This window comes from Oreochromis aureus, unplaced genomic scaffold (assembly GCF_013358895.1).
Source record: "Oreochromis aureus strain Israel breed Guangdong unplaced genomic scaffold, ZZ_aureus HiC_scaffold_54, whole genome shotgun sequence".
In the NCBI taxonomy this organism is placed as follows: Eukaryota; Metazoa; Chordata; class Actinopteri; order Cichliformes; family Cichlidae; genus Oreochromis; species Oreochromis aureus.
The window spans coordinates 127,485-188,432 of record NW_024108952.1 but is presented as its reverse complement, the minus strand read 5'-3'; the positions used below and the strand labels follow the sequence as shown (position 1 = coordinate 188,432).

General features: G+C 41.6%; 1 protein-coding gene across 3 annotated transcripts; it reads right to left on the bottom strand.

Annotated features, from left to right (window-relative positions):
• Positions 1-367: 367 nt before the first annotated feature.
• si:ch211-267e7.3 (ADAMTS-like protein 2) lies at positions 368-47,453 on the bottom strand. 3 transcript variants are annotated; one of them, XM_039607815.1, is made up of 19 exons: positions 47,149-47,453; positions 38,572-38,655; positions 35,143-35,246; positions 31,946-32,021; positions 31,736-31,838; positions 31,388-31,533; positions 30,552-30,675; positions 28,062-28,142; positions 25,708-25,883; positions 25,241-25,625; positions 14,233-14,494; positions 13,941-14,035; positions 10,315-10,441; positions 9,323-9,536; positions 8,966-9,121; positions 3,088-3,258; positions 2,829-3,005; positions 2,566-2,719; positions 368-2,504 (listed from the first exon to the last, which is right to left on the bottom strand). In XM_039607815.1, exons 1-19 carry the CDS (start codon positions 47,239-47,241, stop codon positions 2,416-2,418), a joined length of 2,817 nt encoding a protein of 938 aa, XP_039463749.1. In that variant the 5' UTR covers positions 47,242-47,453; the 3' UTR covers positions 368-2,415. The 3 variants fall into 3 exon arrangements, with proteins under 3 accessions (XP_039463749.1, XP_039463748.1, XP_039463750.1); XM_039607814.1 differs by having other exon boundaries at positions 368-2,475; positions 47,149-47,451; XM_039607816.1 differs by having other exon boundaries at positions 368-2,475; positions 38,572-38,650; positions 47,149-47,451.
• Between the last annotated feature and the right edge of the window lie 13,495 nt (positions 47,454-60,948).

Genomic DNA, 60,948 nt, shown 5'->3' with positions numbered 1-60,948 from the left:
AGACCCAAACCATGGCAGTAAAATCCAGTCCACAAGATTCTGTATGGATTTCACATAATGTGTCACGTTTGTAGATTAGTAAATAGTCATATTGTTTGAAATTGTTTCTCCTTCAGTCACCTTTTTTTTTTTTTTTTTTACTCACTAACTTGAGCTCCTCATACATCTGTCTGCATTTAATCATTAGTTATTATTAATCTCTCTTCCACAGCAGGACTTTGTCCTGTCTTCTTCCACTCATTCCCAGATGGCCCCGCCCCTCCCTGAGCCTGGTTCTGCCGGAGGTTTCTTCCTGTAAAACAGGAGTTTTTCCTTCCCACTGTCATGAAAGTGCTTGCTCATAGGGGGTCATCTGATTGTTGGGGTTTCCTCTGTATTAGGGTCTTTAACTTACATAAATCGCCTTGGGGCAACTGTTATTGTGGTTTGGCGCTGTATAAATAAAACTGAATTGAATATTTGTATCTGATGTCATCTATAAAAATCCAATGTTATGACTGTTTGTCTTTTATTTTGTGAGGATGTCTGTTAATTATCTACCTTTCCAACCACAATCATGGATAATATTAATGCACAAAAAGGGCTCTGTGGGGGGCGGGGGCTGGGCTGTAGCAGTGGAGCAGCGGGCTCAGGGTGTGGTGTCGGAGGAGGCTGGGGCCTGAGATTTCACCTTTTCTAACGTCGACGTTAACTGTGAAGGTCATGAAGGGTGAAACTGATCAAATGATTAACTTTGACACTCATCCACACAGAGGGTCAGAGCATGTTTCACAGCTAGCATAGCTTCACTTCTGTGCTTCTTTTATTCACACACATACAACCTAGCTTGAATTACCACATTTAAGCTGGACACCACTAAAGTTTAAGCTCGTTCCTTCTATTTCACAACTACACCTTGGTATCCAACAGCATTGCTAAATGCAAGCGTCAGTCCGACTACAAAGAAGCAGTGGGTCAAACACACAAACACTCACCTTTAATTCTTTCAGTGGGATACAGTACAAACAGTCAGAGCAGCAGCAGCTCTGTGGGCAGTGTAACATCAGGTAAACAAACAGTGAACTACGTGGACGAGAGTTTGGCCCGGGCAGTTTTCACTGGTAGCCAGTCTGGTGGCAGCAGCGTGTTCCTGCTCCTCTGTTTGCACGGCTGACGTGTTGTCCTTCAGCTGTTGCAGGCTGAAAAGCCTACAGACGTTACATTTACTACGTCACTTTCCAGGAGTCACAACTGTTTCTTGACTCCTCACCAGTAAACTTGTACCAGCTTTCCCAGAGCCGGCTTATTTACAGAGGACGACCCCGTGTGCAAACTAAACAATCACTTTGTGCACTGCAAGTCATCAACACCAGCTGGGAAATAATCTTTAGAGATGCTGCAGTGAAAACGCTGCCTGACAATGGCTCCAAAGGCACATTAATCCCATGTGCCTCACAGCACTAAAAGGCACGTTACAACGTTACATACAACGTGAAGCACTTTGAGACGACTGTCATGATTTGATGCTGTATAGATAAACTGAGTTAATACTTTGGATTCTTTCATTAAACGGAAACACAATGAGCTGGTTTTTCTGTGCTGTGTTCAGGTTCACTTTGAATATCGGACGTGTTTCCATTTGAAGTCAAAAGGGCTGAAAATATTGTTTTCATATTATTTTGTTTTCATAATATTGTGCAGTTTGATTTGAAGACAGAATTAAGCGGTATGAATACGACAGGTGACAACATTATGGTAGCCGTGCTGGGCGTAGCGGGGAGGACGAGGAGCTGCGTTCCATGGTGGCAGCAGGAGAACAACCTGCCCAAACTCCCGGTTTGTGTAAATTAAAGACAGCGCCGAGTTTCCCCGCCTGTCTCAGTCTGTTGTCACAGTAACAACCATCGCTTTAGGCGCTGATGTGTTTATATACAGCTTCTTTAGCACCGTAGAAATGAGGTCGACACATTTGTTATCTGGAGCGATGAACACAGAAAGAACTGTTTCCTCCTCCTATCACCCAGCTCCGCCCCCTAAAGCTAGTCTATCTTCACATTGTCTGAGGTGGAGGTTGTGACTAAACTAGTACACAAACAGTCAGTAATATAATTCAGAAAGGATGCTGGGAGAAGACCTCGTACTGGTATACTTCCTACAATGATAAGGACAGAAGAATACTGACAAGTAGAGAATCATACAGTGACCATAAGTTGACCTTTGACATCAATGATTGGATAAAAGTAATCAGGTTATGTTGATGTACTGCGGTCTTTCGTTGCTAGCAGCGAGCTTTGTGTAGCACCAATAAAAACGTGACCTTTGGTACCAGTGGCTGATGCTGAGGTGAGAGGTTACAGCGAAGGCTTCAGGCTCTGGGTGCCTTACAGGACTGGCAGCAGGCTTTCCTGTAGTACCAGTGGGAGCACAGCTTCACCTTTAGAACCAGGGCACAGTTGGCTGTTGCTTTGTCCTGGCAGAAGTCTGCTCCTTGTGATGCTGCCAGGATAAACACACACATAACAAATCTGCTCCTGTTAGAAAGTCATTGTCTAACTGCGGCATCATCTGCTCTTTGCGTTTTTATACCTGGTGCTTCTGTTGGGCAGCTCTGGATTTCACAGCTCTGCTTGACTTCCGGCTTGAGGGCAGAGTCGCAGCTGTGACCCCTCGTTACCAGCTCCTCCCCCTGATAACACTTGACCTCTCGAACCTGGACGCCACGCCCACAGGTCTTGCTGCACTGAGTGGACAAGAGGTCAAACTTGCAAATTGTAGTTTGTTGAGTAAAGTTTGAAAAATGTGAGATGGCTGTGATTATGTGCTGGGTGGCTGATGACAGGCGTCGCTACCTGAGACCAGGATGTGGTGAACCACTTGGAGCAGGGTCTCTGGAAGCAGGATGAGCTCATCTGTGGTTTGTTGGTTTGGTTACAGCTGCTGTCTGGAAACTCTTTGAACACTCCTCCTTCCAGGCCAGCACACACCACCTGACGCTGCCGCACGCCGCGGCCACAGGTAGCGTTACACTGAAACAGAGATGCAAAACTAAAGAGTGTACGATCCTTATATAGCATTAAAATATGATGTATTCACGTTTGCCACAGTCACCTGTTGCCACTCCTGCTCAACCCAGTGTGGAGCACAGTCTCTGTCACCGCAGGGATAGATGGCCAACGGGCGTAACGGCTGGTCACACTGCCCGTCTGACATCACATGTCCGCCTGACGAACGGCAGGTCACAGAACGCACCATCCTGCCCTCCCCGCACTCACCTGAGCACTGACACGATGCACAGACATTTTCATGCAAAATACATTTACACACTGGACAAAAGCTGCTCATAACCTCCACCTCTGAAAACTACAAAACTGCAAATAGAGTCAGATTAATCTGCTGTTTATCCCACTGTAAGGCCTGTATCCACTGGTTTTCAGCCCAGTAACTGACAGCCACCATTCTACTGGGACCATTTCAGGCCGAAGCAAAGAGGAGACGGATCGAGTGAAGGCCCAAAGGCTTCAAATGTTCACAGTTCTTTGTTGCCATATATAAAATCTATTTTATAACCTGTTAAACTCTTTTATCTTTGTCAGTTTTTGTAGACTAAACAAAAACATTGCAAACTAATTCTGCGTTTTTGTGCTAATAACGAATAACCTTAATATGCAGTTTCAAACTGGTTTTTTTGCTAAGCTGTCTGCACACTGCTGCTTCATGCCCAAGTTTTTGAGTGTTTAGTGGCTTAACAACAAAAACCATTCAGGTTCAAGTAAACGAGTGAAAAAGCAGCGAGTGTCCAAAGACGTTCATAAAGCCTGGAAAACTTTAAAAATGACAAGAAAGTCAAAAAATAAAGACCTGAGTGACTCGAGACTGGTTTCTTACCACAGTTACGTATCTGGTGATACCTCTCACAGAAACACTGTCAGGTGATCAAAATGACCAAAATGTACAGTTTCAGGCTTTGAAACAGAAACCTTGAAGCACAGGCCGAGGGGGCGGTGTGGCAGCAATTTTTCACACCAGCCTATTAATCAACCAAAGACCCAGACAGACTTTTAATTCATTTGAAAGCCTGATGCTTAGCCTCGTCCACCCCAGCTGTAAAACTCAGAAACCAGTCTTACTTGTTATCATATATCGTCCACCTGGGCCTTACACAGAGTTTCTGTCTGATTTCTCAGACTTTTAATCTGATTTAGTGCTCAGCTCAGATAAAATAATTATTGTGGGTGATTTTAACATCCATGTAGATGCTAAAAATGACAGCCTCAACATGGCATTTAATCTGTTATTAGACTCAGTTGGCTTCTCTCAAAATGTAAAAGAACCCACCCACCACTTTAATCACACTCTAGATCTTGTTTTAACATATGGCATAGAAACTGAACATTTAACAGTGTTTCCTGAAAACCCTCTGCTGTCTGATCATTTCCTGATAACATTTACATTTACAATAATTGATTACACAGCAGTGGAGAGTAGACTTTATCACAGTAGATGTCTTTCTGAAAGTGCTGTAACTAAGTTTAAGAATATAATCCACCCACTGTTATCATCTTCAATGCCCTGTACCAACATAGAGCAGAGCAGCTATCTGAACGCTACTCCAACAGAGGTCGATCATCTTGTTAATAATTTTACCTCCTCACTACGTATGACTCTGGATACTGTAGCTCCTGTGAAAACTAAGGTCTCAAATCAGAAGTACCTGACTCCGTGGTATAATTCTCAAACACGTAGCCTAAAGCAGATAACTCGTAAGCTGGAGAGGAAATGGCGTGTCACAAATTTAGAGGATCATCATTTAGCCTGGAGAAATAGTTTGCTGCTTTATAAGAAAGCCCTCCATAAAGCCAGAACATCTTACTATTCATCACTGATTGAAGAAAATAAGAACAACCCCAGGTTTCTCTTCAGCACTGTAGCCAGGCTGACAAAAAGTCAGAGCTCTATTGAGCCAACCATCCTTTTAATGTTAACTAGTAATGACTTCATGAACTTCTTCACAAATAAAATTTTAATCATTAGAGGGTCTTGATGCATTCTCAATCATCCAGGAAAGTAAATCTCCAAAAGTTGAATCTGTTCATCTGGACGTAGTGTTTTGTGGGAGAAACGTTTCGTCACTCATCCAAGTGACTTCTTCAGTCTCAGCTGACTGCAGGTTTCCCCAAACCTTATAAACAGTACATTTGCATAATGACTGAAACCAGCCCACTGAAGGAACAATGGGCTGTGAGGTCTGTGAGATTCAACTTTTGGAGATTTACTTTCCTGGATGATTGAGAATGCATCAAGACGTTTTAACCCACTTTGGCAAGGACTGCCTAAAGCTTGTACGTCAGTATGAGCAAACAGCACGTAAGATGGCGGACTACAGGAACCACCTGAGATTCAGCCTCAGATGCCGACAAAACAGGATTACTCCTAAAAGTCTGCAAATGAGCTCTTCAGTTAAAGGCTTCCGGGCAACAAAAATCCTCCAGAAGGCACAGCATCAGTTGCTTAATGAATGGGTGAGGCAGACAAATTTTACCATCGACATGCTAAAATCTCAAGAGGAGCGGATCCAACGGAGACTGACTATGCTTTTAGATGAGAATACTCTTAAAAAGGTGTTTGACTTCACTGAGAAGGCTCGTCTAGCACAGCACAAGAAGTCTAAGACCAGACAACAAAGGAAGTTTGACTTACTTGTTGTACGTCGGAAACCACCACAAAATACGGAGAGTGTCCTCAGTGGCCAGAAGAGACAAGGATGCGACATGGAGGATGTGGACAAGTGGGTGAAGAATTTGTCTGACAGACAGCTCACCCAAACAGAGAAAAAAACATCCTTGCTAAAGGGTTGAATTTTGCCGTCACACCGAGACAAATCCTCTAGTGGAGCTGATCACAGCCACAGAAACAGCAATTGTAACAACAATATTGCAGAAGTGGAAGCAGAGCAACTACGGACGAAAGTTTCGGCCTGTCTCAGCAACGCAAAGCCCCCAGCATCCAACATCACCATGGAGGAGAGGAAGGCACTCACATCACTTAGTGATGACAACAACATTATCATCCTTCTGGCAGACAAGGGTAGGTGCACAGTATTGCTTAACCAGAAAGACTATCATGAGAAGATTTTGTCACTACTCAGTGATGAAAATACTTATGAGCCCCTGAAACGAGACCCAGGAAGTGGCTACAGGAAGAGGGTCATAGACTGTCTGAAGCAGTTAGAACAAGACAAGGCTATCGACCGGACCTCATACCACAGGCTGTACCCAGGGAGTCTACACCAAGTCTGTATGGTTTACTGAAAATACATAAGCAGGGTGCACCTTTAAGACCAATTGTCTGCATGATCAACTCGGTCACCTATAACATCTCCAAGTTTCTGGCTTCGATCCTCAACCCGCTGGTGGGCAGCTCTGAACACCACATTCAGAACACCCTGGATTTTGTTGAGAAGGTGAGAGATGTCATTATGGAGGCAGATGAAACCATGGTCTCGCATTTACGTTACATCTCTCTTCACTTGCATCCCAGTCACGGAAGCGTTGGAGGTAGTTCGTAAGAGATTACAGGATGACACCAACCTCAGCAACAGGACCACTCTCAGCATCGACCAAGTGTGTTTGCTTTTGAACTGTGTCTTCATTCCACCTACTTCACATACAAGGGTCAGTTCTACAGGCAGAAACATGGGTGTACCATGGGCTCCCAGTTTCACCCATCGTGGCCAATTTGTACATGGAAGAAGTGGAAAGAGGGCGTTGCTATCCTACCCTGGAACACCACCAAGCCATTGGTTCAGATATGTGGATGACACCTGGGTGAAAATCAAATCTCAGGACGTACTACATTTCACGGATCACATTAACTTGGTGGACCGACACATCAAATTCACCAGGAGGATATGAAAAGTGGCAGGTTAGCCTTCTTAGACTGTGAGATTTCCATCAGTAATGGGGACATCTAAAAGCTGACGTGTACCGTAAACCTACACATACGGATCAGTATCTAAGGTTTGACTCTCATCATCCACTGGAGCACAAACTGGGTGTCATCAGGACGCTACAACACAGAGCGAACACCATCCCCACTGACACAGCGGCCAGGGAGACAGAAGAACAGCACATCAAGAAGGCCCTGAGTAAATGTGGTTATCCCAGCTGGACTTTTGTCAAAGCTGGGAAGGCACCTAAAGAAAGCTCCAGCCGATCCAGGAGAGAAGGACAACCGCTGCCCAGGTGAAAACCTGTAGTGATCCCATATGTGTCAGGAGTATCGGAACAGTTGAGATGCATTTTTCTAAACACCGGGTCTCTGTGGCTTTTAAACCCCAAAATACGCTGCGCCAAAACTGGTCCACCCCAAGGATCGGGTCCCCGACACAAACAGAGTAACATAGTGTACGCTGTTAAGTGCAGGAGGATTGCCAGGATTTATACATCGGGAAACCAAACAACCTCTAGCGGCGTGTATGGCACAACACAGAAGAGCAACCTCATCAGGCCAGGACTCTGCAGTTTATTTACACCTACAGGCCAGTGGACACTCTTTCAACGATGAGGATGTACACATCCTGGACAGGGAAGAACACTGGTTTGAGCGCGGAGTCAAGGAGGCCATTTACGTGAAAAGGGAAAGACCATCTCTGAATCGAGGAGGGGGCCTAAGGGTACATCTTTCGCCATCTTACAATGCTTTGATTGCAGCCATTCCCCAACTCTCTGTGAATGGTACTCATGGCCATCGATCAGTGTTCTTTGATCAGTGGGTTTTGGTCAGTGATTGTTGATCAATGGTCATGGGAATTTGCATAATTATGATTAAGGAACTGACCTCACAGCCCATTGTTCCTTCAGTGGGCTGGTTTCAGTCATTATGCAAATGTACTGTTTATAAGGTTTGGGGAAACCTGCAGTCAGCTGAGACTGAAGAAGTCACTTGGATGAGTGACAAAACGTTTCTCCCACAAAACGCTACGTCCAGATGAACAGATTCAACTTTTGGAGATTAATCATTAGAGAAAAAATTACCAATAATCATCTCACAGATGTAATATTATCTACAGCTTCTTTCAGTACCATTGATATTCAGTTAGACTCTTTTTCCCCAATTGATCTTTCTGAGTTAACTTCAATAATTACTTCCTCCAAACCATCAACGTGTCTTTTAGACCCCATTCCTACAAAACTGCTCAAAGAAGTCCTGCCATTAATTAATTCTTCAATCTTAAATATGATCAACCTATCTCTAATAATCAGCTATGTACCACAGGCCTTATTAGGCCTGTGGTACATAGCTCACCCTATTAGAGCACTTCGCTCTCGCACTGCAGGCCTACTTGCTGTTCCTAGTGTATTTAAAAGTAGAATGGGAGGCAGAGCCTTCAGTTTTCAGGCCCCTCTTCTGTGGAACCAGCTTCCAGTTTGTATTCGGGAGACAGACACTATCTCTACTTTCAAGATTAGGCTTAAAACTTTCCTTTTTGCTAAAGCATATAGTTAGGGCTGGACCAGGTGACCCTGAATCCTCCATTAGTTATACTGCAATAGACGTAGGCTGCCGGGGATTCCCATGATGCATTGAGTTTTTCCTTTCCAGTCACCTTTCTCACTCACTATGTGTTAATAGACCTCTCTGCATTGAATCATATCTGTTTTTAATCTCTGTCTCTCTTCCACAGCATGTCTTTATCCTGTTTTCCTTCTCTCACCCCAACCGGTTGCAGCAGATGGCCCCTCCCCTCCCTGAGCCTGGTTCTGCCGGAGGTTTCTTCCTGTTAAAAGGGAGTTTTTCCTTCCCACTGTCGCCAAAGTGCTTGCTCATAGGGGGGTCATATGATTGTTGGGCTTTTCTCTGTATCTACTGTACAATATAAAGTGCCTTGAGGCGACTTTTGTTGTGATTTGGTGCTATATAAATAAAATTGAATTGAATTGAGTCACAGTCTCAGTGTGTGGTGGGTACAGTAAAGGGCTGAACTCACAGGTCCCCAATCAGAAACACTCCATCGTCTGTCACAAGGTTGGCCTTCACATTCCTGGCTCTCTATTGGCCGAGAGGAATCGTTACACTGTCTCCTTTCCATAGAGCAACGAACCTCTCGAGTGCGGATGCCCCAAGAGCCACAGTGTGCCGAGCACTGACACATGGAGAGAGAAACGGGAATAACAGCTGGTGTGATGAAGTATGACAATATTCATGTGTCTTCCTGACGGGAGACAAAAGCTCAAAAACGTGAATTGGTACATGTAACATGTAGGAACATGTAAGAAGTTTGCAATTAACCAACATTAAAAGAGAACTGGTTGTTATGAAAGTTAGACGGTGCTGTAACACACACCTCTGACCACTCTGACACCTCCCACTGGGGTCCGCAGCTTTGTCCGTGGCACACCTTCCTATTAGCTGGTTTGTGGAGATCATGTGACACACAGAGTGAATCGTAGACAGAGGAGTCGAACCCAGGAGACAGCATCTTCCAGCAACGCACGATACGATACTGCACGCCCTCACCACACGTCCGAGAGCATGCGCTCCAACCACTCGTCTCCCATCTGAGAACAAAGACACCGTGGAGTAGTTATCACAGGTATGTAAAACATCTCCACACATAACGTAACGAATCGTTCTCCTGGATTTGTGCTGGAATTCTGTTTAATTCCCTGGTGGGGCATCCATCCACAGTGGTGACCCCGTCTGATGCATTATGTAGATGGCTTTAGGTGTAACCAAAACTATGGCAGTAAATCAAAGCTATCACCAAATATTCACTCTTACAGTCCTGGAGTCATTTCCAAGGTTTCTTTTGCTTTGTCCGTCAAAAACATTCAAATATATGAATATGATAACATTTGTAATTAAAATATTTATAATATAGACAGTAAAACATGAGGTCTGACAAATCATCTCCAGATTATTTAGAATACAAAGGAATCCATAGACATTTAGCAGCCCATGCAGTTTTTAACAGTTTATTGATTGATTTATTTTACAAAAATCGCACATTTGGTTCCTCCCAGTGTGTACTCCAAGTCTCCAGGTGCTAAAAGTAGCATCTGACTTCAGAGTATGTCAGCATCATCTGAAATCAGGCATAGTGTTAGTTCAGCCGTGACATGGAGATCCATCCCTGCAGATCTTAGAGTCAGCCAGCATCAGTACTGTTCACCTGGGAAACGTGTGCTACTATCAAAGCTGCTTCTAACCCTGCTCCACCTCAGAGGTCCTGACTGAACATCATTGATTTCTCCAGTTAACCAGCATTTCCATTCACACATAAAACTGTGTTAAACGTGGTGTGGATTTTACAGTGAGTGTGAGGTGAAACAGTACCGTGGAGGACATTGCTTTCCAATGCAGAACTCTTGTGTGGGCTCCGGTCGGGTCAGAGAGTCACAATAACGGTCGTCAACTTCAGTGCCATCATACCGGACGCACAGGGCATATGTGCTGGTGATACCTGGGAACAAGGTACATGGACTGGTTCTCAGAACTTCTCTCCTCTGAGAATTATACAACTTGCCTCGTGCACCCATTCATTTATACTTTTTTCTATGGTTCTTCTGTGTAAGTGCTAATTATCTAACATTCACCCACATTCATGCAAGACCCTGCTCCACCTGCTGAGCTACAGCCACCCCACCACACAGTGCTCACAGAGATGAACATCCTCCTGGTCGCACTGACGAGACCAGAAAGTATTTTTGCACTTCTTGGATTCTTTGGAATAAAATTATTCTCCAAGGACAGTTTAGTCTTATTCATATCTTATATCCTATTCGGTTTTATTTACACAGCACCAAATCACAACAGCAGTCGCCTCAAGGCGCTTTATATTGTAAGGTAGACCCTAAAATAATACATACAGAGAGAAACCCAACAATCATATGACCCCCTATAAGCAAGCACTTTGGCAACAGTGGAAAGGAAAAACTCCCTTTTAACAGGAAGAAACCTCCAACAAGTAAGCCTGCAGTGTGAGAGCGAAGTGCTCTAATAGGGTGATATGGTACTACAAGGTCATTAAGATAAGATGGGGCCTGATTATTTAAGACCTCGTATGTGAGGAGCAGGATTTTGAATTCTGGATTTAACAGGAAGCCAATGATGGGAAGCCAATACAGGAGAAATCTGCTCTCTCTTTCTAGTCCCTGTCAGGACTCTTGCTGCAGCATTTTGGATCAGCTGAAGGCTTTTCAGCGAGTTTTTAGGACATCCTGATAATAATGAATTACAGTAGTCCAGCCTGGAAGTAATAAATGCATGAACTAGTTTTTCAGCATCACTCTGAGACAGGATATTTCTAATTTTAGAGATGTTGCGCAAATGGAAGAAAGCAGTCTTACATATTTGTTTAATATGTGCATTGAAGGACATGTCCTGGTCAAAAATGACTCCAAGGTTCCTCACAGCATTACTGGAGGCCAAGGTAATGCCATCCAGAGTAAGAATCTGCTTAGATACCATATTTCTAAGACTTTCAGGGCCGAGTACAATAACCTCAGTTTGATCTGAATTAAGAAGCAGAAAGTTAGCGGCCATCCAGGTCTTTATGTCTTTAAGACATTCCTGCAGTTTAACTAATTGGTTTGTGTTATTCATGTCCAGATGGCTTTCAGAGCCATTTTTAGATTGCTCTGGTAGTTCTGTGCTGCTCTCCTGCTCTGTGCATTGTATGATTTCACCACAAACTGCAACACTACAAAAAGCAAACATCAGCTCTTCTTTCAAGCTCACCTACATGTAAACAGGTCGATCACGTTTATGAAGGCTGCGTCTCAGTTTGCAGCAGTCTCCCAGCACAAAGCCAGAGCATCACTGTGAGCCAATTTTAACATCACATTGTACTCACCATCCTGAGTGGAGCTGTGACTGACACGATTATGCGGCAACACTGAAAATGCAGGTGTTTTGACCCCCCGTCAGGAAGATGACGAAGTGTTAAACACAATGAAACTTTTCCACTGCAACTGTTGTTGACAAATACACTTCTTCAGTATGGATTATTAAACAAGGAGTGTTAGTCAAAATTACATTTTTAGTTACAAAGTACAGGGTGGGCCATTTATATGGATACACCGTAATAACATGGGAATGGTTGGTGATATTAAAGTCCTGTTTGTGGCACATTAGTATATGTGAGGGGGCAAACTCCTCAAGATGGGTGGTGACCATGGTGGCCATTTAGAAGTCGGCCATCTTGGATACAACTTTTGTTTTTTCAATAGGAAGAGGGTCATGTGACACATCAAACTTATTGGTAATGTCACAAGAAAAACAATGGTGTGCTTGGTTTCAACGTAACTTTATTCTTTCATGAGTTATTTACAAGTTTCTGACCACTTATAAAATGTGTTCAATGTGCTGCCCATTGTGTTGGATTGTCAATGCAACCCTCTTCTCCCACTCTTCACACACTGATAGCAACAACACCGCAGGAGAAATGCCAGCACAGGCATCCAGTATCCGTAGTTTCAGGTGCTGCACATCTCGTATCTTCACACCATAGACAATTGCCTTCAGATGACCCCAAAGATAAAAGTCTAAGGGGTCAGATCGAGACCTTGGGGCCATTCAACTGGCCCACGACAACCAATCCACTTTCCAGGAAACTGTTCATCTAGAATGCTCGGACCTGGCACCCATAATGTGGTGGTGCACCATCCTGCTGGAAAAACTCAGGGAATGTGCCAGCTTCAGTGCATAAAGAGGGAAACACATCATCATGTAGCAATTTCAAATATCCAGTGGCCTTGAGGTTTCCATTGATGAAGAATGGACCCACTATCATTGTACCCCATATACCACACCAAACCATCACTTTTGTTGGTCCAACAGTCTTGGAGGGATCCATCCAATGTGGGTTAGTGTCAGACCAATAGCGGTGGTTTTGTTTGTTAACTTCACCATTCATATAAAAGTTTGCCTCATCACTGAACAAAATCTTCTGCGTGAACTGAGGGTCCTGATCCAATTTTTGTTCTGCCCATTCTGCAAATTCTGTGCACCGATCTGGGTCATCCTCGTTGAGATGCTGCAGTAGCTGGAGTTTGTAAGGGTGCCATTTGTGAGTAGCTAATATCCGCCGAAGGGATGTTTGACTAATGCCACTCTCCAGTGACATGTGGCGAGTGCTACGCTGTGGGCTCTTGCTGAATGAAGCTAGGACAGCCACTGATGTTTCTTCATTAGTGACAGTTTTCTTGCGTCCACATTTTGGCAAATCCAACACTGAACCAGTTTCACGAAACTTAGCAAGCAGTTTGCTAACTGTAGCATGGGAGATGGGTGGTCTCGTAGGGTGTCTTGCATTGAAATCTGCTGCAATGACCCGGTTACTGCGTTCACCAGATATCAACACGATTTTGATCCGCTCCTCACATGTTAACCTCTTCGACATGTCAATGGCTGTGAACCAAGAGAAACTTGTAAATAACTCATGAAAGAATAAAGTTACGTTGAAACCAAGCACACCATTGTTTTTCTTGTGACATTACCAATAAGTTTGATGTGTCACATGGCCCTCTTCCTATTGAAAAAACAAAAGTTGTATCCAAGATGGCCGACTTCTAAATGGCCACCATGGTCACCACCCATTTTGAGGAGTTTGCCCCCTCACATATACTAATGTGCCACAAATAGGACTTTAATATCACCAACCATTCCCATGTTATTACGGTGTATCCATATAAATGGCCCACCCTGTAAATCTACAACATAACACAGTTTGTCCAGTGTCAGAGCAGTACTGTAACATCACATCAACAAGTCTAGAACTTACATCAGGAGTTCATTTCAGCAGCTTCTCAGGGATCGCGAGTACACTATGATCACCTCCAGTGAAATGTAGAACAATCAGTTTTACACTGTGCTTGAATCTGTCCTGACTTCCAGCAGCAGCCAATCACACAAATATCTGGTTTGGCTCTAACAGTATCAGGTGACAGCTTTGTGTTTACCTGTTGTACAGGTGGAACTGCATGGAGCATAAGCAGACACCTTCCAGCTATACATGTCTCCCAGACTAATATGTGGCTCCACATCAAAGTTGTTGCTAGAAGGAAGCAGAGACACAGAGTCACAATGACTTCACTAAACCTGAGGATCACATGTAAAAGCCCAGACCAGTCTGCACACATCTAAACCAGTGTGGTGATGAGATGAAGGACTGTATGTGAAGCAGCTCTTATTATGATTAGAGTACAAATGCAAATTAGTAAGCTCTGAGGATCATTATATGCTTCATCGTACCTCTCCGTGTTGGCTGCCTGGACCTCTGACACCGGCTGCAGCTCTACCAGGATGGCGGTGTGAGGACCACTGACTGTTTCTGAGGCCACAGAGTCCATGACTGTGACAATGTCCCTGTGCATTTGTGAGCTTGTGTCTGTGTCTGCAGCAGCAACTGACCGCTGCTCAGTTGGTGTGTGTGTGGCTGAGTGTGTGTTTGACTGCGTTTCCTCCAGCAGCAGGTAGGGAGCATCTTCTGCTGCAGGATGAACCCTCTGATCACCTGTGAATGGGCAACAAATGAATGCAAGGTTATGCAACTGTTTGTGTGTTTACATTAACCCAAGAAATACTTGAGAGAGATTGTTAAAATTTGTAAAATAAAAATAAAAATAAAATAAAATTGTTAAAAGTCTTGCCCAAGGATATTTGGCAAGCAGACTGGAGGAGCCAGGGATCAAACCACCAACCTTCCGGTGAGTAGGTCACCCGCTCTACCAGGTGTAGCTAAGTGAACAACTGTGTTGTTTTACGCAACGTCCCAACTTCACTGGAACTGTGGTTGTAGTATATTGGCCCAACACTCATGTGTAAGTCCAATGAGCTTTTGTGTGACCACAGTTCTCTTTGAAGTTTAAGCAGCGGCCTCAGGAGAAGTTCTCCAGGTTCCTTTATTGGCAGTAGAAGCACATCTGTTCGGGATCATTGTCTGAAAAATGAAGCTGCTACCAATCACACACTAGTATTGCACAGCTGATCAACATCGGACTGTATTATTCTGCGTTCACACGCTGAATTGTCTAAAGTATTCACTCACCCATCCAGCTGTTCCAGTCCAGGCCCAGCAGTATTTGGACTCAGGCACCTGGGCATGCACATGCTTTTACACACATTTGTGAAAGAATGGGTCGCTCAGGGAATTCCAGTGTGGTAACATGATAGGATCCCACCCACGCACTAAGTCCAGTAGGAAATATTCTACAGTCCCCTGTTAGAACTCTATGATAACAACGTGGAAGTGCTTGGGAACAACAGCAACTTAGCCACAAAGTGGTAGGCTAATCATAGAGCAGGGGTCAGCATATTTTTTATTATTTATTAGTCCTTTATTTATCCAGGTAAAAAATCTCATTGAGATTACAAATCTCATTTCCAAGACAGACCTGGCATCATCAACAAAAGTCAAAAATACATGTATCACATAAGAACATGTGAAAAATATACAATAACAGATCATTAAGAGTGACATTAAAAACAATCACACTGAGTAAACAGTGTTGTTCTCTCGTTCCTTTAAGATGGACTTAAACTCCCCCAAGGTAACCAGTTCTGATAATTTCAGTTCCTTCTGCAGATTATTCCAGGAAGCAGGGGCAGCGTATTTAAAAGCCTTTTTCGCTCGATATAACGCGATGTCAGCAAATTTTTCTGCACAAGATAAGTAAATATAGTTTTTTTTCCCCGAGCGCAGAGCTGCTGGAGCTTGTTTCCCTACAGAGCACTTTATAGGCGAACCCACTTTATCAGCGGCTGATGTCCAATCACCGGCACACAGTTTTGAAATCTCACCTGAGTTTTAGCTCTCAGTGGTTAAACACTGGAGATTAAACTGACTTTTAAAATGTTTTTATACAAAGAGGAAAGAGAAGGCGCATTTCCACCGAGAGGAGCAGAGTTTGCAGCATGTTCATCATGAAGACTGCAACCTGTACAGAAATATTACATCATCAGTTTTTTAATAGTTATTCAACTGTATTCTAAGCACCAGCTGTCTGTTAGAATTTTTAGAGTTTACTTAACTAAAAATAAACGAGGTTAACATATAATTTGTGTGATTTTTTTTTCTTCGGTTTTTTGTTTCGGTCATGTTATGTTTAACTGTCAAAGGCTTGTTAGAAACTATGTAACACATCACGCAGACTTCTGGATGTTAGAAGAAAACTAATACTAATACTGAGACTAAAGGCAAGAAGGTGTCCTTTAAAACTAAAAAAGTTAATAGGACCCCCCTACTTATATCATAGTTTATGATATAGCACGTGTATTTCAGTAATAGCCTACTTATCTCAGTGTAGTGGTGAACAGTCACACAGCTCAGTGGGCGTTATCTGTGATACTCCTTAACTATAATTTATCCCAGTTAAATTCAGTTAACCATTCAGACAGTTCTTTTGCAACGACAAACATAAACACTCATGTCGCCGGTAGGTTTCCGCAGTGCCAGCTGTTTAAATTACAGCTCCTATGCAGTAACCATGGTAACCACGGACTCTAAGCGGCTGGATCAACGCAGGTTAGACAACAATTTTACATATATGATCTTAAAACAGGACACAGCCACTATACGTCCTGGCCTCATATCATATGTGTACGTAGACTGAGTCTAAGTTTGACGTTTGTTTTTTTATATCTAATCTTCGCTCTCAAACATTTAAACAGCAGCGAGTCTGCAGCTGAGGGAATACAAACTCAAATTGTCGGAACAGGTTTGATTGTTTCTTGCGTGTATTAATTTGGTGATTTATTAAATGTATAAATGTTATTCTAATCTGCTGCTGAGTGTCTTTCGCTGATGAAAATGCAGATAACACAGATCACGAACACCTGTTCAACCAATCACTTTCATTCCACTTTGATCTGCGACAATCTGACGCGTTCATCTCTGTTACAGTGTTGCGTTAGACTGCTATATTTTTGTGTTCTTTATATTGTAGATTTTCACGTCTCTGGAATAGTTGGCAGTAATAAGGATGATTTTTTTGTAAAATCAGATATGACCCGTGAATTATTCATAGATGACCGTTAGATTAGTTTGATGCTGCCGACATTTTCAGCTGTGAAACTCTGGGTTAACTCAGAGAGCTGAAGATATCGTGGATATGCTGACCTCGCTCCGTGGTGTACAGGGCCGTTTACCCTCATGATTAATATTCACAATAAAAATATTAGCCGAACATCATGAAGTCTGTATGTGTTTCATGGACGATCTGATATCCTCGTGTTGGTGTTGTTCCCTCGTCATCATAAATAATGTTGTTCCAGGCTCAACATTGCAAGTGATGAATCACCTTCTCCTGACGTCATCCGCGACCTCGAAAAAAAACAAACGCCTTGAAAAAATCTACTTCGCTTGCTAGAAGAGAAACCGCCTCTGTAAGGACAATATGTATAATGCTTACCATTTATTACAGCAAAGTATCCTGAAATGCAAAGAATTCAAGTTCCTGGATTGGCGGACAGAAGCGGTTTCTCTTCTCGCAAGTGAAGTAGATTTTTTTTAAGGCGGTATTTTTCAAAGGCACAAAAGGGGGACGTCACAACAATGTGATTGGTCACTTGCAATGTTGAACCTGGAACAACATTTATTATGATGATGTGGGAACAACACCGACACGAGGATATCAGATCATCCGTGTTTCATATAGTGACGAACAACCTTTGTACAGTTAAACCTAGCAGTTACTACATGACAGAAACACCAACGTTATTTCTTTTATGCGTTTATACCCAGGTCACGCTGATTATTGAACAAAAACCCAAAGATCAGATGTTAATTGGATTTATTTGCTCTCTCTCCTCTTTAAACATGTTTTTAATGTTAGTTGTAATTCAGAATTGGCGACTGGAACAGGTATGGACACATACGAACATCAGGAAATAAAAACCCGATAAATATAACCTCAGTAAATGAAGTCAGTGTACTGCGGGGTTATGGCAGCTGAGTACCGGGACCTGCATTTTGTCGGCGGTAATAACAGCTCAATTGCTTCCGAGGCGAGTGGGTCTATCCCACGCTTTGCCGTGAGACTGGGCTGGGCAGACATCTCCGAAATCATCAAAGCACTTTTGCAAAGAGGCTCCATCTTGACAAACCGACCAGATATCTGAAGATTAAACTACTACATTCTCGGCTAAAAAAAATATTAAAACGGTATTTGGTGACACACAAACAGGGTTTTTCAAAGGTCAGTTCTGTTAGGTTTCAACATGCCGGTTGTTGTGTGCTAAAAACAATGGCCACCAGGCTAAACCAATGGTTTTGACTCTATCAGCGTTAACCTCGCCCCTCGCCCATAATATCCTATTAGAGCGATTAGAACATGCTGTAGGTATTACAGGTACTGCACTGCAGTGGTTTGTATCATATCTATCTAATAGACTCCAAATCGTACATGTAAATGGAGAGTCCTCTTCAGACACTAAGGTCAATTATGGTGTTCCACAGGGTTCAGTGCTAGACCAATTCTATTTACATTATACATGCTTCCTTTAGGCAGCATCATTAGAAGACATAGCATACATTTTCACTGCTATGCAGATGACACGCAGCTCTATCTATCCATGAAGCCAGGTAACACACACCAATTAGTTAAACTGCAGGAATGTCTTAAAGACATAAAGACCTGGATGGCCGCTAACTTTCTGCTTCTTAATTCAGATAAAACTGAGGTTATTGTACTCGGCCCTGAAAACCTTAGAAATATGGTATCTAAGCAGATTCTTACTCTGGATGGCATTACCTTGGCCTCCAGTAACACTGTGAGAAACCTTGAGTCATTTTTGACCAGGACATGTCCTTCAACGCACATATTAAACAAATATGTAAGACTGCTTTCTTCCATTTGCGCAACATCTCTAAAATTAGAAATATCCTGTCTCAGAGTGATGCTGAAAAACTAGTTCATGCATTCATCACTTCCAGGCTGGACTACTGTAATTCTTTATTATCAGGATGTCCTAAAACTCGCTGAAAAGCCTTCAGCTAATCCAAAATGCTGCAGCAAGAGTACTGACAGGGACTAGAAAGAGAGCATATTTCTCCTGTTTTGGCTTCCTTCATTGGCTTCCTGTTAAATCCAGAATTGAATTCAAAATCCTGCTCCTCACATACAAGGTCTTAAATAATCAGGCCCCATCTTATCTTAATGACCTTGTAGTACCATATCACCCTATTACAGCACTTCGCTCTTGCACTGCAGGCCTACTTGTTGTTCCTAGAGTATTTAAAAGTAGAATGGGAGGCAGAGCCTTTAGTTTTCAGGCCCCTCTTCTGTGGAACCAACTTCCAGTTTGGATTCAGGAGACAGACACTATCTCTACTTTCAAGATTAGGCTTAAAACTTTCCTTTTGCTAAAGCATATAGTTAGGGCTGGACCAGGTGACCCTGAATCCTCCCTTAGTTATGCTGCAATAGACGTGAGGCTGCCGATTCCCATGATGCATTGAGTTTTTCCTTCCAGTCACCTTTCTCACTCACTATGTGCTAATAGACCTCTCTGCATCGAATCATATCTGTTATTAATCTCTGTCTCTCTTCCACAGCATGTCTTTCATCCTGTTTTCCTTCTTTCACCCCAACCGGTCGCAGCAGATGGCCGCCTCCTCCCTGAGCCTGGTTCTGCCGGAGGTTTCTTCCTGTTAAAAGGGAGTTTTCCTTCCCACTGTCGCCAAAGTGCTTGCTCATAGGGGGTCATATGATTGTTGGGTTTTTCTCTGTATTCATTATTGTGCTATCTACTGTACAATATAAAGCGCCTTGAGGCGACTTTTGCGCTATATAAATAAAATTGAATTGAATTGAGTTCAATGGGTGAGGTTGACAGATAAAATAAATTCATGGTGAGACCTGAAGGAGTCAACTGTGCCAAAATGAATTAATTCAATACACCATGAAATAATTATTTAAATGTGGCAATAATTAATTAAAATGTGAAATAATTAATTAAATGTGTCAATAATTAATTAATTAAATGTGTCAAAAATATTTATTTAATTAATTATTTCCCATTTTAATTAATTATTTCCAATTGTAATTAATTATTGCCACATTTAATTAATTATTTCATGGTGTATTTAATTAATTCATTATGGCAGTCCTGGCGTTCCAAAATGCTGAGGAATATCGTGCACGGGGGTCGCCAGCTTTCTTTACAGACATCCAACCTTCATGTGGCCTCCAGCTTGGCTCAAGAACAGTCTGTAGACAGATTCCTGAAATGGGTTTCCATGCCGGAGCAGCTGCACCCAGCCTTACATCACCGATGGCAAACCGTTGGATGTAGTGTTGTAAAGCATGCCAACACCTGACTCTAGAGCAGTGGACACGTGTTCTCCAGAATGACAAAGTATGCTTCTTCGCCTGGCAATCGGACAGATGAATCTGGGTTTTGGTTGCCAAAAAAAAGGGGGGATTGTGTGTGGGTGTGGGTGTCATCCCCTTTGTTCCTGCGTATCAATATCCTACCTCACAAATGCACTTTGGGAATAATGGTCAAAAGTTCCAGTAAACACAGTTTGAACCTTGCAGAAAGCCTTCCAAGAAAAGCTGTTATAGCTGCAAAGGGTGGGCAAATACCATGAAACCCTATGGATTGACAATGAGATGTTACTCAAGTTCATATGTGTGTGAAGACAGATGAAGAAACACTTTGGCAATATTGTGCAATGCCAACATCTGTGCCAAGATCCAGTGGCTGCAGTGGATGGAGCCCCAAACTGTGTTTTTACAGATGGCTGTAGACACCGTGGGGCCTCTCTCCTCACCTGCTGTCTATATATTAATGACAATTTAAAACTGCCAGTAACAATTTGCCTAAAGACACAACTTGCCAAGTTTTCGGTCATGTGGAAACACATCCTGGGATTATCCCTCGAGAAAGGTGGCTTTTTATGCTTTAACGATGAATAATTCAGAGTTATATGGTCTAAAAAACAAACAACATTCTTTTGACATTCCTCCGGGTACAGGAACTAGACTGAAAATGAGTGAAACAGAAGCTAAAGTCCAAAGAAAAATCCCAAAAACCCTTCAGAAAACCTGGAAAATCACTTTACAAATTTTTAAAAAGTCTGGAAGCAAAATATTACAAAAAACATAAATTTGCACTTAAAGCACCTCATGGTCATTACACCATTAGGATCTGCTTTCTCCTCACAGCTCGGAGGAGGCTGGTGGAAGTTGCATTTCACTGGAGGCTGATAGAGCCATTGCACAGTCATAGTATAAATTTAAAACAAAAAAAAAAAAAGAATGCTTGGACACTGCTACCATGATAGACAGGTTTTTTTGACAGGGCTCCCACACAAACGCAAAGCAGAGGTTGAAGCATCGCCAAATTGGGGTGGCTGTACCTCAGGCGGTAGAGCAGGTCATCCACTGATTGGAAGGTTGGTGGTTCGATTCCTGGCTTCCCCGTAGTCTGCAAGATACTAACCCCATGTTGCTCTCCGATGCATCAATCGGAGTGTGAATGTGTATGAATGTTAGATAGGCACTAACAGCTTGGAAAAAGTGCTTAGTTGTATAAAGCACTTTGAGTGCTCAGATAGAGTAGAAAAGCGCTATATAAGAACCAGTCCATTTACCAAATATGCTTCCAAGCCAAAGACTAGAACATATGATGAAGCATATCTTGCACCTGCACAACAGCTGTCGTTCCAAGGCAGGTCTCCCCTAGGGCTGGGCCATATTATACCGTTCACGGTAATACCGGTATAATGTCAGGCAACAATAAGAAAATGAAATATCGCGATAGAATATGGGTAATACGCGGTGCCTTTGTTTTCATACGCACATGGCCGAAAAAGCACGGCGGCAACGGAGAATAAGAAGGGGGAAAGCGGATCGTTGAGTGAAATGGATGAACCAGAATTGGTTTGTAAAAATGGTGCAACTTCAGTGATGTGGAACTGGTTTGGCGTTTGTCCGTCAAATACACAACAAAGCACATTTTTTTTGTAGAACACGCAAGCGGGCCGTCGTCATTGCCGTATTTGTCGGACTAAGGCGCTCGTAAATCTGGGACTGATCTGGGTCCAAAACTTCATCCGCTTCAGGTCCCAAAGTCAAACGAACACTGCAGCATCACTGAGAGCTAAAAACTGTCTATATTCTTTCATCTTTAATAAAACGATCAGCATTGCTGCTTTACCAGGTGTAACTATGAAGTTTAACACCCAGGCATCCATGAAAAGAGAATTTATTACATTTAACGGAGTTAGAAGTTAGCAGGAAGTTAGCGGAAGTTAGCTTGCTAGTTACCTAAGCATGATATAGCATATTCTGACTGAGAGATTTCTGAAAAATTCAAACATACAGCTCTGCTATCACTTCCAACATAAATGAAGACAGAAAACTAAACAGCAGTGAGGTTTGTAGGGTTACTGAAGTTGGGCTAGCTGGTATATAATGATGTGCTACGTGATCGCTAGCGACACAGCTATGTTAGCGTAACATAAACAGTGAAGCTGGAGGAATCAACGCTAACTTTTTTCCACTCGATAAAAGTTAACGTGAGGGTTCCTGATGGTTAGGGACAAATGCAATCGCATGGCAGGATGCTGTAAACGGACCAAACTTCAGTCAGGAGAACAACTGAGATAATCCATCCACAATACGAGGTTAGTCATTAATATACTCCAACAACATGGGAATAGAGCAGCTGTGATAGAACACAGCATTAATGAATCAATGGTACAGAAGTGGAGGAAGCAAGAAGAATGAGTTGAATAAAGTTTGATTTATCTGACTGCTTTGTTTCGCTTAATGTGCCTTATAATCCTGTGCACCTTATGGTCCGAAAAATACGTGTTTGACTTTTTTATTTGGCACACTGCAGTTTAATGTTGCAAAGCACCTCTTTTTAACTTCAGTGGATATTATACATGGTTATGCTCAGGATATATCAGCCGATTTCTACTGGAAATGCCTTTTGGTTAAACTTTCAGCAAGGAATTTGCATTTGAACTGTAAAATTTTTATATAGCTTTAATGCACATCAAAAACAGCTGCTTGTTTAAGTGAAAATAAATGGATGGTTTTTTTTGCGCTAGTAAAGTTGTGGAGTTGTATTTTGTCTCGCATCAATTATATCGTCAGTTATATCGTTATCGCAAATTTTCAAATATATATCATGATAAATATTTTTGGCCATATTGCCTTGCTCTAGTCTCCCCAACAGGATTACTTTCCCTGCGTCGGGAGCACACGCTGGGCTCTCCAAATCACAGACAAACAGTATCACACATTCTTGATTTTTAGTTCACAAACACTTCTTATAACAACTAACTACTCCTGAAACTTTTGAGGTTTTAGCTCTTTATACGGTAAAGTTACAGGAGGATAACAATAATTATCAGGCAAGATGTCCTTCGTTTGTTCAAATAATCCCGTCTGATACCATGTGACAACAATAAATATATAATTTTCTGTTGTAACCCTCAAACTGAATGGTAATGTAACAACACTCATTTTTCACTTTTTCACAAAACTAAAACATCACTACTTCCATGTCTAATGTCTGTAATGGAGGCGGAATAACTGGATCTTCGCTCCGTGCCCAGCGAATGCTCGCCACGCAGGGGGAACACATTTTGTCGGTGATACCGACCTTGGTACAACACTGATCCTGCCACAGTTTGTTCCCCCCAGTTCAAATCACGGCCAAAAATATCCCACAGCTGTTTATGTTTTTAAACCCATTCTGCACAAAGAGGCATTTTTTGAAAAATGTATTGAGAGCAGTGTTGAATATTATTACACAGGAAAAACCTAAAACACAACAACAGAAAAAACTATACGTAAAATAATTAAAGATGATTGCTTTTCTGTTTTTTAAAAGAGGTAGTGGTTTATTTAATTGCAACCTGTAACCTTTTATTTGTTTAACCCTTTAAAACCGGTCGGAGCGGGCACGCTCCGTTTTGCGTAACTATTTTTAAATCCCTGTAGAACTGCAACCACGTAAGCTAGAGCAATAATTTTTTTACATATGAAACCGGAGAAGGTGTACTTACATCTTATGCCATCAGCTTGTCCTAGGTCACGGTTTTCTTCCACATATAGCTTTGCAAAAACTGCATAAAAAGCGCTTGCAGCAACAAAAACATAATATTCCAGAAACACGTTTTGCCGATCCGATCAGCTGTTCATAACACTTCCTACGTTGGAATAGACGTCAGCGCAAACTTTCGCATGTCTGCCATTACCTGCCCGAAACCGAAGTGACGCTCATTTTCAGCGTAAATGTAGTTTTTTTTTTACTATCAGGGCCTCAGAGCCTATACTGGTGTTTTTTAAAAGTTATCTTTGACTTTATGACTTTCTGTGTCGTTTTGGGATGCTTAGAACTCGAATTGCACTGCTGAAATAGTTTATTTTGATGCATGTGCTGCTTTTTTTGCAAATTTGCACTATAATATTTATTTTCGTTTTTCCTGCAGTATATAAAAATTGGTGTATTTCAAAAGTAAAACTATGAAGACACTTCAAATAAATTTCCTGTGGTGGGAAACTAGTTTGTGCAACTTTTTTGTATTTACAGTTTTGAGGATAAGCCTCTTAAATTTCTCTAACTAGAAATATATGTAAAAAAAACAAAAAACGATTTTCAATTTTTTGTAGTTTATTGCACTTTTTGCAATTTATGTAATTACTATGCACTTAATGCATACATATTATTAAAATTTGGGCTATAATGGTTGTATTGATGTATATCAACTTGAAATGCTCCCAAAATTGGCACTACAGCATGTAAAAATATAATATAAGCTCTGGCGGACTTGGTTCTATGGTAGGTCTTAAAGGGTTAATTGTTTACAGACGCTTTGAGGTGTGGAATAAACTGCAGTGGAGTTTATGGGTGTGTGTGGGGGGGGGGGGTTCTTGTAAGACAAAGGTGGGCTAGCAAAAAAAGTTTGGGAACCACTGCCCCTACTGTAAAATTACAAGGAAGATGTCTGAAGAAAACATTTGGGAAAAGACTGGATTTGTCTTTTCTACCTGGGAATGTGAGCATTAGCATGTTGTCATCTTCAGTCGATTGCTCATTAACTGATTTGGAAGAGCTTTCTTAATTACCAGAGAAAAGAAAGACAGTGACAGAAATCATGTGGTTAGAAAACTCCAATCACACAGAAGATTAAATGATCACTAAAGCTGTTATTGTCTCCTGATTAAACCTCTGGCACGACTCAGTCAGTCGAACATCTTTTATAATACAAGTATGATGAATAAAAGATTTCACTTACTGTAGCCAGATGGTGCTGGAGGTCCCTGTTCCTCCACATCATTGTGACTAAACACACGAGTGATGACATCAGCTGGTCTGTAGACCATAATGTCCACTGGTGCTGGTGGTGGGCTGGCGGTCTGGATCTCCCATACCACTTCCTCCTCCTCCTCCTCTTCTTCTTCCTGCAGCTGGACATCTGGGTGGTCATGAACATCGTGATGGACAGATGCTGACCCTCTGCTGTGGTTCATTGAGATACTCCGATCCCCTCTGACATCCACGTTTACGTCATTATAGGTGAAGTTAAGATTGGAGTGGTGTGAAGCGGCGGTGGCTCGAGATTTGAGTGGGATGGTATACTCGTAGGTGATGTGGGGGAGTTTCCCATTCAAGTTGTAGTACTGAAACGACACGCAGCCTTGTTACAGTCAAACTAATAAACACAAACACATATGTGTGTGTGTGTGTGTGTTCCTGTACTACCATAACATTAAGACCCTGCAGAGTGGGTCCCTGGGCAATGATGTACTCCAACCCATCAGACAACACGATGCTTGGACGTCGGTACTTGAACACTGTTCCTGCCACGTGGAAATTCTGAGGATTGTCAAACACCGTGTTCCCATTGAAGAAGAAATATCCTGCTTCATCTGACAAAGCTAGAAAGAAGGTAAAATGTCAGGTACTGGTACTGAACATGTACCAAAACAGGACAGTGTTCTCCTACACGCTGTCCCCGAGACAAGGGGCCAAATCTACAGCTAGTTGAAGCACTGAGCAAAGGTTGTGCTGGCGCAACAACAATAAACAGCACCACACTGGCACACAATATCACTCAGACTGTCTACTAGTTCATGCATTTATTACTTCCAGGCTGGACTACTGCAATTCATTATTATCAGGATGTCCTAAAAACTCCCTGAAAAGCCTTCAGCTGATCCAAAATGCTGCAGCAAGAGTCCTGACAGGGACTAGAAAGAGAGAGCAGATTTCTCCTGTTTTGGCTTCCCTTCATTGGCTTCCTGTTAAATCCAGAATTCAAAATCTTGCTCCTCACATACAAGGTCTTAAATAATCAGGCCTCATCTTATCTTAATGACCTTGTAGTACCATATCACCCTATTAGAGCACTTCGCTCGCTCTGCAGGCTTACTTGTTGTTCCTAGAGTATTTAAAAAAGTAGAATGGGAGGCAGAGCCTTCAGTTTTCAGGCCCCTCTTCTGTGGAACCAGCTTCCAGTTTGGATTCAGGAGACAGACACTATCTCTACTTTCAAGATTAGGCTTCAAATTTTCCTTTTTGCTAAAGCATATAGTTAGGGCTGGACCAGGTGACCCTGAATCCTCCCTTAGTTATGCTGCAATAGACGTAGGCTGCTGGGGATTCCCATGATGCACTGAGTTTTTCCTTTCCAGTCACCTTTCTCACTCACTATGTGTTAACAGACCTCTCTGCATCGAATCATATCTGTTTTTAATCTCTGTCTCTCTTCCACAGCATGTCTTTATCCTGTTTTCCTTCTCTCACCCCAACCGGTCGCAGCAGATGGCCCCGCCCCTCCCTGAGCCTGGTTCTGCCGGAGGTTTCTTCCTGTTAAAAGGGAGTTTTTCCTTCCCACTGTCACCAAAGTGCTTGCTCATAGGGGGGTCATATGATTGTTGGGTTTTTCTCTGTATCTATTATTGTGCTATCTACTGTACAATATAAAGCGCCTTGAGGCGACTGTTGTTGTGATTTGGCGCTATATAAATAAAATTGAATTGAATTGAATTACATTCCCATCTAGGCCATGGTAGCCTAAGGGTTTGAGGAGATGGGACTTGTTTGTTAGTTCTTGAAGAGCGCTCATCTGAAACGCATGTTCATTTCTAAAAGCTGATGGAGCTCCCTGACCTCCCACATTTATCTCACCTCTACTTTCAAAGTGACAACTGTGCTCTACTGAGAGACGCTCATGAGACAACCGAGCACTATTTTATTATCAGGCGCTTAAAGATTCAAGTCACATATCTGTGGACTTCACTGCACACGGAGCAGTGAATTCATAATTCAAAGCATATATGAGACACATGGAAACAGGAAGTACTTGTGATTGGCTGCTGATGAGGAGATGCCATGTCCTGTGTGAGAAAACTCCGCCTACTCTGCAGTTATTACCAGATATGTTTTATTTCCATGCTGATGTCAGATTTAACTGACACAGTAAAGTTCCAGCTGGGATGTTGGTGATGAACACATGACAAACTGATGGGACGTCCCATCAGTTGGTAGGACTGAAGACGCCTTTCAGATGAGACGTGAATGACTTTAGGAACCTAAGAAAGTCCAGCTGGCTTCACATATTTGCATTTAAGACACATATAGGTGGCTCAGATCTGCAGGTTCTCCCTCAAATACCCCGAGACAGGAGGCAAATTCACAGAACCCAAAAAAGACGGTCCTGGTGTCAAACTGGACTTTTTTTTAACTTAAAACAAGTGAAAATGTCTTAGCTGGAGACTAAAACTCTCATCGCCACTGAAATATGATGACATTTGCTTCCTGTGCAGGTTTGGGATCTGTAGTGAAATTACAAAATGAACAGCTGAGTGTTGGAAGCCATGTAGAATGCACCTCTGCGTTTTAAATCACACCTCACTGCAACACAGATTCATCATTTTCTAACACAGCAGTACCCAGAGTTCAGCTACTAATTCTGATCTCTTCCTTTAGAAAGTTACTTAGAAGTTGGATTAGTTAGCTTACTGTAATACACTAATCATATATATGCATATATTTAATGATATTGAACCATGATCCCTGATGATATTGACCTTAAAGAAGCTGTATGTTCTCACCCAGGATGTTCTCCGTCTTGTGTCTCTCTATGATCTGAATGTCTGAAGCTCCAGCTGGGATGTTGGTGATAAACACATAACCTGATGACAAATACAAAGTCGTCACTACACTGCAACACAATTGTGCGCTAAATGAAAAGAAAAACACTCCGAGAGTTTATCAGCAGGAACACATTTCTGTGAATACGAGGACTCAGTCTGGTGAGGACAGATCTCTGTGGGAGGCTAACCCATCTAAGTATGTTTTTAATACACTGGTACTGCATCACACGCTTCCCAGGTGGGATTACACGATGGGTCAAAGTCTGCCTCCAACATCTTTGAAACATGGCTGTAGACAGTTGGACTCCTGATTTGATCCAGTCAGTTTGGATTCATCACTCCATAAGACTTAGGTTGCCTGTGATTTCCAGTCCAGCTCTAATGTGGCATACTTCAGCCTGTTCTCCCTCTTTCTGTTCCTTAACAGTGGCTTCTTGACAGCCATCCTTCCATTCAGAGCACTTCTAATGAGGCTTCTGTGGAAGGTAAATGAATGTGCCGAAGGGTCAGATGCATTTCTCATGTCCTGTCAGGTCTTTGCTGGATATTTTCCTTATTACTTAAGGACATAACTGTCCATCTGCTGTAGAATTTCTTTCAGGTGCCCCACTTCTTTTGTCCTTAACTTGTCCTGTTTCTTCTGATGTTTTAAGAACGTACTTTACACCATGTTGCGATATGCCAAGTTTCATGTCAATATCTCTTTGGGAAGCCCTGCTGGTACAAAAACATGCCGTCAAACAGCATTTTACATTGGTCCAACCAAGTAAGAACAAACTGGTGTATTTGTTGCTAACAATCAATTGCCTACAGATGCAATTTAAAATGTCTTCTTTGCTAAGTTTTCTGTTATGTGTAGAAACAGAATGATGTCAGGATTAGGGATGGGTATTGATAAGATTTTAACGATTCCGATTCCATTTTCGATTCTGTTTAACGATTCGATTCTTTATCGATTCTCTTATCGATTCTTGTTTTTAAAAAAGAGAACACTAAGGTCGATTAGCTTAGAACTGTTTTATATCTTCTCTTTCAACAAGATAGAAATTTAGGAGTAACATGGCCTTACAAACCCAACAGTGAGATCTTAAGAGATCCACAGCCTACGGCTCTTCAATGGGGTGTCACAGGGTCCCCGGGGGAAATTGTAAACGTAAAATAATAAAATAAATATTCTTCTGTAGCAATAACAAAGTATAACATAAATTATTCTGTAGCAATTACACAAGAATATCCAGTAATGTCCCTGCCTACAATTAAACACATTCACTTACCATCTGCTGTGGCAAATGGCTGCAAGGTTTTGACCACAAACTAGTCACTGCTCGGTGACATTCGGGCCTGAAAAGAGACGCTACCGGTAGACTGCAGCGACAACTGCCAGCGGCGCCAGCCAGACTCTGTCTGTCTCTCTCATCACGGTCACCTAAATGCACAGTAATGGCAGGTTTTGTAATAAAGCAGATCGCGCTAACATAATATGCACTGTTAGTTGATTATTTACCTGCCGCATTAACGGGAGAGGACGTGCAAACGTTACCGCTGCTGCTGCTGGGTTGAGATTCACGAGTCCGGAGCGGAATTAAAGACATTCATTTAAGTTCATCGCGTGTTTTGTGAGCAAATGCTTTTGCATATTCGTAGTGTTTCCTCCCTTAATGAAATATCTACTTTGCAAGTATTGCAAGTTGCCCTGTTGTCATCTGTTCTCGTAAAGTATAAACAAACTTTTGAGCGTTTGAGCCGCTTAGGCGCCGTGTTTCCTGCCAGGTACGCTCCGCAACGTGGTGACGTCATTCGGGGCGACTGGAATCGATAAGGGAATCGTTTGCAAAAATGGCAAACGATTCCAAGGAATTGAAACAGTGGGAACCGGTTCTCAACAAGAACCGGTTTTCGATACCCATCCCTAGTCAGGATCAATGTAAAGTTATTTAACTGACTGAAAAACATTCCCATGTCCAAAAAAAACTCATAAATCCGAGAACATTAATGTTCAAGACCAATTAAAAAAAAAAAAAGTCCGGCTCCTTGCAGGCAAAATCAAAGCATTAAAAAAAATGTATTGAAAAAGCTTCCCCGCTTTGATTCTGGTGTGGAGAGTTAAAACACAAAGATGTCCAGGGTCCTGTCTTTCCTTCTTCTGACTTCAGCTGCATCTTATCTGGTAATTCTTTATGGATGTCAGCAAAGTGCTGGTGGGCGGCCTGCTGGTGGGCGGCCTAGTAAAGAACCAGCAGAAGGGGGTGAAGACATCATGGAGTCATCCACCCTGGTTTCAGGTTTCTATGACGACACGTTTGCAGGACACCGTGTAGTGAATTTCACTGAGGTGGTTGCAAAGGCAATGGTTTCCTTGAGCTGTCTGATGAGTGAAATAATCACTAAATGCTCGTCCTGTGTCAGTTAGACATGTATGTTGAATGTGGTTATCTGTGTGTGTGTTACCTAACTGTGTGAGTGCCTTCCTGTAGGATCCAGAGATCCGCTGGCATGATGTCCCGTTTCCTCCGCACACACCACATCTGTCTACAGTCTTACTGCTGTACAGCTCCCCGTCACACCCCACAGGCTGGAACAGAGGAGCAGACATAATGCACATACATGTGACACTGTTTGTTCTTCAGAGACAACACTCATGCAGCTTTTTCTCACAACAACCAGAAACACCTGACTTCAGTTTTTACAACCAGGAAATATATTCTTCCAAGCCACCTGATTGGGTGAAGGTGTTCACATGTTTTGCTCTTTAAAGCACGCTTTTAAACACAGCTGAGTTCAACCACAAGTCAGAGTGGGGAGGAAAGGTGACGTCTGGGTTCAAGAAGAAAGGTCATGAATGTCCGCTCCTTGAGCTCACCCCCTACTACAGCGATGGCAGAATATACAAAGAACTTCTTTATAGTGAAGTGAAACCATGTGTTAAAAGGTGAAGGATGTTCCCAGCATGCCTCAGTACTGACAGCAGCTGCATCCACCTCTACACAGTTTAGCCTCCTCTAACAGATACTTGAACCACGTCACACAGCTGACATCATCTCAGACTGCCTGAGAAATCATGACGGTAAATTAAAAACATCATGCATGACGAGCACAATGAGTCTGACAGAGCAGCCGTGGGATGTAGTGGAACATCATGAAAATGCTGACCACAAAGCTGCAGCAACTGTGCCATCCTGCCAAAGTAGACGAAAAAGTCTGAGCACCTTGTTGAATGAACACCACGGTGTCCAACAAAGCAGCTAACGAGTGTATTTACTATGAAAATATTTCATCAAGATTACCTGACACATCCCCTCGATACACACTCCATGGTTTTTAGTATCCCGACAGGAGGTGCCATCGTGGGCAGGAACCAGCAGCTGTCGCTCGCCACTGATGGTGGTACACTGCAGGTCACATGGTCTGTTGGAGATGCTGATGTAATCGGCTACATGGGGAAGGACACATTTAAGAAAGCATTTCTTTAACAACATCAACAAATTGCACTGGCTACATCATGTCATCATTTCAGACAAATACACAATCCCCAGTGAGAAAAGAAAAACTCTTCACATGTTATATCTACTGTTGCATCGTCAAACATAGATGATGAAAGTGAACTGACACATGAGACACAGACAAAGGCTGACCTGGGTACAGAGGTATCCACTGATAGTATCTCCTTCCAAAGGCTTTAGAGTTGAACTGGGAACACTGGTGCTGTTTGAAGCTAACGCTGGTGCTGGGACACGGCTACAAAATAAATACATACACAAAACGAACAAACACAGACAAAAGCTTCGATGCTTATTTCTACTGTTTCCTTATTGTAATCAATCAGTAAAGGATCAATATCATACCTGCTTTGAACAGAGCTGGTACTTCTTAGGGGAACCAACACAACAGGAGCTGTTAACATTTTGGGTGGAGGACAGCCTGAGACAGATAGGAGTGTCAGGGTGCAGGATGATCAACACTTTTATTAAGGACACCGTTCATCTAACTGCAGAGCTGCTGGCAGCCTGTGCTTTCACACCAAAGCTTCAATTTGCCAACTGTGAAAGCCAAACCCGCGGCCACACTCTAAAGTCGGTAACTCTTATATTTTCATTTCTTCATTTGAACACAATAACACACTTTGGTTTGGATACATTTGTTCTATTTGTAAGCGTGCACGTTTAGGTTATGTATTCATACTAGTTCATCACTTCGTTTGATTTTTGACTAGCTTTGTTTCTTTTACTTCTTACCTGACATGATCCCTGGGAGTTACCAGACAAAAGGTGGAGGCCAGGGTTTAAAGTCCTTAAATATAAAGAGGCATAATTGGACCGCACCACCACTTCCTGCTGAAGGGGAGAATGTGTACTTTCTTTAATTAAAAAAAGCTTTTGTATTTGATTACATATTTGAGTTTAGGGTTCAGTGGTTTTGATTTTCTTCTTTGGTGTTGAGTTTATAAACAAACCAGGCTGTACTGCATCATTTTTGTGGTTTATGTTTGTGTTTTGTTTAGTTACCCCTCGTGTGTCATAGTGGTCTGATCAGCCATTATAAATACCCTTGTGTGTCATTTCCTGTTTAGGTCAGTTATGGCTGTTTGGGCAGTCATTTGGTTTGTTAAGTTTGCATTAGTTCAGTTTTGTTTCTTTGACCTCTTTTATGAGCTCAACATTTGTTACTTTTGTAAATATAATTTTTGGGGTTAAATGGAAACCCTGTTTTTCTAATAATTCCTGTGACTCCTCCTGCTTTTTCAACTCGGTCCATCACACCAACACACTGACAATAAATAAACTGTGTAACTGAGTATCATGGATGATGTCAGCAAGCTACCCACCAAGAGTGTCCAGGTCTTACCTTAGATGGTAAGCTCTTAGAGATGACAGATTTTCTTGAATAGACGTGCCTAATCCTGCACTTTCCTTCCACTGCCCACTACTTACACCATGGTTACTGTGGCACAGTGGGTATCTTTATTTGCCTACTAAATTCGCTTTGGTCAGAGTTGAAGTGGAGCTGGAGCCTATCCCTGGCACAGACAGGACACACCTGGGGTAACTCATCAAAATATCACAGGGTCAAGACAAAGAGAGACACATAAATACTCCCACCCAGCAAAGGCCATTTTAGGATCATCAGTTCATTCTGTGGTTCTCAGACTGAGTCACTGTAGGTGGGATGTTGCAGCTCTAACCTGACTGTTATTCAGGTAAAATTCTATATGTTTTTAAAATCATAATCATTAATAAGGGATAAAACTTTTTGTTCAGATTCCAAAGTGGGCCATGCCAGAAGAAGCTCGACACCACTATAGAAACCCAGCAAGCTTGTCTGTAGCCTGTGGGAACAGACCGAAGGAACATTTACGGCTCGTACTGGCCTCTTATAAACTTCCTTTCCTACAGCAGTAAGACGTAAACACAGTAAACTATTTAGCAGCCAAAGCAGTGGATCTGTTTCTTAGGAGGAGGCCATTGTGTGTGTGTGTGTGTGTGTGTGTGTGTGTGTGTGTGTGTGTGTGTGTGTGTGTGTGTGTGTGTGTGTGTGTGTGTGTGTGTGTGTGTGTGTGTGTGTGTGTGTGTGTTATTTTGAACTGAAAGAAGAGACTGAATAGTCTTATTTATGTGTTTGTGTGTAACTTTGGGAGGACTGAGAGTTACAGCATCTGTCTTTGATTACAGCGTTAATATCTCCCAAACACACACCTCCTCTGTCATTCTATCTGCTTCCATTCAAACACTGTTTAGACTGTAAGATGCTGAGAAGAGCTGAACGCTAGGTCACTGTGAAGACAGAGGACATAAAGCAGGAGGGGGGGGGGGGGACAAAATGGGAGGGGCAGAAGGTGGGTCAAACACTGCATCAGTGATAATCCTGGTGGACAGAAATGTTCCCGACGGGAGAGTGCTTCACCCAGCCCCCGTCTGTACATATGCTAAGGGCTCCGCTTACTCTTTCACAGTGGGTTACTGTGATGACCATGGCCACACGTCTGCATTTTGCATATAGACTGGTCCCATGATGTTTACATGCAGAAAAATGGACGACTTCAGATAAAGTGCCAGATTTCACATCAAAGTTGGTGCCAAATAATCTACAAAAAATGAAGGAAACAGGTGAAGAAGTGACTCCTGATTCGCCAGAGAGACAAACTTATTGCAATTACTGGATAAATGTCAACACGTGGTTGTTGTAGTGAAGTCTTCCAGCAAGGCTTTCTTAATACATGTGTCACTTTGCTAACCATCACTACTGTGCATCATTATCTTTACTGTGCGTGTCATGAATGTAGTGCAGACTCACAGACAGACGAAGGATAAATCAAAGACAGACTTTTATTTTGGAGGAAGAAGACAAGTTAGTGGAGGCAGCTGGGACACGTCAGGAGTGACGAGTTAACATGAGACACACAAGACAAGGACTATCACAATAAAACAGGAAGTAACAACACAAAGATTAAGACGCACTAACCTAACACAGAAGAGTCGACGCACGAACTCTTCTGAACTAAACACACAAAATAAATATAACCAACAGAGAATATTCCAGAAACATAGAGACCCTGGGTTACATGACCGAGGACATAACAAAGGTTGGTACATGAACTTCTAATATACAGAGAACTTCAACTTGTTCAGTTGTATTTGTGTTAGAATCCAGTCTGTGAGTCACACGGTCTGTGGGCGACTCTTGCTCGTGCTGCTGTTTGTGTGGGAACAGCTCTGGAATTAAAGCACTGTGGAATCACGTTTCTTTTAATTATCCGGCATAAATAAATGTAAACCTGTCTCATCCAGGAGATACTGGGAGCCTTCCAAAGGACCGAGATGATTCTTATGCCTTAATTTAGGTTGTATGTGTACAACACATACAACCTAAATTAAATTATCTAAATTATCAACGGCACAGCTGATCTGTTTTATTCTTCAGAACAATGTTTGGTGTTTGTGCGTCTGGGTTACAGTTACAGTTACACCTGTAGGCTGAGACTGCACATGTATTGGACACCAAAATATTCAGAAGGTGGAATATCATCTGAAAGTCACTCAGTTACCTCTGCATGAGACAGTGTCTCTCCTGGCTCCTCACTCCTCCTCCACAGCTCCTGGAACAGGAGGACCACGTAGACCACTCCCCCCACCACTGAAACACCTCCTCCTGGGAGAAAATATACAGGCCAGTGAGTAATGTGAAGTAGGTCATTAAGGTCAGCCTTTAACCATCAAACATTAAAATAGTAATGACTCTTATTGTTAACACCACTGTTACAAAGAATGCAGATGTCGTCCTTAGCATTTACAGAAGTGCTAACCAAACAGTGGCCTGTGGACCTACTGACCAACCAAACGTTGACAATTAAAGTTCAACTTGTTAAACTTCTCACTAATTGCTGAAGCACGACTGTGTAAAGTGTAATATTACACTAGTCAAGCCAATGCAAGCTGTTCATTAGGTCCATCGCAATATGAACAATGAGTTATTGAAGACAAGAGAGTTGATTTAATCCAAATTATTGCATTATTGTTTACAGAAATGTATAAAGAAGTAAAATATTATCATTCAAATGTTAATGTGTGTTGCCTCTTATAGTAAATTATTTACGCTGAAAATATTAGTGCAGGAGCTGGAAATGTCTGGAAGCACTTACTTCAGACTTTTTTGAGATGTTTTTGTATTAAAGTATTATAGAAAAGTAACAATTTTAATGTCATCAGATGTCTACCACTTCTTTGGAGTCCAGGCTGAAGGGGACAGCAGCCTAAGCTGAGATGCCTACTCCATCCACAGGTCTCCTCAGACACTGAGTCCTGAGTTTCCCCAGGATCTCCTACAAGAAACACCTTGTTAAGGAGCTGTGTAGGAGGCCTCCTGGTTTGTTGCACAATTTAATTTACAGATGCAATGACTGTACTGTTAGCTCCTCCAGAACAGCCTAAGTATGGCGTTACTTTTGTGCCTCTATTCTGAGCACAAATAAAAAAATGTTTGCAACGGCACATGTTGCATTTTGAGGAGAAAATTTTGAAGAAAAGTTTGATTTGAGCTAACAAAGTTCATTGCTGCGTGCAAGAAATGTATTTCAGTGTTTGCTATTATCCATACACACACACTCGCTCAGATCTCTGCTCTGTGTGCTCACAGACATCTGCAGACCTGCTCTCAGTGAGTCGCTCTCAACATCTCTGCACACTGTTATAAGTGTGCCACAAAACACGCTCCAGAATGTAGCTAAATCCATTTTCAGTTAGTATGTTTAATTATTTTATTTTTAAATATATCATTTTTTAAGACCATTGTTGGTTTTAACCTAGTTTAAACCAAACCACTCCACTGGATTTAGCTACACTCCGGACCGTGTTTCCAGAATGCAATAGCTAGCGAGCTGATTGGAGACTGTAACAGCCAATCAGAATTTTTGCATCCAAGTCTGTGATTGGTTGGTTTTGTGCACAGGATTATAACGGTGTACAGGGATGTTGAGAGCGACACACTGAGAGCAGGTCTGCAGATGTCTGTGAGCAGGTCTGCAGATGTCTGTGAGCACACAGAGCAGAGATCTGTGTATGGATAATAGCAAACACTGAAATACATTTCTTGCATGCGGCAATAAATTTTGTTCGCTCAAATTAAACTTTTCTTCGCTCAAAATAATTTTCTCCTCAAAATGCAACATTTGTGTTTCCAAAATGTTTTTATGTGCACTCAGAATAGAGGCACAAAAATAAAGCCATACCTTAGCAGGTATTTGCTTGTATCCAAATCTTATTCTTTGTGTAACTATCCAGAGGTTGTGGTCATAGATGAGAGGAGATCTTCCAGTTAAGTATACTGTAGAGGAACTGGTAAACTTCTTCAGGCCTGGCCCTTTGTTCAGCACAACAGACAAGTCCACATCTCTGAACAGTCATCCAGTCCAACTCTTTATCTCCTCTTCCACTCTCACACAATTTGTGAAGAAGTAACCAGATACATGTGTTGCTCCATGGCATGAAGACGAACCAAAAACATTAACTGTGTGTCACTTTTTTTCATGTTTCTGCAGTTCCAGTAGAGACACTAAAATCCAGCAATCAGTGAACTTCCAGTTTGGATTCAGGAGTCAGACACTATCTCTACTTTCAAGATTAGGCTTCAAACTTTTCTTTTTGCTAAAGCATATAGTTAGGGCTGGACCAGGTGACCCTGAATCCTCCCTTAGTTATGCTGCAATAGACGTAGGCTGCCGGGGATTCCCATGATGCACTGAGTTTTTCCTTTCCAGTCACCTTTCTCACTCACTATGTGTTAATAGACCTCTCTGCATTGAATCATATCTGTTATTAATCTCTGTCTCTCTTCCACAGCATGTCTTTATCCTGTTTTCCTTCTCTCACCCCAACCGGTCGCAGCAGATGGCCCCGCCCCTCCCTGAGCCTGGTTCTGCTGGAGGTTTCTTCCTGTTAAAAGGGAGTTTTTCCTTCCCACTGTCGCCAAAGCGCTTGCTCATAGGGGGTCATATGATTGTTGAGTTTTTCTCTGTATCTATTATTGTACAATCTACTGTTGTTGTGATTTGGCGCTATATAAATAAGATTGAATTTAACTGAATAGACTAAAGTTAGGGTATCTGTGAGCAATCAACAGAGAGCTGACACTTAAGGTGTTCATGGGTTGATTTGGTGCTCCTGTTGTATTGAGTCAAGAGTAAGGTGGAATATTTTACTAATAACTGGTGAAATATTCCACCTTAGCTGCTGGGATGTACTGGTTTGATATTAGCAACTAAAATTCGAGTATAAACAATAATAGGAACACTGCTGTTTCAATCATCTGGTCTTTTTATATAATAATGATAATAATCCATCAGTATTTTTACAACGTCTGATCAAATCCTGTTAAACTTTCTAACTGTACATTATACAAACTCCACGCTTCTGTTTCAAAGTAAAAGCGCTTCACAAACACTTCACTTCTTAACAGGACTTACGCTGTGACACATTTTCAGGAACATGTGGCAAACATAGAATTACTTTAATGGTAATGGTACTTACAAACCTGTGCAGTGGTTTGTGTGTAAGTTTTGAAGAATCACATCATCACTAAGGTTTTTGTCATTGAGCGAGATGGACTTGTTACTGAAACTTTTAGATAGTTGTATCCACAGAAAAAGAAAATGATCTGACACCTCAAGCTGAACTTAATTGTGTGTAAACAAGCAGTTTTTTATTCAGGTTTGGATGTAAAGCAGTTTTACATGTGCTCAAATTGCTTTGTATTTATGTGTGGGTGCAAGCACATGCTTGTGAGTACACACCAATCACTGTACACATCTGTAACCCTTTTGAGGCGCATTTCTCTCCAGACTTAAGCTTTACTGATAATCGCCATTTTCCCCCCTTTTAGCCAGCATGTTAAAAATGCCCCCACCTGCAAAAATTCAGAGTCAGTCTGAAATCTACAGGACAACAGTTCTGTATGCAAAGAAACTCAAAACACTGATTACCTTTTTGTCTGTCTGTTTCCCATTTTGACTTCCGTGTGACCGTAGATGGCTGTTATGCTGCCCCACGCTTACTTCACTTCTGTCCTAACAGACACAGACAGACAAATCATGCATACACATAAACATGGAGAACATTAGGATTGTTTAAAGAAAAAAAAAGAAAAACCGCACTGCGATTGAGCTACAGCTTGAGCGTGCTGCAGGTGAACAGCATCGTGTGTTTATACAGCTTTCTTTAGCTTGGGATGATAATTGGCTGTTGGGTCATTTATGTAATGAGTGCCATCTATGCCCACTAGATGGCGATGGAGAATACCCCCTACTCGTACGTCATGCTGATATATATCATGCATGAAACTATAAATGAAAATTTCATGTAGACTGGATGATGTCCTCAGACTCAGACTCCCATCAAGCAAGTAAAGTTTGGGACAGACTGGTACAATGCTGATATACAATATACAGAACACAAATATATAAATATGTGTCATATGGTGAAAGGCCCAAATTTGGCATGCTGCTACGACCACACCCTTACATGAAAACTCAAAAGCTTCACAATATAATGTCAACATCGTCTTGAGACTGTATTCACCAAAGATCATGTTGATCTGATTAACAAAGTATTAGGCCTAAATATGGTGAAAAGTTTTACCAAAATTGCTGTTGGGTTTGGACTATAGCTCCAAGACACTTTTTGTACATATTGAGACATGAGGCTGCCAGATTTTAGAGTCATAGTTGCAACTGTTGTAGGTGGCGCTGTGGAGCCATTTTGCAATATTCAATGACCAGAGCCATAAAACCTTAAAGCACTCATTACATTGGACGTGTCTGCCAAATTTTATAACTTCCCAAGCTTTCCAAGCCTCCAACATCTACTACTCATAGCCATGCCACAGGGCCATTAAATGAAATCTCACAATTTTGACAGCAACGCATCATCAAGGTTGGCTGCATCTCAGGAGGTAGAGCACGTCTTCTGCTAACTGGATGGTTGCAGGTTCGATCCCTGGCTGCTACATGCCAAATATCCTTGGGCAAGATACTAACCCCAAGTTGCTCTCCGATGTATCCATGATTGTGTGAATGCTAGATGCAATAGGTGAACGAGGCAAGTTGCGTAAAGCGCTTTTGGGCGGTCAGAGTAGAAAAGTGCTATATAAGAAGCAGTACATTTACCATCAAGGTCTGATATTTATTCAGAAAGATTTTGAGGTGGATATGGTCAACCTGGAAAGAGCTGTACATAAACGTTTAAAACACGACATTTAATGTTCACACTAGGTGGCATTCTAACTATCGCTGGCAACTGTTCACAGCATGACGATCATATATCCTGTAAAGTTTGGAAGATTAGACAATGTGTGTTTTTGAGTTACACAAATTTTGAGCTTCATGGCGAAACATTGAAATCTGCCATGCTGCCAGAGTCACACACTGTGGTGAAAATTCACAGTTTTCACAGTAACCTAAGACCAAGTCCTTGAGCCTTTGCTGACCAAATTTTAGATGGTTCTGCTCAAACACTGTGAAGCTGTGCCTCAAAGTGTGACATGACATTTCCTGTTCCCACTAGGTGGCGCTGTGACCACTGTTAAACATTACAATTGAAATGTGTTCAGAGGTGGACCCTTATCACACATGAGAAAATTAGGCTAGATTGGACAATGTGTCAGTGACAGCGATATATTCAATATTCACAATAGCGCCATAGAAAACTCCCCCATCAACGAAAACTCAAAAGCTCAGACATTTAATATGGCCCAGTTTAGACTGACCAAACATGAAGTTGATCCAATAAAACCCCTGGGAGGCCTGGAAATGGTAAATATGACATTTTCAATTCAAAATGGCCGACTTCCTGTTGGGTTTGAATAAAGGAACCCAGAGACTTTGTCTGTCTTTGCAACTTAAACGTGTACAAAATTTTATTCTTGTAGCTCAAATTATGGGTACGTAGTGCTACCCTTCAAAGGTGGCGCTCTAGGGCCATTTTTAAACGCCCATGTCTGAAACCAATAACATTTTGAGCACTTTAAGGTCCTCTAAAAGGGAATTAATTTGCCTGAATAATAATTAACAGAGTGAATGCAATACAGTCTTCAAACTTTTAATGCTCAGGCCCCAATTATGATATGATATTTACAACAATATCAACACAAACAGAGCCATCTTTGCCTCATCAAACTACCTGCACACAGCTCCTCCCTTCACCAACAGCTGAAGCAGTTAATGTTCCTAATACTTTAAATTTCTCCTAAAGTTTGCATTTCAACAAAATTTAAGTATTAAACAGTTATAATAACATAGCATTAACATACCAGCTAGAATACAGAGGATATACTGAGCCGTGACAGATCAGATAACAGCTGCAGAAGTGCAAAGGTTTCTGGTTGTGCAGTAGCTGAATTGAGATAAATGTCCAGAGTGTGGAGAACTCATGTGTGCAAATAAAGGGCGAAATCTGGAGCAAAGCAGCGGTATCAAACCAGGGCTAAAGCATAGATCCGAGGATGTAAAGCGCTGTGGACTGAATGTGGATGCTGGATCAGAATGAGGCTGCAGGCAGATGTGAACAAGATGATACACTTTAACTTTAAGAGTAACTTTGACTTATTTATTTTTACAATAATTTGTTAAAATGTGTTTCTTGTTTTGTTGTATCGAGCTGTGAGGGCAGTTTTAAAATGCAGGTAGTGACCAGTTCAATCTGAAACAGTGAGCGGCCAGGTTTTTATATGTGTCTTTCACTAGTTGGGACCATATCCTTAATTAGACTTGAAAATGATGGATAGAGAACTGTAAATTGATGGTGCAATTTGGGGAAGCCATCAGACGGGACTGGCAAATAATACTGACAAATGAATGAATTAAAAAAGGGGGAGCGTAGCGCACGAAAATGAGAACAAGTTATAGTGCAGCAAGTAAAAATAGAACGAGGACTAGAAGGGGAGTGCATGAGTTGTGGTCCTGCTCATGAAATTCATTAATTATCTCCGCTTCGCAAATGACGAACCACATCCTCATTTAGATTTGGCAGTGGCAGAGAAATGGAGAAACTTAAATTGATCCTGCGGTTGTATAGAAGTCTATGGGAAAAATGTCTCTCAGCCCTGGTCAGGGAGCCGTTGCCAGTCAGGGAGCCGTTGCCAGTCCCATCTGGTTCCCCAAAGACAGCATCCCCTAAAAGTAGTGATAGTTGAACATTACGAGGGTCTTGGAGATTGTTCAGAGTATATGACTGTGCTGTGATGGCCAGCGGTCCAAGACCTTCATCGGATGGTCAGGGATTTCTTTGGAAGAAGCATATGTTGCTGCACCAAAGTGGAAGGAATGGCCAGAGGAAAGACTAGGAGATATTCCGGACAGTAAGAGATCTTGAAGGAAGTGTGAGAGAAACAAGGATCTGGGATCCACGTAGCCAGACTCAGTTATAAACAGAGGGTCTGAAGGTGAGGTGTGGTGAGGTTTTACTTTGCTTGAGAGAGAAGATGAGGGAGTCTTCGGAGACTGGGTGAAGGTCACTTGTGCAGGGATAAAGATCTGAACTGAATTTGGTCCTCGTTGAGGTAAACTCTGAACAGTGCATGAATCCAGGTAGCAGTGACCATATCTGTAATGGAGCATGAAAATGTCAGAAAGATCCGAAGTTAGAGGTAGACAGCATGAGGTCGAAGGTGGATGGGAAGAGAAGTTTAAAGTGGTAGTGGAATTATTAAAAGTGTATTTCAGTCCAGGAGCAAGGCTGTTGATAATAACTTCTTGGAAAAGGCTCATGAGCTCTGCAATGCTGGGGTTTAGATCTCGAATGTTGTGGCCGAAAATCTAGGTACTGGCATCGGGACTGCCTCTGCATGAGGGCCGAGGCTCTGAATGATGAGACAGGGAGTCAGCAGTGGAATTATAACACGTGTGTTCTGTTCTGAGTAAGAACTGGTGGCTGACAGCTTGATGATGGAAGGGGACTTTCTTTGGCCTTTGTTAATTAGGTCTACCGTGGCAAGGTTGTCTCAGTGGATGGGAATGGATCTTTTTGACCATTCATAGCATTAAAAAACAACAATGACTACTGGGTACATTTTATAATAATCCCCAAATCCAGCAGAAGGAGCAGCATGTGTGTAGAACTGAATATCCTGAGGGTAGGACAGCTGAACATGATAAAAGAAAGTGATGCCATTCCAGTTGGTGAGCAGAAGTTACCAGACTTGCCATTCAGTTTTGGAAGATCTGTCCAGAGTGACTGTGTCAAGGAGTGATGTGTCTGTGAAGGTTCTCAGTCATCCAGGTCATCGTAGTCTAAGGAGCTTGGAAAGAAAAGCGTCTGTACTTCTTTAAGTTGCTTGAAGACGTTTCACCTCTCATCCGAGAAGCTTCTTCAGTTCTAGGGTCAAATGGTGGAAAGTCCCAGATTTAAATCCAGTGGGAGTGTCCCCCCAAAGATGGTCATGGACCCCCTGATGATCCTCTACATAATCACATGAGCCAAGGCGTGAAAATAGGTGTGGGTCACAATCAGCCAGGGTTTCGGGTGAGCTCATTGTGAAACCTGGCCCCACCCTTTCATGTGATTTCCTGATTTCACCAGGGAAGACACAAAGGATAACTGTTTGCCTTTCCTGGACTGCGCTGTGCACATTGAAGAGAACGGCAACCTCAACATCAAAGTTTACCGGAAGCCCACACACACGGACCAGTACCTCCTCTTTGACTCCCATCACCCTCTGGAACACAAACTTGGAGTAATTAGGACCCTACACCACCGGGCAGAACATGTTCCCTCTAAGCCTGAAGGGAAAAAGAAGGAACACACACACGTAAAGGAAGCACTTAAAACGTGCGGTTATCCTAATTGGGCGTTTATAAAGTCAGCAAAGATGCACAGAAAAGAAGATCAGACACCAGCGAGGGAGGATAAGAAAGACAGACGCAACAATATTGTCATCCCCTATGTAGCCGGTGTATCAGAGAAACTCAGGAGGGTTCTCTCCAAGCACGACATCCCAGTGTACTTCAGACCCAGCAACACACTCACAGAAACTGGTTCACCCGAAAGACAAAACTCCTAAACACAAACTTAACAATGTGGTGTATGCTGTACAGTGCAGTGAGGAATGCCCAGACCTCTACATTGGAGAGACCAAACAGCCACTTCACAAGCGCATGGCACAACATAGAAGAGCCATCTCCACAGGACAAGACTCAGCAGTCCATCTGCATCTAAAGGTCAAAGGTCACTCTTTCGAGGATGCCAATGTTCACATTTTGGACAGAGAAGACAGATGGTTTGAAAGAGGAGTGAAAGAAGCCATTTATGTCCACCATCTTTGAACAGAGGGCGGGGCTTACGACACCAACTGTCTGCCATCTAAAATCCAGTTTTGAGATCCCTTCCCAGACATCTTAACGCCCACTCACACCCTGGGCCATCTGACCTCAGGAAATCACATGAAAGGTTTCACAATGAGCTCACCCAAAACCCTGGCTGATTGTGACCTACACCCATTTTCACACCTTGGCTCATGTGATTAGGTAGAGGATCATCAGGGGGTCCTTTGTCCCTCTTTGGGGGGAAACTCCCACTGGGTTTAAATCTGGGACTCTCCACCATTTGACCCTAGAACTGAAGAAGCTTCTCGGATGAGAGGTGAAACGTCTTCAAGCAACCTAAAGAAGTCCAGACGCTTTTCTTTCCAAGCTCCTTAGCCAAGGAGTGATGGTTAAAAGTGCAGCCTTGTGGATTTTTGCACAGGGCAAAGTTTAGGTGTCCTAACAGGTGAGCAGCTGCTGTTTAGAAAGACAGGAAACAAGCACGTTTTGAAAAAGGAGATTAATTTGATTTAGTTTTTTTAAATGGGTAAAGAAGCCTGGAACTGGATGATAACCCGTGAGTTGGAGGTGACGTGGAGGGAGATATAATCAGGAAAACTTTACAAAGATGGACCAAATATGGCAGTTTATGGTTGTTGGAGAGAATCCGACATAGGCAATCATTCAAGTCTATATATTCACAATGACGCCTTATACAACTTTTTTTTCTAGACAGACGTCCTATATCATCATCCTGAGCGCATTAACTCAAAGTCAGAATAAAGAGGGTGTTCACGGTCAGCAACAATAAACCGGGCCTTCCTTAAACAGCCTGATGATACAGCTTATCCAATGAAGTTTGTTGCTGATTAATATTATTCCAGCAGTTCTGACGATCCTAGTAGTTAGGATCGTCAGATCGTCAGTTAGTTAGCTAAACTGCGATGCGGCAATAAAATACAAAAACACATATCAAATAAAGAAGAAAAAAAATAGAAAACAGAAAAATAAAAACACAAAATGTACAATACATAAACATAACAAGTCTTAAAAAGGGTACAAAAGATGAAAAAACTGACTAAAACTAACCAGAAGCTAACAGTAGTGCTAACATTGAAATCCAAATGTGTTTTTTTTAAACGTAATTTAAAAACTGCAACTGCTGGAGCCAATCTGACATGCAGGAACAACCTATTCCACAATCTGGGGACCAACAGTAAACTCTTGATCCACCCAGTGTTTCAGTCTCAACACGGGGAAAGCAAGTATAATGAAGCACAAACATAATGAGATACATTTAAAGTTTGCTGAACAACATTTAGACAAGCCTGTGAAACACTGGGAGAGTAGAGTCTGGTCACATGAGACCAAAACTGACCTCTGGATGTCAGAATACACCCCATGTTTGGAGGTGAACGGCACTGCACATCTCCCCAAAAACACCAAACCAACAGGTGAGAACATCGTGATGTGGGGCTGTTTTTCAGCATACAGCACTGTGATTCAGATAACTGAAGGGTGAATGGAAAAATGTCCTGAGAGAGTCTTGATAAAAACCTGCTGCCACCTACCAGGATGATGAAGATGAAACGAGGAGGACACTGATGCCAAACACAGCCAACAAACTCGGTTAGTTTCAGAGAAACAAACTAAAGCTGCTAGAATGACCCAGAACCTTCTGGACTATGTGGAAGAATGGGTAAAATGACACCTGTCAATGTGACTAGTTTCAACATACAGGAGGCGTATTGAAGCCAACAAACCAACAAACCAACAAACGCTTTTGTACGACGTGTTGAATCCATTTCAGTAAACATGTTCAATACTTGTTCCCGCTGTCATTTCTCATTATTGCACATAATTTATGGACATCTATGGTTTGATTTTATTTTTTTTCCTTTTTAGCATGTGTGGATTGGATGGGTTGTTGATGACATCTAGTGAAAATTATATGTCAATAGCACTTTTATAAGTATAAAAATTAGTGATGTGTTCAATACTAACTTTACCCACTGTATATTACAGATATGTGTTGCTGTGTGATACGGTTCATCCAAGAAATATATGCTGTAGTTTAATTGTGTGAAACCCATGCATCCCATTATTGTGTCCCTTAGCACCCATACAGTTTATGGATGCAATTTGCTAACCAAGTTTAAAACTTAATAAATATGAGACGATGGGATGGTCCAGACAGCATAAAAGAGGGATACAGCTTCTAGGCATGAAGAGTGAAGCCAACACACAATTGTCTTGAACTCGCATTCTCTTTAGAAAACGCCCTCTGGTTGTATAGGAGTCTATGGGAAAAATGTCTCTCAGCTCTCTGTATCCATGAGCTTCAGTAAACATTTTCCTGTTGAGTTTGTGGGTCCAGCGGCTAGCTTGGGGTCATATTCCACAGAACATTAAGTCCATTTTTGCAAATAAGAGTAATTTTCTTATTATGACCATCTTTTATTTATAGTCAGAGGATCTCACTCAAAAAATAAATGCTCTGTATGGACCACGGCTGTTACTGAGAAAACTACTGCATACTGTAAAATGCTATATCTAATTAAGTTTCAGTTAGTTACCTGTAGTTAGCCTAGAACATGAACAAAGTTCAGGCAAAAATAACATTTTGAGATCTACATTTGCAGCAAACCATCTGTTTGAATTAGACAGTAGTTCAAGAACCTGATGTTTTTAGCCACACTGTGAGATAAACAAGCAGGGAAGCTGAATGGGGGGGAAGTGGCAGGACAGCCCGAACACTGAACCACCCAAGACAAAAGACGCTTTTTCATTTGGCTTCAGACATAAAGCACACATGCAGGGCATGTTTGAACGTATATGATACTAGTTATTGTGGGAAGAGCTTCAACAACTAGTGTTATATCTGCTCTGATCATTAGGAACATTTAAGCCACTCCACTGCTGTCTGTTTGCCGTCTAATGTGAACAGTGTTGAGCAGTTTTATGGCTCTTCACAGTCCAACGCGGGTACGTCGAGGGGAACAGTGACTTCCCCGGACTGGGTAAGACTAATCTTCCCATTCGCCTGTAAGGAGAAGCTCGACTTTCAGTCAGAGACCACATTGCCATGTTACTAATAAACCGACTTGGAGGATGGCATCAATTACGAACTTGATACGAAAACTGGACGATAAGAAAGGGTTACTACAAGTGATAAAACCGTGAATTACCAAGACCCCCTTCATAACCTCTGAACAGACAGAAATGAACGGAACGAAGTGAACGCCGACAACCCGAGCTATTTACCTTAACGGGCCAGCTGTCCGTTAGCGGGAAAACCGGGAGGTGAAACAGGAGAAAGGAGCAAACCGGGAGAGTTAGGATTCCTTTAGCGAACATGGTCCATTCATGTCAGGGACCTACAACACTTCCTCTCCTCGTTGCCTCTGGACCCTCCTCGCTCCTCTCCTTGTGCCCCACTTCGACCCCCTCTTTGAAGTAGCTACGCCTTCTGTTCTCACTTGCACGAACACGCACGCATGTGCACACTCATCTGCTTCCCCAGATAGCACAACTCTTGACCGCTACATGACATGAAGGCAGGGGCGTTTCCAAGAATTATAAGTCGGGGTGGCACAGGGCACCTAAAAAGCAAGGAAGTGCAGATATTTGGTTTGGAATAATACAGTGTAACAATGTATCCAGAGGACCGTGGATGCACTATTCTGGGTTTTCTGTAAATGAAGCAGATAATTACCTTTTCTCTTTGCCAGCTCTTCTCTCAGTTACAGCTGCTTTGGTGTTAATGAAATTAACAGGCGCACTACAGGGACAACCCCCAAAACAGGAATGTTTTTATAGCAGGAGGGTGGGGGCCATTGACAGTTTTTCCCTTCTCATCTTTTCTGACTGTTTTTTCACTAATTATCCATTTGGTTATGGTCAGTGTCACTACTGGCTGCATTAGGTGATACTTGGAGCCTCCAGAGGTTGCAAATGCTGGCTATGTCCGAATTCAGGGGAAGGATGCTTAAAATGCCATATTTGGATGCAATGACGTCACAGCTACACGACGAGGACTGTCCGAATTCAAAGAGCACTCAAAATGTGGCGACAAATGCGTCCTACTTTTCTGCGAATTTGAGGCTTAGCTGTGTCTGAATTCAGAGGAAGGATGCTTCGATGCCATATTTGGAGGCAATGACGTCACGGCGACGCGACGAAGGGTGTCCGAATTCAAAAAGTACTCAAAATGTGGCAACAAATGCGTCCTACTTTGCCCTGAATTCTAAGGATGGTCCGATGTATCCTTCATGTCCTACTATATCCCAGGATTCATTGCGGGTCATAGAGGAGATTTGTTTCTGATAACGATGGTGGTCGAAGCAGGAGAGGAAAACACTTTCAAATGTAAGTATATGAAAATCTGGTTGTACAAAAGTTAAATTGTTATATCGGTCGTTTTGTTAAGCTTTGGGCATCTGCATAGACATGTTTCTTTTCTTTAAAATAACCATAAACCAGCTTGTATCGGGGGTCCCGCGATTTTTCATGTATTGCCGCTTACATACAGCTAATTTTGATTTTTTCGAATTGGTGATATGTTGTGGGGAACAAAGACCAAACGGCTTAATTTATTAAAACGAGGAGAAAACAATCACCTCTTCACTGGGGTGAAGCTACGCCGCTACGGCGTGGATGTACAAGAATAAATCAATGTACACATCGTATTCATATGAGTGCGGTCCTATTAACCCTCATCAACACCATCAGATGTGATATTTTATCTTCTCGTGATATGATTTTAAACACATCTGAGGGCTCGACTGTACCTGAGGAGACACTGGACAGCTTTGTCCTGGTTAATGCTGAGAATCTTAAGAAAGTTTTCTCCACAGTGAGACCCACCACATGTCTTTTAGATCCAAGCCCCTCTCCACTTTTTAAAACACTTTATGGATTTTTGAGCGGAGCTTTTATACATGATGAATTGCTCTCTTCAGTTGGGTGTCTTCCTGCTGACTTTAAAACGGCGGTGGTGAGGCCCTTCTGAAGAAGAGCAATTTGGATTGCAATAATTTTAATAACTACAGACCTGTATCCAACTTACCATTTTTAAGTAAAATTTTAGAAAAACTTGTTTTTATTCAGATTAATGATTTTCTGAATGATAAACAGATCCTAGAAATATTTCAGTCTGGATTTCGGTGAACCACAGCACAGAGACCGCTCTCCTAAAGGTTTTAAATGATATTAGATGCAACTGGGACTCCCAAAGCTCTCAGTCCTGGTGCTACTGGATCTAAGCGCAGCCTTTGATACAGTAGACCACACTATACTTTTAAACAGACTGAAACACATGGTGGGCCTCTCTGGTGCTGTACACAACTGGTTCACTTCCTATCTCTCAGACAGAACTTTTATGGTGAGTATGGATACATGCTCCTCTAAGATCCATAAAATGACATGTGGTGTGCCTCAAGGGTCGGTTTTAGGCCCTGTACTTTTTAATTGTATATGCTCCCTCTTGGCAGTGTCATCAGGAGGCATGGAGTGAACTTCCACAGTTACGCTGATGACACTCAGCTGTACATCTCCATGTCTCCTGATGACACCAGACCAATGGATGCCCTTTTTAACTGTATTTTAGATATAAAATCTTGGATGGCAGAAAACTTTTTACAGCTTAACCAGGACAAAACTGAAGTTTTAATCATCGGTCCTGAGGCTCAGAGAGAAAACTCTTGTCTAAATTACAGGCATTTTCACTATGCCCTTCACTACAAGTGAAAAACCTGGGTGTTATTCTTGACTCTGAGCTTGGTTTTATCCCACATATTAAACATGTAACCAAAATTGGATTTTATCATCTAAAAATATAGCCAGAGTCCGCCCTATTCTCTCTCGGGCCAACACGGAGATGCTGATGCATGCTTTTATTACCAGTCGCATTGATTATTGTAATGCCCTGCTCTCTGGTCTCCCCAAAAAGAATATTTCACCTTTGCAACTTTTGCAAAACTCTGCAGCTCGTGTGCTGATGAAGACCAGAGGGCGGGCCCACATTACACCAGTTTTACAGTCGCTGCACTGGCTCCCCGTGTGTTTCAGGATCGATTTTAAAGTTCTTTACTGGTTTTAAATGTCTTAATGGTCTTGGGCCTTCTTATCTTTCAGATCTGCTTTTACCATACGAACTCTCATGGACCTTGAGGTCCTCTGGTACTGGCCTTTTGATTGTCCCTAAAGTCAGGACACATACTCACGGAGAGGCAGCTTTTCAGTGGTATGGTCCTCGACTGTGGAACAGCCTGCCGGAGGAGCTCAGGGCCGCAGAGAACGTTCATGTTTTTAAAAACAGGCTCAAGACCCACCTTTTTAATTTAGCTTTTAACTAACGCTTATTTATTTAATGCTTATTTATTCTATCCTGTTATTCTATTTATATTATTAATTTAGTTTTACCTAATACCTATTGATTGTATTCTTATTCATTTTTATCTTCTTACTCTGTTTATACTTATATTTATATTATATCCCACTCTTATTTATTTTATCTTTTTATCCTGTTTATATTCTTATTAGGTCATATCTCCAGTGTTTCCTCGGAGGGGGCTCTCTGCACCGGGGCTGTGATCGACCGTGGCTGCTGGGGCCCTGTGGGTCCTCTGAGCCTGGCTGGGGGGCTTCTTTGCCTCCCTCCTGCTGTGTGCCCAACCTGGAGGCTGCGGTCTGTGACCGGCTCCCGGTGCAGACGGCTCCCTGTGATAGTGTTTCCTCACTTGGCTAATGCGTACCCAGCCCAATTTTACTCTTTAGGTGTGTGTGTGTGTGTGTGTGTGTGTGTGTGGGGGGGGATGTGTGTATCATGACCGCTTCTGTTAATGACAGTGCGGAGAATGAGTGGGAGGGTGGTGGGTTGCTTTTAACCATGTAAAGCACTTTGTGCTACAGTTTGTTTTGTATGAAAAGTGCTTTATAAATAAAGATTGATTGATTGATTGATGCTGTACCGCAGCGGTCCCCGACCTTTTTGAGCCACAGACCGGTTTATGTCAGACACGGAGCGGCCTTTAAGGTGTCGCGGATAAATACAACCGACCAAGACAAAAACTGTGGTATTTTGTAAATATAATAATAAACGTGAATGTACTGTGTAACTGTGTAACTTTATTAGCAGTGTCCTCCTGAAAATGCGCCAATATTGACAGTAACATCCTCCTCTCTGCCGCTTAATGCTCTCTGGTCGCTATGGTAACGTGTAAATATTTCTTTCAAAATAAGACACACAACTACAACAAGGGAAAGACTCAGGGAAACCGAGTTAACGATAAAACCCCTGAAAACCATAAATTTCACACCGGAGCCTTAACTCTGTGGCCCGGTACCAAACGACTCACGGACCGCTGCTGTACAGAACCTGTGATGTCCAGACGGTGTTCCTCTGGTGTTCTGCTGTGAAAACCTTTGGGCTTAGGGATTAACATACAGGGAGTGCAGAATTATTAGGCAAGTTGTATTTTTGAGGAATAATTTTATTATTGAACAACAACCATGTTCTCAATGAACCCAAAAAACTCATTAATATCAAAGCTGAATGTTTTTGGAAGTAGTTTTTAGTTTGTTTTTAGTTTGACAAACTAAAACATTCACAAATATACATTTCTGACATTCAAAAACAAAACAAAAACAAATCAGCGACCAATATAGCCACCTTTCTTTGCAAGGACACTCAAAAGCCTGCCATCCATGGATTCTGTCAGTGTTTTGATCTGTTCACCATCAACATTGCGTGCAGCAGCAACCACAGCCTCCCAGACACTGTTCAGAGAGGTGTACTGTTTTCCCTCCTTGTAAATCTCACATTTGATGATGGACCACAGGTTCTCAATGGGGTTCAGATCAGGTGAACAAGGAGGCCATGTCATTAGTTTTTCTTCTTTTATACCCTTTCTTGCCAGCCACGCTGTGGAGTACTTGGACACGTGTGATGGAGCATTATCCTGCATGAAAATCATGTTTTTCTTGAAGGATGCAGACTTCTTCCTGTACCACTGCTTGAAGAAGGTGTCTTCCAGAAACTGGCAGTAGGACTGGGAGTTGAGCTTGACTCCATCCTCAACCCTTTACAGGCATTTGTTACACGTATGAACATAACGCTAACTTTGAACAATGTTACTTGGATATTTATTTGATAGCAATAAAGTAAATAACAATAACAATTAAACAAGAATATTTCAAATACACAGTATGTAAAGATGGAAAAACAATATTTTCAGTTGTTCACACAGGATTAACCTGAGTGACCTGTTCCTGGACCGTTTCTTTAACAACTGTAATAGATTACAGGAAGTCTCTGGCAGTGTTGCTGAATCTGCCCGAGCAAGATCAGACATGGATGGATGGGCTGCTGCAACTGAGACCTGCGGTTTGTCTTTTCTGGTCAGCGAGTGGAGAATCACACAGGGTGGTCTGCAAAGAGAGCTTCAGGATGCTTCCTCCCATTGTCCACTGCATCGTCCATCCACAGGGTTTGCAGGGCTCACTCGTGGCTGCCACACCACTAAGATATTTACAGAAATATGCAAGCAGGAGATGGTGGATGCTATAATACTTGTAACTCTGTAGCAGACAACAGTTTGATAAAGTGCTATGTATAAAAACAAACAAACAAAAGATTAGATTCTATACGTTTCAAAGATATTTAGTTTATATATTTTATATGATACAGTACATGTGTGAGAATGACCAATGTTGTGCCAAAAATGATCGTCTGCCAAAAACTGATTTCGGTTTTGCCCTAAACTGATTGCTCGTGATTTAACCTGCTATGAATAACTTGTTGGTCTATAATACGTGAAACATGTCAAATGTGTCCCTCATTAGTGATATCAAGTCACTTTGAGCCACCAGCAACATTCCTGTAACAGGTAGAAGCTGCAATCAGTTTTTGGCAGTGACTTTTATATATCCTTTATTTATCCAGTTAAAAAAATAATCTTATTGACATTAGAAATTTATTTTTAAGAGTAATCTGGCCAAGAGGACAGCAGACAGCGCAACAAATATATCAATTGTACCTACATTATAACCAGAGTTATAAAGATACTTGAACAACAGGTAATTATTGTATATATAAAACCCCTTAGTAAACCATGTTCACCGAAGTCTATTTACCAACATACATAAATATATTACACATATTACACTGGGAAACATTGGAAATCACACTGTAAAATATAACTTGTTGTTTCAACTTAAAAATATCAGGTACAAGGCTGCCTTAAAATTTTAAGTTAAGTCAAGAAATAGAGTTTGTTCTTATAACACAACCAATTGTTATCTTAATGAAAAATCACATGTTGTCTAAACTTTCGTCTTAGTTTAGTTGACTGAGATTTGTTAGTCAGTTCAACTCCTTTAATTGCCATCTTTACTTGGGAAAACCCTTTCAGCTAAATTAAAATAATCTATTGTTTAAACTCTTGTCCTAGTTCAGTTGACTTGGGTTTTTAGTTAATTCAAATACTTTAGTAGTTCTTTTAACTTAGGAATCTATTTTAGCTTAACTAACATAACCTGTTAGCTAAGTTGATTTAAGTTTATTAATTAACTGAGCTCCTTAAGGTAGCTGAGTGAACTCGTAAATCAGTTTCATTTTAATTATCAGAGTTGATTGACTGGATGTAAAGAAAATGTGTATTAAACATCTTAAGTTTTGTTTTGTTTTTTAGCTTTCTAACATCCATTTCAGCAAAACTACCTGTTAGGTTTATCTTAGATCTCAGGTTTAAATATCTACATTCCTTTAAATTAATTTTCTGTTGTTTACAGAAAAAAAAAATAAAACCCACAGATTCCATTAAAGTCTATCTGATCATTTCATACAGAAAGTTTGTTTTAAGAACATGACAAGACAATTACTCATGAGCACCCAACATTCACCATTTATTGTGCCATCTTAGTCATCTGAGAAACAGAAAAATCAGTGATGTAGCTCATCTTTCTCACAATCCATCAAAACTCAAAGGCTGCTCCTGTGAAACAATAAATTTGAACTTGGTCTTGAGCCCAGTTTGGGTGAAGATTAAATTCTGACCAATACTCTAGGAGCAGTAGTGATTCTTGTGAAGTAACAACATAAAGTCTGCATTAATGTAATGTATCAATGGAACACTTGCTATTTTAGAAAAGTTATTCTTTACATTTGCAAAATTTTTAAACTTCATTGTGCTCAGTCACACCTGTTAGCATAAAACTTGAAATATTAAAATAGTACAAAACCTTTGATAAGTGACAGTAAAGATCAGTTTATAACAACTAAGATATCAAACTCTTGTATTTGTCTTCGTTTACAATTGCAACAAATTCCACAGAACCAATATCTCTGAAAATGAGTGCATGCTTCTGAAACATTTGATAATATGGATATTTCAGAAACATCAGTTTGAGTCTGCTCAATTGCAAAACAAAGGAAAAACTACTGACTTGCATGAGATAAGCATCTGCAAAGTCCACCATTATATTGTTGTTCACATAAGTTTCTTAAACCATGAACAAATGAGTAATTGTCTAATCTGGAATGTAAAGTGTAGTCATTTAGGCTACGTTCACACTGCAGGCGAAAGCGTATCAAATCCGATTTTTTTGACCCTATGCGACCCATATCCGATCATGGTATGACAGTGTGAACGGCACAAATCCGATATTTTCAAATCCGATCTGGGTCACTTTCGTATGTGGTACTGAATCCGATACATATCCGATGTTTTAGAAAGTGACTGCTGTTTGAATGGTCATGTCGCATTAAATCCGTCTTTTACGTCACTGACACAAGACAGACGCCAATTATCAGTGCCGGAGAAGCGCCCGAGAAGACATCGCGAACACTTCCTGGCCATCCAGTGTAGATGTTAGTGAAACTGTTGGCAAGACAACGTGAACATTTTATTTGTACTGTATAATCTGCAGATTCTGACAGAAATCTGCAACTATCCTTTGAAGCACCGCTCCTCTAAAACAGCAATAAGGATCATTATTAGGTTATTTACATTATTATGTAAATAACAAAATAACTTAAAGCAAAAATTGGGAAACGTAAAGTCCGAAGTCTTTATATTAAGGGCCATCAGTCAAACAATACTGTTTGGTCTGGGTCTAAACAGAGCGCGTTGTGTATGACATCTTCTTTTGCGCATGCGGGCCGCTTTGAGCGTTCACACTAGAGCGCGTTTGCTCTCGCATTTTATTTGTAGTGTGAACAAGCAGACAAAAAAATCGGATTTGATCAAAAAATCGGAATTGAGCATTAAGACCTGCAGTGTGAACGCAGCCTTAGTGACATACAAAAGTGAGAATGAGAACTTGCAAGAATAAAAAAACAAACAGTAAAATAAAAACTGTCCTTAACACTAAGGCAATTGTATGCTGTTCTGCATGGCTTTCTGCAAGAGTCTGTTTCTTAGACCATGCACTAGTGAGATGCACTGCCTTCCACCAATGTTCATTAGGATGTTCTGAATGACTTCAAAGATGTCCTTAAGTTCCTTTGGATAGTCTATGTTGAGGGCAAAAAAAAGGCCCATCAGCATGGAAATGGCACTTGAGACATTCCTCAGATTAGACAGGATTACTGCCGCCTCAAGGACAACCAACACATCGATGATGTCTTCTTCTTTCACCATCGCAATGCCAACTTTCATCCTCTTAGAAAACGTGTCTTCAATACCTGTCGGCTATAAAAGGGTTCAAAGACAAAAAAAAAAAAAAAAATTACACAATTACAATTACACAATATCCCTTGTGCTTAACAATTCATGTCTTTCCAAAGAAGAGCCATACTGATGCTTTGGATGATGGTGATTGGCTTTGGGTAACACTTATTAGTTGTTAAAGTTTTTTCAGAATGAGATATGCACCCCATGTTACAAATCCATTTCTTGCTTTAAACAAAGACCATGTTCATAAATAACTGAGCATGTCTTCAATTGCAGAATTCAAACAAAATTTTCAATTTAAATGGTAAATGGCCTGTATTTGTATAGCGCTTTACTAGTCCCTAAGGACTCCAAAGTGCTTTACACATTCAGTCATTCACACACATGGGTGGATGACTGAATCGTGACTCAAGAGTTGACAGTTCGTCTTATAATTGGAAGGTTGCGGTTCGAGCCCTGGCTCCGACAGTTTCAGTCGTTGTGTCCTTGGGCAAGACACTTCACCTGTTGCCTACTGGTGGTGGTCAGAGGGCCCGTGGTGCCAGTGTCCGGCAGCCTCGCCTCTGTCAGTGCGCCCCAGGGCGGCTGTGGCTACAATGTAGCTTGCCATCACCAGTGTGTGAATTTAAATCTACTTATGCTAAATATTGGCTGTGCTCTAAACCAAATCTGGCTGAGAATACATGAAATGTGCAAACTGCAGCTACACTACAGGATCAGATTATGGCTCCATAGACAATGCTTCTTTAATCAGTTTATTGATTAAAGTTTATTTTTCCCCTATATTAACAGCATGAAAAAGAGCATATAGACATGGCTGAACAGGTTGCATAATTGGCACTGAATATCAACATCCACCTTTACCCAGCTGCCCAATGACTCTCGGCCAGTAACCTTTAATTGCTTACCCAGTCTACACAGTCTCTTTTCCAGGGTCCAGGACATTTCACCAAAGTATTGCCCCCACAGCTGTAGCAGCCACTGCAGGCCCTTAAATATCCTAATATCTCTGCCATTACAATATACAATGTGAGAAATCAAACGTAAAGCTGAAGTGAACAGTACAGCAGCAAAATGTCAAAGACCATGGTGAAGACATGAATAAACACAAGACACTAATAATATCAATGCTAGCTTGCCAGTTAGTTTCTCTGAAACCCAGACCAAATCCAGTGTCAAAGATCTTGTAATAATACATTTGGTGAGGAAAAAGTACATGTTATCATGTGGCATCTATTGTTTCATAGATGCCACATGTTTCATTTAAAATCCACTGTGGTGCTGTCATTATTAAATTTACTAAAAGAAACAATGCTAACCTTCACAGTCTTGAAAGTGTGTGAGGGATCTTCCTTTAGAAAATGAGGTCCTCTGTCCTCTTCCTTTGTGTAGGGCTCTGGTCAAAGAAGTCAAAAAGAAAACAAAAACACTTTTTAAACAGTGTTTATGAAGCATGTAGACAGCTCCAAATTCACAGCTTTTTGATACATAATTCCATCAATATATGATTATCATTGGAGATTTTGAATCAGGCTTATCAGGACATTCAAGTAGAATATGATATCCAACCTACCACCAATATACACAGATTCTGTAAAAGTTACCACACTAAATGTCCAGTTGTGAAATATGATGACAGACTTTACTTATCAGCTTTCTTTCAATGAGTTCATCAGTTGAACTGGATAACCTAAAACTTAAACAAAGGATTAGATTTCGCAGTTGAACACTTACATCATCACCGAAGCATTTTATGAGCCTAGTTAGCCCTCCTATGCCGCTCTTGATTTTGTACAGCTCCACGAACCTCTCCATAATGGTCAAGCACAGCAAAAAGGAACCCTTTCAGGTCAACAGATGTAAGACGGGGCAAATTCTGCTTCAACCTGAGCAATAGAAGAGGGGTGGAGAGTTCAGGCAGACTAAAAAAAAGATTCTTTGAGACCCAAATTTAAGCAAACAGTCATCTGAGGCCAACACAAACACACAAAAGCAAACAAACAAAAAGATGCACTTTACCTGCCGTTCAGCGAACAAGGAAGTTCAGAGAACAATAAGCTCTGTCTCGAAATCTTTTAAAGTAGAATGATTGTGAAAATGACTTATGTGATGTAAAACTTTAGTAAACGTGCGATTAAAAGAACACTGAGTAAAAGGACAAGTAACAATTTCCTTATTCCTCAGATGTTTACCTTGATGAGCAATACTGTTTTAGTCCAACTGCCTCATTAAAGTTACACAACAGGCTTTTTACATTAAAGCCAGCAAGTCCATTACATACTCCCTTTTTAGATCTGAAATACTGTGCACATTCTGTGTATATGTAGTGGACAGCAATTGACCCAAAAGAGCGCAAAGTTTGCAAGTCCACCTCATTTAAATGACAAAGACAGATGTGATCATCTAGACCTGTGAAAATAAATTAATGACAAACTTGCAGTTATGGATGTTATTACAACCACAAGAACCTAAACAGTCTGCTCCATTGCTTTTGTTAATGAATCATTTGTTGGTAACACATCTGAATATTTAGTTTATGCCACCTGCATGTGATCATCAATAGTGCCATATTACTTCTTAAGAAGTACCCTGACACTACAATCTTTATATCATTTGTTCTACAGAGCTATTAAGTTACAATATAATCTGTGGTGTTTCCAGTATGACAAAATGCACAAATTGTAACTTACCATTTGACTCCACTGACAAAAATAAATCCCCAGCATCAAGTTTGGCTTCACAAACCTAAAATAAGTAAAATAAAAATATATGTTATAATTATATTGTTTTCGCCATTTATTCATGTTTGCTAATTTTCTGACATATAAACAATGTTAGTTTTGTTACAATACAGAGAATGCAGTTTAATTAAAAGGTAAATTATGCAAAAAAAACCCAAAAAACTTCTACAGTATACCATGCCAAAAATCAGTGTCTCTTATGCCAATTATTTTATCACTACAGCTCTTTTAGTATGGAAACTCACACAATCTAGTCATACTGATCACAAGAGTTCAAAAATAAGTTAAAATGGTGAGCTGTTGTTAAGCATAAAGCATTTCAGGGTAACAAATAACTGCACAATAGAATTAAAGCAAAAATAAGCACACTGGAGGACTATCTGATAAAAACTAATATAATGCTGGTTTGTAGACCATATTTTGTCTCAGTCCTCAGTGCACTCTTGCAGCTTAGCATGCAGCAGTTAATAACAACTTAAGTGATTACATAGGGGTAAACAGATGGCAACAAGCATCGGAGTCCTGCCAAAAAGTTCTTTTTGAACCCAGCCAGTTATTGGAAATATTGCCAAAATGAACTTCCACCAAAATACAACAGCCTGTGAACTTGAAAGAAATTTACAAGCACAGAGACAATATGAAATAAGCTTTATTAATTAGCTGAGTTAGCTTGCTAATATCGCAACAGTGGTTGAGTGCACAATCTTAAAGCTAGCGGCACAATACTTGTGATTTGGTCAGTGCCACATTAAACCCATAAAAAGGCCATGTGTCAGTTTATTAGGTCAAGTTTGGTCATGACACACAAGCTGGACCTTGTCGGCTAAAGTTACATTAGCTAAAGCAAACATTTCGGTAAAAGAGAAAACACACATCATGCCATAAATTCAAAACATGTTCCAACTTTTGTAGCTCTCTTTCCTTATAGTTATAACCAATATTACTCACCTTGAAAGCATATTCCAAAGAAGACGATTAGAAAACGTCCAAGTAAAGTGAGCATGTCGTTAACCGCCAATTCCCCATGATGCACCTCGGTAGCAGTCACGTGAGGCAGTTTTGAATCCTGCTGTGCTCAACTTACCCACATTGTCAAGTTCACATAAGTTGCTGATTTAGCTGGACATGAGTTTTCAAGTTAGCTTTTTTGGTGTAATTGGGACGTTTTAACTTGTGTATCTATGTTATAACAACAACTTCAGTCATCTATCGTCAAACTGATATAGAATAATATGTTGAAATAACAAACATCTAGAATTACATTTTACAGTGCAGTTTTGGCAGGCGAACACTTTTTTGGCACAACGCCGGCAATATTTCAATTATCCGTGTAATTAGCTAAGTAATTCCTAAATGCGTGTAGATTAAAGGAAATGATTTTACCTGGATATGATTGTCTCTGATGAGCCTAAGGTACAAAACGTGCGGGCGGCGACGATAAGGTTTTTCTAGCTCCTCGAGAATTAAATTCGAGAATTAAAAGTCCAAACAACAGAGCAACATTTCTGGGTCCATTTTAAAGTTTTCGCGCTGTGGCGCTAGCGATCGGGAAAAACACGCAAGTAAGGGCGGAGTTGAAGACTAGGAGGCTGTCCACAGCCCATCTGTTATGTTGGATACTCCTTGTTTGTTCAATAAAGTTTCTATGGAGAAAAGAAGGGGGCTGTCCAAGCCGCTCACTTCCTGACTACCCGTCCGTCTAAGGACACTACCTTGTGACGTAGGTAGGTAGTGTCCTTATGAGCATCCTTCCCCTGAATTCGGACACAGCCACTGTCCGACTCTGCCAGGATGGCACATCAATATGTGCCGCTGACACAAGGCTTGTCTCTCACCACAGTCAAGAGCATAGGAGAAAATCCAGGAGACAGCCAGTTACTCCAGGAGAGCTGAACAGGGCAGTCAAAGGTCCTTACCTCATCAGCAGGACCTTATCGGCTTCTTTGTGCGAGGTGAAACAGAACCAGCACTCCCAGTCCTACAAAATTACTTCCAGCAGGCACTGGCATGAATGTCTCTGACCAAACAATGTGGCAGACATAGAAGGGTCTGCAGAAGCTGTGGAGAACAACATGCTGCCTGTAACATCATTCAGAATGACTGGTTTGATGGTGGGTCGGTGATGATCTGGGGAGGCCATGGAGAGACGCAGAGCTCTACAGGCTAGCACCCTGACTGCTATTAGCGATTGTGATCTCTACTTTTAAGATTAGGCTTTTTGCTAAAGCATATAGTTAGGGCTGGATCTGGTGACCCTGAATCCTCCCTTAGTTATGCTGCAATAGGTGTAAGCTGCTGGGGGATTCCCATGATGCACTGGGTGTTTCTTCTTCATTCACTATAGCTGTGTCCCAAAACGTCGGCTGCATCCGTCGGAGGACCCGGCCTTCGCGGTCTACGTGGGCCGGGTCCTTCGAAGACCGAGAAGGCTGGAAGTGCGAGGCTGTGAAATGGGACGGTCTAGCCTTCAGATTTGCGTCACCGCTGTCTCGGTGGAGTTTAATAAACTTGGCCGTCTGCTCCTTGCTATCTAAAATATAAAAGGACACTGGCGTAAATTCTTGACCGTCTCACACTTCTGTTTAATCAGTTTTCTGTTTGACTGATTAAACAGCTGTGTGAAAATCCCGGAGGATTTTATTTAATCT

Bases quoted from the DNA above. Each gene is read 5' to 3' on its own strand.
- si:ch211-267e7.3 (XM_039607814.1), bottom strand. From the start codon at position 47,241: ATGTTCGCTAAAGGAATCCTAACTCTCCCGGTTTGCTCCTTTCTCCTG. The intron at 10,442-13,940 runs GTAAACACAAAG...CCTTGTTCCCAG, and splicing joins CAGTTCCACCTGTACAACAG to GTATCACCAGCACATATGCC. The intron at 9,122-9,322 runs GTGTGTGTTACA...TCCATGTGTCAG, and splicing joins AGGTGTCAGAGTGGTCAGAG to TGCTCGGCACACTGTGGCTC.